Source organism: Physella acuta, unplaced genomic scaffold (assembly GCF_028476545.2).
Source record: "Physella acuta isolate Inbredline_101_S28 unplaced genomic scaffold, ASM2847654v3 ptg000253l, whole genome shotgun sequence".
NCBI classification, from domain to species: domain Eukaryota; kingdom Metazoa; phylum Mollusca; class Gastropoda; family Physidae; genus Physella; species Physella acuta.
Genome location: NW_026731772.1, coordinates 1 through 72,089, shown reverse-complemented (window position 1 = coordinate 72,089; position 72,089 = coordinate 1). Strand labels below are relative to the sequence as shown.

The 72,089-nt window shown below is 38.6% G+C and overlaps 5 protein-coding genes across 7 annotated transcripts in view; 1 reads left to right on the top strand and 4 right to left on the bottom strand.

Annotated features, from left to right (window-relative positions):
- The window catches only part of LOC131938625 (toll-like receptor 4), a 3,549-nt gene extending 3,363 nt beyond the window's left edge, over nucleotides 1–186 (bottom strand). Inside the window, exon 1 of the mRNA XM_059296730.1 lies at nucleotides 1–186. This exon is cut by the window's left edge and continues 450 nt beyond it. Coding sequence (XP_059152713.1) covers nucleotides 1–127 — 127 coding nt within the window. The 5' untranslated portion in view covers nucleotides 128–186.
- Nucleotides 187–15,927: 15,741 nt separating this feature from the next.
- On the bottom strand, nucleotides 15,928–34,201 carry LOC131938621 (protein PALS2-like). Of its 3 annotated transcripts, none has more exons than XM_059296725.1 (15): nucleotides 34,130–34,201; nucleotides 33,040–33,102; nucleotides 31,660–31,778; nucleotides 30,652–30,804; nucleotides 29,900–30,073; nucleotides 29,406–29,484; nucleotides 28,996–29,144; nucleotides 27,724–27,855; nucleotides 26,581–26,692; nucleotides 24,786–24,845; nucleotides 24,411–24,572; nucleotides 24,019–24,221; nucleotides 20,126–20,245; nucleotides 19,619–19,654; nucleotides 15,928–18,951 (listed from the first exon to the last, which is right to left on the bottom strand). In XM_059296725.1, exons 2-15 carry the CDS (start codon nucleotides 33,074–33,076, stop codon nucleotides 18,775–18,777), a joined length of 1,713 nt encoding a protein of 570 aa, XP_059152708.1. In that variant the 5' UTR covers nucleotides 33,077–33,102; nucleotides 34,130–34,201; the 3' UTR covers nucleotides 15,928–18,774. The 3 variants fall into 3 exon arrangements, with proteins under 3 accessions (XP_059152708.1, XP_059152709.1, XP_059152710.1); XM_059296726.1 differs by having other exon boundaries at nucleotides 33,040–33,105; nucleotides 34,130–34,178; XM_059296727.1 differs by lacking the exons at nucleotides 31,660–31,778; nucleotides 33,040–33,102; nucleotides 34,130–34,201 and adding an exon at nucleotides 31,162–31,178.
- An 8,209-nt stretch (nucleotides 34,202–42,410) lies between these two features.
- LOC131938622 (collagen alpha-1(XIV) chain-like) lies at nucleotides 42,411–45,827 on the top strand. The gene is made up of 3 exons (XM_059296728.1): nucleotides 42,411–42,611; nucleotides 43,090–43,698; nucleotides 44,516–45,827. Exons 1-3 carry the CDS (start codon nucleotides 42,576–42,578, stop codon nucleotides 45,320–45,322), a joined length of 1,452 nt encoding a protein of 483 aa, XP_059152711.1. The 5' UTR covers nucleotides 42,411–42,575; the 3' UTR covers nucleotides 45,323–45,827.
- Nucleotides 45,828–47,434: 1,607 nt separating this feature from the next.
- LOC131938623 (uncharacterized) lies at nucleotides 47,435–49,956 on the bottom strand. Its single transcript, XM_059296729.1, has 2 exons — nucleotides 49,624–49,956; nucleotides 47,435–48,277 (listed from the first exon to the last, which is right to left on the bottom strand). The coding sequence occupies exons 1-2, from the start codon at nucleotides 49,954–49,956 to the stop codon at nucleotides 47,435–47,437; spliced, it is 1,176 nt and encodes a 391-aa protein (XP_059152712.1).
- A 7,604-nt stretch (nucleotides 49,957–57,560) lies between these two features.
- LOC131938620 (protein Wnt-9a-like) lies at nucleotides 57,561–66,217 on the bottom strand (the record flags this gene model as incomplete). Its single annotated transcript, XM_059296724.1, has 2 exons — nucleotides 57,561–59,697; nucleotides 65,949–66,217. Coding segments are annotated over 2 exons (791 nt in total), but the record flags the coding sequence as incomplete, so codon positions are not given.
- Between the last annotated feature and the right edge of the window lie 5,872 nt (nucleotides 66,218–72,089).

Sequence of the window (72,089 nt, the reverse complement as noted above, 5' to 3'; positions counted from 1 at the left end):
AGGCCGAAAGCCCTAGGACTCTGCCTGTTCCGGAAATGACGTAGTTGTTGACGATGTACAGGTGTCTCACATTGCCAGCTTGTGTGAAATGAGCGTTTTGGTTTCCGTATCTGGTGACGCCGTTCATGATATCGACCACCCTGAAGGTCCGCAGACTAGGGGGGACACGCAGGGTCCAGTTGACGCCGGGAGTTGGCAGGTTCCCCACCAGGTGGAGCTTGTCTGAAGGATCAGCTGACCGCTCGAGGGCTGGTGAACTTTCTGAGACTGGGCGTCTGGCACTGCGAATACCTTTCCCCATCTTGTCATCCCTGGGCAGGGCGTGTGTGGTGGTGTACATTCTGCCCTGTGTTGGAACGATCTGGGGTAAGTTACGGGGACTTGTTTTAATGACGTCATCACCGGAAGCTATATCATTATACTCATCGTCTGCTGACACACCTTCCAACTTTGGTCTGACGTCATCATCGCTTGACGCCACAGACGACATGACAACCTCTTCGAGTTTCTGTAAGCTGGAAATTTCTAGAACGGCGATTCTCCAGCCGACCCGCCCCAGGTCGTTCTGGGAGAAATCCAAGGTCCTGATGCTTGTCTTCCACTGGGGGCTGATGAGGGCCCCTGGGGCCACGGCTATCAGGTTGCTGTTGATCCACGCCAAGTGCGACAACTCGATCTGCCTGAGGAACTGGGTGGTGATGTTGGTGATGGTACCATCCTGGAAGATGATGGAAGGTGTATTAAAGACTCGCTTGTAGTGCGTTTCTATCAGCGTCAATGACGTCAGCTTCTTGTTGACAAAAGGTTTGAGTGTCCGCGCAATCTGCTGGTTGCCGATCTTACAGTTAGCGATGACCAGGTTCTGCAAGGCGTCCAGTCTCTGGAACGTGTCATTGTGGAACGTGACCTTTCCCGGGTCAACGAACTCGGGGTCAATGGCCAGCTGGTCGAAGTTGTAGACGGTCAGGTTGAGTAGGGGCAGGCCCCACAGGGACTGTAGACTGACGTTGGTGGTGCTGGTCACGTGGGTACACTGCAGCCGCAGGCTCGACAGGTGCGACAGGTTGCGGAACTCTGGTCCCAGGTGGAGCTCACCCGGGGGAGCGTCCAGAGCCAGGGACTCAAGCATGGGCAGGTAGTGGAACAAGTCGCCACCCGCGCCCCGGGGAGCCGCGTTTGACCAGCACCCTTGGTTCCAGTTGTCTGTCAGCTGTAAGGTTTTCAGGCGGGGAACATGGCGGAACACGGCAGGCGGCAGGGAACTGGTGCACGTGACGTTGATAAAGTTGCCCTCAAGGTCAAGGACTTCTAAGTTTTTTAAGCCCCGTAAAGCGTCAGCCTGAGCGAGAATATACGTGTAACGTTCGGTGGGGTGCGGGGTGCTGTGTGATAGGATGTGTTGGGGTTGTGTGAGGTGAAAATGTAGTGGGAAGGGGTATGGTCGGTTGTGTGTGGTAAGTAAATGTTGGAGTGTATGGTGTGTAGGGTGTGCGGAGTTGTAGGATGTGTGTAATGACTAATGTGGTGGTTTGTCTTGTGGTGTGTGTAGTGTATGGTGTGGATAAAGTATGCTGTGTGCTGGTACATCTAAAAACAACAGCCTATCCCTGACAGCCCTGTTATCTATATGCAGCTGTCCTCTACAGCTGTCCTCTACTAACATGTGCTCTACTACCCTGACCCCCTACACCCCTGACCCCCTACACCCCTGTCCCCTACACCCGTGTCCCCTACAGCCCTGTCCCCTACAGCCCTGTCCCCTACAGCCCTGTCCCCTACAGCCCTGTCCCCTACAGCCCTGTCCCCTACAGCCCTGTCCCCTACAGCCCTGTCCCCTACAGCCCTGTCCCCTACAGCCCTGTCCCCTACACCCGTGTCCCCTACAGCCCTGTCCCCTACAGCCCTGTCCCCTACAGCCCTGTCCCCTACAGCCCTGTCCCCTACACCCGTGTCCCCTACAGCCCTGTCCCCTACAGCCCTGTCCCCTACAGCCCTGTCCCCTACAGCCCTGTCCCCTACAGCCCTGTCCCCTACAGCCCTGTCCCCTACAGCCCTGTCCCCTACAGCCCTGTCCCCTACAGCCCTGTCCCCTACACCCGTGTCCCCTACAGCCCTGTCCCCTACACCCGTGTCCCCTACAGCCCTGTCCCCTACAGCCCTGTCCCCTACAGCCCTGTCCCCTACACCCGTGTCCCCTACACCCGTGTCCCCTACACCCGTGTCCCCTACACCCTTGTCCCCTACACCCGTGTCCCCTACACCCGTGTCCCCTACACCCGTGTCCCCTACACCCCTGTCCCCTACACCCTTGTCCCCTACACCCGTGTCCCCTACACCCGTGTCCCCTACACCCCTGTCCCCTACACCCCAGTCCCCTACCCCCCTGTCCCCTACACCCCAGTCCCTTACCCCCCTGTCCCTACCCCCTGTCCCCTACACCCCTGTCTCCTACACACAAACACCTGTCCCCTACACCCCCTGTCCCCTACACCCCAGTCCCCTACCCCCCTGTCCCCTACACCCCAGTCCCTTACCCCCCTGTCCCTACCCCCTGTCCCCTACACCCCTGTCTCCTACACACAAACACCTGTCCCCTACCCCCCTGTCCCCTACACCCCAGTCCCTTACCCCCCTGTCCCTACCCCCTGTCCCCTACAGCCCTGTCCCCTACACCCCAGTCCCTTACCCCCCTGTCCCTACCCCCTGTCCCCTACACCCCAGTCCCCTACCCCCCTGTCCCCTACACCCCAGTCCCTTACCCCCCTGTCCCCTACACCCCTGTCCCCTACACACACCCCTGTCCCCTACCCCCCTGTCCCCTACACCCCAGTCCCTTACCCCCCTGTCCCTACCCCCTGTCCCCTACACCCCTGTCTCCTACACACAAACACCTGTCCCCTACCCCCCTGTCCCCTACCCCCCTGTCCCTACCCCCTGTCCCCTACACCCCTGTCTCCTACACACAAACACCTGTCCCCTACCCCCCTGTCCCCTACACCCCAGTCCCTTACCCCCCTGTCCCTACCCCCTGTCCCCTACACCCCTGTCCCCTACACCCTTGTCCCCTACACCCGTGTCCCCTACACCCGTGTCCCCTACACCCGTGTCCCCTACACCCGTGTCCCCTACAGCCCTGTCCCCTACACCCCTGTCCCCTACAGCCCTGTCCCCTACAGCCCTGTCCCCTACCCCCCAGACCCCTACCCCCCCCCTGTCTACCCACCTGTACAGTGCGGATGTTAGACTGCTGGATGCTGAGATGGCGCAATGTGTCCAACTGCAGAAAGTTGTCCCTCAGATGCCGGATGTTGTTGTGGTCAAGCACCAGCCGAGTTGTGGCGTCTGGAACCCGGAGCGTGTCTTTCTCTGTGACGCCACATCCGGTCAGATTGACCAGCAGCTGGCCGTCTGCTAGGCTCCTGACCCGACCACACGCCACGCAGCTGTTGTCTGGTGCCGGGCCGTCTGCTGACAGGCTGGTGACGTAGGTGCCGTTACAGTTCCAGGCAATGACCAGATCGTACGAATAGCCTGTGACGTGTAAGTGACGTAACACAAGGACGACACACACGAGCAAAAGAGACGTGGGCATGACGTCACGAGCATGCTTGTCTCTCCTGAAAGCATAAACAAAGGCTCTGAATCGACTTCATCTTGTTTAATTGTTTTATTTTTTTATTTAAAAAAATACTCTTATATTGGAGGCAACATTGGAAGTGCTGAGTTACAGGGGGGGGGGGGGGGGGGGGGGGGTTGGGGGAGGGGGGGGAGTACACAGCAAAACATTAGAAAAGGACTGACCAGAGTTTCTTCCAGGCATCTCTTCGGGGGTGCTCTGCCCCCCCCCCCCCCCCCCCCCCGAAGAAAAAAGTTTGGAAGAAAAACTGGGACTGTCGTGTGTGAGGGGAAAGACAAAGGTACAGACATGATATAATTATTGTCAATAGTTTCAGCTTCCCTCACGACTGCAGAGGTGATGAGGGCCAACAGCAGGAAAAAGCTGACATTAATTTGCAACACTGGCGTCAACGATTTTGTACACATTTCACGAACGGTGGAGTCGGCGGTGATGTGCTTGCTTGCGGCACTTCTGTTTACTTTTTTAGTTTCAAAACATTTAATAAAACTATAACATTGTCGAAGTAATAATATAAAGAGAGGAATAAAACAAAGATACGTACCACGTTCTGTAGGCTAGCCTCAAAGTATGACTTCTGATGCAGGCCTGAACTATTTCTTGGCATTCACAAATATCCGGCAAGTGCTCTGGCCGATTCAACCCGGCATGTTGACTAAAGGTTGGTGTAGCGCTGCCTACATGACATCACCGTAAGCCTACCGTATTACCTATTGGACAGGCCCAAGTCTCGCGAGTTCTCGGGGACACCTGACGACATCTTTGTCACGCCCTGCACAAGGGGGTGAGGGGGGGGGGGGGGAGACCAGCTTAACACAGGTAGAGGGGGGAGAAAGAGGTCAAGGTTTAATAACTGTAACATTCGCGGAAATTAAATGCCAAACTATTTTTTACAAAAGGTTAATTAAAAATCAATATAGCCACTTTGTTCTCTATAGTCTACACGGCGACTCGGCGAAAACAATGGACTGGGGGGGGGGGGTATTAGGTGAGAGGTCATATGTCATATCTTAATGTAATTTAAGCCACATATTATCAGACAGTGTGCAATCAAGAACTCCAACCTTACAGCACATCTTCCACATAGTCCCAAACATAAAACAGACCTTAAGCCTACCCAAGCTGACTTAAAAACCTACCCATAATGACCATAAACCCACACAGACCTTAAACCTACAAATACAGACCTTAAACCTACAAATAAAGACCTTAAACCTACAAATAAAGACCTTAAACCTATAAATAAAAACCTTAAACCTACCCACCTCAGGTCCTCAACTTAACCCACTGAGACCACAACTTTTCCTACTTCAACTCTAACTTTAAACCCAAGCAGGCCTACCCCCCCCCCCCCTCACCAAGTACCCTAAAGTTAAAGTTACCCAACGACACTAAATTTAACTGCTAAAACAGACCTCATACCTACCCTAACTTTAAACCACTTAAACCCTAACTGACAAAAGTTCTAATCCCAGCGTTGACTGGCGTTTAATGACCCCGACACTAGCGCCAGTCTATAAAACTGCCCCCAATAACCTCCAGCTAGATAGACACACCCAGAACAAACGAAGGTCTTATACAAACCAAGTTCTTGTGGCATTTTCGTAGGGTTTTCCAAAGGAAGTCACGAAGTCCTAGTGTTAGGTTACCCCCCCCCCCCCCACCCACACACACACCCACACCCCTCCCTACACACACATTAAATTTGTCAACATTGTGAAAACATTTAAAATTAAGCGTGACGAAACTTTGTTTACATTTTAATATTTACTACCTGTATAGGGCTTGCACTGAACTGTGAGAAAAACTTACCTGTAATCGTAAAGGGACGTAACTTGTGTACATATTAAGCATGATTGTAGCTTCATGTATAGCTAACTTCATCAACATTAACGGGTAAGGTTTGACCACACATGAGTTCATTTAGGTCAACACTGAGCTGTATATTTTCACCACACTTTTGTATTGTGTATATTATTAACACATCTCTCAGTGTCTTTTTTTCCAGAAATATTAAATATTAAATATTTCACAGTGTCGTTTTTCTAAAAAAATATTAAATATTTCACAGTGTCGTTTATCTAAAAATAAAATATTTATGCAAGGCCTAGCCGGGACCGTTGTATTTAAATAGACTGGACGTGACATCAACAACCTTCCTTCTATGTTACTGTCACACACAAGTAACAAACATAGCAGCAAGGTCTTCTGTTTTAAAGGTTTTAACACTAAATTAATGTTATACCAACGAACATCATCTAGCATTAAACGGTGTCGTAAAGACAGACAGGGCAGCCCCAGTCAAAATATTACCATGGGTTTTTATCCTAACCATCGCCCACTATCGACATAACTACAGGACATCCACCCATTCAACTCTTCATATAGACACAACTGCAAAGATATTTGAACAACACTTCGCCTTGACGGTATGGAGAACGGGAGCAGGGTGTTAATCCAAGTTTAATATTGAGGCTAGGATTATGATTATCTATCCGGTATTAAATTGAGGTTTTTCAATATCATTGTGTTGACAGAAAAAACTTTTTGTATGGCTTTCATCCCTTTCTTCACCTTTGCATTCTCGACGCTTATGTTTACACATCAACATCAAGAAAAAAAAATAACACATGTAGCCTACACATGTTAATGTTAGTTGAGATATGCACACGTCAATCTAGACGAATGCACATTAGTGGTGGAAAACAAGGGCGGATTGGCCTTGAAGATGCTACTGACGGAAATGTTTGGATGTCAATACAACCACTCAACCAAGGCTGTATAAACGTGTTACACATTCGCGTTGGAATCTATCCGGAAATAAAGGACAAAAACAGCACATTTTTGCTTCTTAGCTGTCACAAATAGTTAACTCTATTTCACCTATGTATACCACATGGGTCACCCCGCCTTTCCACCGACGTCATCAACCACAGCCCACCCAACCCTTCCCCATTTTTAACCTACTCCAATTTGACAATTTAAAAAAAAAGAAATTAAACGGAAAAAAAAGCTTTTAAAAATAAATAAAAACATGTTTAAATAGCAAAACTCGCATTCTAATTATGCACCAAAAAAAATGAAAACAAAAATAACGAGCTTTTAATTACAATGGAGGAATATCAAGCGCCCCAGCTTTGGACTGTTACGTCATCCAGGGGACGCAATCTGCACAGCGAGCTAGAGAAATTAGTGTCACAGCATACAAGGGAAGCAATTATCTGATGGCTGTACTTCAATTCCTGTCACCGGTAGCTCACATAAAAAACCTTGATATCCGGTGTGTACGTCCACGCTAGGGGAGGTAATGAGAGTAGAGTTATTCCCCTTCATGCTCGGGTCACGGGGTCAGGGGTGAGAGGTAAGATGTGAGAGGGTTGTGTATAGGGGCGGGGGTGGCAGGGAAGTTAGTGACTCAGAGCAAGTGTTGTTAGCAGATTCACCAGTGATTAGTTTGAACATTAACAAAAGTGATGTTGTACAGTATTGTACATATGTTCGAGTTGTCGAGTACAAGACTTGACAATTCACAAAAAGAGGTACCATCATAGCTGAGTAGACTCAGGGACGTGCTAGGTACTATCAGATCTGAGTAGACTCAGGGACGTGCTAGGTACTATCATAGCTGAGTAGACTCAAGGAAGTGCTAGGTACTATCATAGCTGACTAGACTCAAGGACCTGCTAGGTACTATCATAGCTTAGTAGACTCAGGGACGTGCTAGGTACTATCATAGCTGAGTAGACTCAGGGACGTGCTATGTACCATCAGAGCTGACTAGACTCATGGACGTGCTAGGTACCATCAGATCTGAGTAGACTCAGGGATGTGCTAGGTACTATCAGAACTGAGTAGACTCAGGGACGTGCTAGGTACTATCATAGCTGAGTAGACTCAGGGACGTGCTAGGTACTATCATAGCTGAGTAGACTCAAGGACGTGCTAGGTACCATCATAGCTGAATAGACTCAGGGGCGTGCGAGGTACCATCATAGCTGAGTAGACTCAGGGACATGCTAAGTACCATCATAGCTGAGTAGACTCAGGGACGTGCTAGGTACCATTATAGCTGACTAGACTCAGGGATGTACTAGGTACCATCAGAGCTAAGAAGACTCAGGGATGTACTAGGTACCATCAGAGCTAAGAAGGCTCAGGGACGTGCTAGGTACTATCATAGCTGAGTAGACTCAGGGACGTGCTATGTACTATCAGAGCTGAGTCGACTCAAGGACGTGCTAGGTACTATCATAGCTGAGTAGACTCAGTGACGTGCTAGGTACTATCATAGCTGAGTAGACTCAGGGACGTGCCAGGTACCATCAGAGCTAAGTAGACTCAGGGACGTGCTAGGTACCATCAGAGCTGAGTAGACTCAGAGAAGTGCTAGGTACTATCAGAGCTGAGTAGACTCAGAGAAGTGCTAGGTACTATCATAGCAGAGTCGACTCAAGGACGTGCTAGGTACTATCATAGCTGAGTAGACTCAGGGACGTGCCAGGTACCATCAGAGCTAAGTAGACTCAAGGACGTGCTAGGTACTATCATGGCTGAGTAGACTCAAGGACGTGCTAGGTACTATCATGGCTGAGTAGACTCAGGGACGTGCTAGGTACTATCATGGCTGAGTAGACTCAGGGACGTGCTAGGTACTATCATAGCTGAGTCGACTCAGGGACGTGGTACCATCATAGCTGGCTAGACTCAGGGACGTGCTAGGTACCATCAGAGCTAAGAAGGTTCAGGGATGTACTAGGTACCATCAGAGCTAAGTAGGCTCAGGGACGTGCTAGGTACCATCAGAGCTAAGAAGGCTCAGGGATGTACTAGGTACCATCAGAGCTAAGTAGGCTCAGGGACGTGCTAGGTACCATCAGAGCTAAGAAGGTTCAGGGATGTACTAGGTACCATCAGAGCTAAGAAGGCTCAGGGATGTACTAGGTACCATCAGAGCTAAGAAGGTTCAGGGATGTACTAGGTACCATCAGAGCTAAGAAGGCTCAGGGATGTACTAGGTACCATCAGAGCTAAGAAGGCTCAGGGATGTACTAGGTACCATCAGAGCTAAGAAGGTTCAGGGATGTACTAGGTACCATCAGAGCTAAGAAGGCTCAGGGATGTACTAGGTACCATCAGAGCTAAGAAGACTCAGGGACGTGCTAGGTACCATCATAGCTGAATAGACTCAGGGACGTTCCACATGGTGCCGGGACTACCTGGCGACATGGGCAGGACGAGACACACGCTTTCAGGTGTTTCAGATAGACGGTGCCATAACTCAGATCCACATCATTCTAAACACACCTAAGAATAGACAAATTCTAGACACCCGACTCTTAATGCACCTCATGACACACCTGCTTATAGAACCACTTGATTTCAGACACCTTTTGGACGACAGACACACCTTACTCTTAACGCACCTCACTATAAACACACCCGACTATAGAAAGGTGAAAGAGTGAAACTTGTTCGTACTTTATTCTGTTCCATTTGAAAAGACTCATGAACAAAAGACTCAAATCTAGGCGTTTTCAAGAAATGCAACTCGTGTTAACTTACAAGCAGGTCAAAGCGTGTATTTGATTTCATGGATTACCTTCCTTGTATTCCCTCGTCCGATCGGCGCTTGGCACGATCGTCAAGGTCGCAGGGGACACACACAGGGTCATAGGCTAATGATCACGTGACTGGCCATGCAGGCACAGGCGGGAGTCATCAATACAGCCTGGAGTCATCAATACAGTCTTGAGTCATCAATACAGGCTGGAGTCATCAATACAGCCTGGAGTCATCAATACAGCCTGGAGTCATCAATACAGCCTGGAGTCATCAATACAGCCTGGAGTCATCAATACAGGCTGGAGTCATCAATACAGGCTGGAGTCATCAATACAGACTGGTCATCAATACATGCTGGAGTCATCAATACATGCTGGAGTCATCAATACATGCTGGAGTCATCAACACAGGCTGGAGTCATCAATACATGCTGGAGTCATCAATACATGCTGGAGTCATCAATACAGCCTGGAGTCATCAATACAGACTGGAGTCATCAATACAGCCTGGAGTCATCAATACAGCCTGGAGTCATCAATACAGACTGGAGTCATCAATACAGGCTGGAGTCATCAATACAGACGGGAGTCATCAATACATGCTGGAGTCATCAATACATGCTGGAGTCATCAATACATGCTGGAGTCATCAATACAGCCTGGAGTCATCAATACAGCTTGGAGTCATCAACACAGGCTGGAGTCATCAATACATGCTGGAGTCATCAATACATGCTGGAGTCATCTATACCGCCTGGAGTCATCAATACAGCCTGGAGTCATCAATACAGCCTGGAGTCATCAATACAGCCTGGAGTCATCAACACAGGCTGGAGTCATCAACACAGGCTGGAGTCATCAATACAGCCTGGAGTCATCAATACAGGCTGGAGTCATCAATACAGCCTGGAGTCATCACGTTCATTTAGTGCAAACCTGGGCTGGAAATGACTGAGGCGGTGACAAAGTTCGTTCTAATGCTATCGTACCGAACCTTATATACGTAGTTTATTTCTTCCTACAATCTTGAATCAGACTATCATCTTACAAACCACTTTGTTTAAAAAAAATAACTATCGTTTTAAATTACAAACATATAAAACAAAGCAACATCAAACTACTAAGAAAATAGAAGAAAAAAAAAAACTAGAGGTTATGTTAATGATACCATTTGTTTTATTTTTAGAACTGGGAGTTTCCGTTCCACCTATTTGTAAAGCGGCAATAGGGCTGGTAAGTAGGTCACCAATCAGTTCTATGGCTCATGCAGGTTTTATTGAGCCGTAGAACTGGTTGGTGACCTACTTACCAGCCCTATTGTTTTCTACTAAGGGTTCATGTTATTTTTTATTGTGTACGTGTTTTCTACTAAGGGTTCATGTTATTTTTTTATTGTGTACGTGTTTTCTACTAAGGGTTCATGTTATTTTTTTATTGTGTACGTGTTTTCTACTAAGGGTTCATGTTATTTTTTTAATGTGTACGTGTTTTCTACTAAGGGTTCATGTTATTTTTTTTATTGTGTACGTGTTTTCTACTAAGGGTTCATGTTATTTTTTTAATGTGTACGTGTTTTCTACTAAGGGTTCATGTTATTTTTTTATTGTGTACGTGTTTTCTACTAAGGGTTCATGTTATTTTTTTTTATTGTGTACGTGTTTTCTACTAAGGGTTCATGTTATTTTTTATTGTGTACGTGTTTTCTACTAAGGGTTCATGTTATTTTTTTATTGTGTACGTGTTTTCTACTAAGGGTTCATGTTATTTTTTTATTGTGTACGTGTTTTCTACTAAGGGTTCATGTTATTTTTTTAATGTGTACGTGTTTTCTACTAAGGGTTCATGTTATTTTTTTATTGTGTACGTGTTTTCTACTAAGGGTTCATGTTATATTTTTAATGTGTACGTGTTTTCTACTAAGGGTTCATGTTATTTTTTTATTGTGTACGTGTTTTCTACTAAGGGTTCATGTTATTTTTTTTATTGTGTACGTGTTTTCTACTAAGGGTTCATGTTATTTTTTTATTGTGTACGTGTTTTCTACTAAGGGTTCATGTTATTTTTTTATTGTGTACGTGTTTTCTCTTGAAACACAACCCGCCCATCCTTTAATTAGCGACCTATCGTGATGTTAATCCACTGTATCTGTGGTGCTGTATGGTCAGGATGATGCTTTGTATACAGATGCCAGAGTGCGTTGGTCAGTGCCTTGGACGTTCTGGCTTATGTCGGGGGGGGGGGGGAGGAGGCTGAACCACGTGACCAGCATATATCAAACAGTTAGTCATACATTTAGGGTTAATAATTTTGTCAGTGATTATTGCAGTTTTGTCCTCTAAACACCATTTCTGAGACACTTCTGTCACTGTGTTATGTACACCATTAACTCGTTCTGTCCGTATCTTTTTATTATGTCCACTGGTGATGTCTAATGTATCAGAAACCTGTAGAGCAGCTTTGTATTCAGCCCAGTTTAGTACAGCCTGTAGAACAAAATACTCACTTCTGATATAGAGTTCACGACTGTTAATTAAGGAAAACAGCTCATCAAACGATAACTTTAAATACAGTTTACTCAAGTAAATAGCAGCAAAGTTCTTTACCATGTAGTTTTTAACTGTGTTCGAGACATATTTAGAATCTAATAACATTGCACTGGATACTATATCTTTAATATTATACATATTTATTTGTTTTTCTGCGAATGTTTCACACAGCTCAATGAGAAATCCAATCTGCAACATATGAGCAGCGTGCCAGATTTCGATGAAGTTGTTTGGACTCAACACGTCTTCACCGGTGTACAAAGTTTTCAGGATTAACTGAAAGGCGGAGACTGATATATCTTGTAGAACTACTCGTCCCTCGTTGGCTTCTTTCATTCCAGACTTCAACACGTCTTCACCGGTGTACAAAGTTTTCAGGATTAACTGAAAGGTGTAGACTGATATATCTTGTAGAACTACTCGTCCCTCGTTGGCTTCTTTCATTCCAGACTTCAACACGTCTTCACCGGTGTACAAAGTTTTCAGGATTAACTGAAAGGCGGAGACTGATATATCTCGTAGAACTACACGTTCCTCGTTGGCTTCTTTCATTTCAGACTTGAGAAGTCCAAGAAAAAATGGCGAACACGCTCCGAAAATGACGCGATGACACTTGATTGAAACGTCGTCAACTTGAACTGTAAAGTCACAAAGCTCTTCATCCGTCCATAATTTATCAAGGCATTTGAAATATCCACTGCATACTTTGCCAGGAACTAACATTTTAGTTGCGACTGATAAAACTGCAAATTAAAAAAAAAGAGAGATACAGATACACTCCTATCCACCTATATGAAACCAATTTTTCAGTTAGCCATCCATGTAACATATGTATGGTTAATTGTACCATCGTCACCTCATCATCTGTCCCATACATTCTAAACCCCTGATCACAGTAATGAATTTTGTATTCAAGAGTAATCATTCATTCAAGACCAGACATTTTATAACTCCCCAAGCAGATCTCAAAACACATGCAGTTTCTTACTTCTCGACTCGCGGTTGTTATGTTTAGGGTCAAGGTTACGTATATGGCCAGATATAAGTTGGGTTCAAGACCAAACGAGAATTTTCACTAGAATCGGGATTTCTAGGTCTTAGCTTTCATTCGTCTTTTGTCGACAAATAAATTTGCATTAAAACAATAGATCTAATAATAAAAAAATACAATAATAGTACGTAATTCAGAATTTAAAGTTAGCTCTCGTACTTTTCAGAAACTATTACTAGATTTCATCAAATTTAAGTCCAGGTCTACGATACTCATTTTATCTTAACCTTAGATCTATCTGTCATAAAAACATGTTTGATAGATATACCTTCTGTTACCAAACTACCAAGTTTAAAAGTATCTTTGATCTTGTATAGTCGGAAGTAATCAATCTCTTCGCCGAATCATAGAAAACGCGTCTGCTTGGTGCAAAGATTTACTTCCAAAAAAATAACCATGCGCACAAGTGTGGGACGGAGTGGTCTAGCGGTAGAGAGCTGGACTGCTAACCCGTAAGTCTCGAGTTCGAATCCGGGTTCAAGTCAGTAGACCGTCCCTGAGTCCACCCAACTCAGATGGGTACCTAACTCACGTTAGGGAAAGTAAAGGCGGCTGGGCATAGTGCTGACCACACTATCTCTTCATATGCCGAGGTCACAGAAACAAGTGAACTCTACTTCACTTGCCCCATAGACCGTCAGGTTTGAAAGGGAAACTTTACTTACATGTGTGAAACCATTGCAGATCTATAATTATAGGCAGATAGGCAGAGTTTCTTCCAGGCATCTCTCATCTTTCACCCCTTCCTCCCCCCCTCCCGTAAAAACGTAAAAATTCTACCCCCCCCCCGGAACGAAATGAAATTTATATAATTTATATAGAAAATATTTACTTTTAACAGTGCCCGCCCCCCCCCCCCCCCCCCGGATAAAAAAGTCTGGAAGAAACACTGATTATGGGGCTGGTAAGTAGGTCACCAACCAGTTTAAATTAAACCTGCATGAGCCATAGAACTGTTTATTGACCTACTTACCATCCCTATATAGATCTAATGGTTTGTACTTTCTTGTATACAGGGTATGGAGAAAGTATTGTTATCGTGCACATACAGGGTATGGAGGAAGTATTGTTATCGTGCACATACAGGGTATGGAGGAAGTATTGTTATCGTGCACATACAGGGTATGGGGGAAGTATTGTTATCGTGCACATACAGGGTATGGAGGAAGTATTGTTATCGTGCACATACAGGGTATGGAGGAAGTATTGTTATCGTGCACATACAGGGTATGGGGGAAGTATTGTTATCGTGCACATACAGGGTATGGAGGAAGTATTGTTATCGTGCACATACAGGGTATGGAGGAAGTATTGTTATCGTGCACATACAGGGTATGGGGGAAGTATTGTTATCGTGCACATACAGGGTATGGAGGAAGTATTGTTATCGTGCACATACAGGGTATGGAGGAAGTATTGTTATCGTGCACATACAGAGTATGGGGGAAGTATTGTTATCGTGCACATACAGGGTATGGAGGAAGTATTGTTATCGTGCACATACAGGGTATGGGGGAAGTATTGTTATCGTGCACAAAAATCACATTTTGACAGTTTTCATCGTTTTACTTCTCAGTACTTCATCATATACGGAGTATAAAGGGACTTATTTTAATCGGGTAAAAATTCTAAATCCAGATTTATCAAAATGTCGTCGTTTTACGCGTAATCGTGTAGGAAAAAATGTGAACACGATAACTTGAGTACCGTTACAGCTAGGTTGTTGAAATTTCATATATAGGTATTAAATCAAATTTGTAGCTCTGTTTTAACATTTCAGCGATTTCCGATAAATGGAAGTGGAATTTATTCTACTTTCATTTTTTCAAAAGCCTATAACTTGAGTACTATTTCAGATAGATAAATGAAATTTCACACGTAAGTAAAAGATCTAATTCTCTGCCGTCTTTCAAACTTTGAGTAATTTCCGTTGACCGGAAGTAATTATTTACGCTATTTCCGATTTCTCAAAAAACGCATATGAATTTAAAAAGTACTTATATTCCGCACTGTTATACACATATTGTTTGCCGTTCACTTGGTGTGCATTTTTTTTCTAATAGATTCTGTTATATTTTTAAAAGTTTAAGTATTTAGAAATTGATTAAAAATCACATCTATATCCCACGTTGCCATCCCCCATATTGTTATATAAGAATATTCGAGAAAGTTTAGGGGAGATCACTCCCGCTTTATTTTATTCAATATTATTTTGATGTAATTTAATTTTAGAAGATGAGGTGTGTAAACAAAAAAAAAACTGAATACAAATTAATTTGACTTTTTATTATATTCCTATTCGACAATGTTCGACAAAAATGGATTGATCGACACTAAGTCCTCAGATATTTCTTGGTTCTTTAATTGACCGTATCAAGTAACATACATCTGCCTAGCAAGGAATGGACCCCCAAACTTTCCCAATCCTAACGTGTTATGCCCTACCTAATCTCAAAGACCTCACTTCAATACATGTCGTCCAATGATTACTATACTATAGGAGTTGTCAGTGGCGTAGACAAGGGGGGGGGGTTAGTAGGTTATAACCCCTCCCATAGACTCACACCCCTATATATATATATATATATATATATATATATATATATATATATATATATATATATATATATATATATATATATATATATATATATGTGTGTGTGTGTGTGTGATTTTATACATATGGAAAAATATTTGAACCCCTCCCATGACCAATTCCTGGCTACGCCACTGGAAGTTGTGTTGAATTATTTTCGTTTCATCAAGTTTCATTTGGGAGCAGCTTCCTACGAACAGAACGGTATGGAATAAGGGAAATAATCGAAACAAAAATAAACAACAAACACGGGTTGCCTCCCATTAATTGTATATTTTACAACATGGATAACACTAATTGTTTAAGGACAGGAATACCTGACCACTGAGCACTTACGTCACCAATTCAACTGACCAAAGAAGTCATCATTTAACCTGACTTTTGCCATACACTGGCCACAACCAGCAGCTTACTATGGGCAAATAAAAAAAAACACACACAAAAGAAAAAAAACAAAAAGCAAAAATAACTACAACCCATGCTTTAAAACCCCTAAAATGAGGTAGCTTTAAAAATAAGAATCTTACAAATGTATAAATATTTATGTATTTGTTTTATTATCAAAATGGACTGCATAGACAACAAAAATAAATGCATTAATTATTTAATTAAATGATATAATAATATTTAATGTGAGAGTTTTGTTTGGGCAACAAAGATTAAAAAAACAAAAAACTATGAGTGAACATAGATTTAAAGTGCTAACAATAGCTAACAGAAAGCTATAGATATTTGGCTATTCATACATAAGTAAGTTACAGATGTTATTACAGATGTTAGACCATTCAGAAAAAATGTGTTAAATCAACGAGAATAAAACAATAAAGAGGCTTAACGAAGATTTAAAAAAAAAAAATTTAATCCGATGTTTGATGCATGATAGTATAAAAATCCATATCAATACAAAAAAAAACAGTCATGATAACAAATTCATAATTATCTATTGTGTTGCTAATTAAACCAATTAATCTATGTTGTTAGGTCAATAATATGTGATGAATAAAAGATGAGTACAAATTGAAAATTGTTAAAATATATACAAAATAAAATTTAAAGATAAAAATCTCATTTTCAAATCAATGTTATATGTGTAACAATATACAAAGGTATGACAATGCAGTTTCATACAAACATATGAAACAACTTCATACAAATGTATGGAACAAAGCTTTATACAAATGTAGGAAACAAAAGCTCATACAAATGTATGAAACAAAAGCTCATACAATTGTATGGAACAAAAGCTTATATAATTGTATGGAACAAAAGTTCAAGTGTATGGAACAAAAGTTTATACAATTGTTTGGAACAATTGTATGAGAATGTAACATCAAACAAATGTTACAAGCAACATGTCTTTTGTATCTGGCACTAAAATTGTTGGGACCAGGTGTTAGCTTGTACAGATAGTTGGTGCTCTAATGATCAGAAATTACAGAAAAAAACATTTCAAATAAAGCTGCCTCTAAAATTGTTTTTCTTCATCTTTACTTGAATTTTTCATCTAGAAAATTCTGTGTAAACGTTCTCCTTCTTTTTTTTTTCAAACATCAGCTTTTTTTCCCCAAATATTTTAATATCTATTTGTTTTAATCACATAGTCATCACTAAAACTATACTAAATACATGTTTAAACCCTATACAAAAATATCAACATTTAGACAATCAAATGACACATATAGGATGTAAGAGGATTAGGAAATCCAATACGATGGAATAAAGAGTTGTATAAGAGATTGCTTATCTGGACTAACATCAGTCAATGATAAAAGATATAGGGCTGGTAAGTAGGTCACCAACCAGTTCTATGGCTAATGTAGGTTTTATTGAACCGTAGAGATGGTTGGTGACCTACTTACCAGCCCTATAACACACATACAAGTACAGGACTCCTGCTTCAAGTGTTATTTTTAATATGGGCCACAACTGCAAAAGTAAGAGTTTAATTACTATCTAGTTTAACGAGAGAGAATTTTTTATTCAATATGCAGATATCATTCAAAGAATGAAACAATTGTATGCATCATAAAAAAAAATTCTGTCTAAAAAAAAAATATAATATCCAGGGTTCCCAATGGCATCAGTCAACATTAACGGTACATGGTGGAATGTTTACATTTGAGTTCAAGATCAGCTGACAGCCAGATTCTTTTAAGAATGAAGATGTGTGTGTCTAATAATAACTTTGAGAAGTCAAAGGTGGGATTGATTTGGAGGGGGGGGTGTTCACAATGATGATAAACTCAACTCTAGAAGATGATGTATCAATTCATCCACCAACTTACATATCCATGGCTCAGGGGGGGGGGGGGGGGTTCCATCCTCTTCATCTAGAATAGGTCTAGGTAAAAACAAAATGAAACATTTGTTTTATGGACCCATCATCACCAAAACAATCCATAATACTTGCTAATTAACCCTCGAATGTGATCATGCTAGCTTAACCAAACATGTGTAGTAGATATATTAATTCTAAAAGACACAACTACCTTATTTAATCTATGCCTAGACCATATAATTATGAATATGATAAACAATATAAATCCATTGCATTACAATAACACATAAATTTGAACCTTGTAGATGAAGGTTATGGCCCTTTGTAGTACAAAACACAATTGTCTCCCTTATATACAAATACAAAGATACAGTGTTTTACTGAATGGAATGTCTACACAAGTTTGTTAAGGCATCTTGGATATAAAGAAATTTATAAAACAACAATCATAAGAAGAAATCTACCAAGGCTACGTGTCACTTCACTACACCTCCAACTAAAACTTATAGAACAGAAAGATATATAAGCAGAACAAAATCTGCATTAGATAATAATTTGAAATACTTTGTAGTAAAAGGTAAATATGATCTATTCTAGAACAGCTCAAAATAATTCAGTGTTTATTATCATGGATTACAGACATGTACAAGTTAACTAGGCTAAAATGACGACAATAATAATTGACAATAATAATTGTTATAACAATCAATGTCTCAGTATACTCTAGGCAGAAAAGGAATGTGTAATGGCAGTTTGATGCATTCACACATAGCTAGTATTTTCTATTTGCTTGTCACTCTTGTTTTTGAAAAACAAGTTAAATATAGGCCTACATGTGTAAACCATTCTATGTAATGTTTTTATACATAATTTTTACGTCCAATAAGATAATCTCTGTTAATTATTAAACTTAACCTCAAGTTCATATCTATTTTATGGTAAATATTGTAAACCCTATATTATTTGAAGAATATATTACTTCATATAAATATTCACTTTTGAGATACTAAAAACACCTGGGTTGCTTCCCTTACAAAAATCAATTTTTATAAATATCTTTACATAACATAACAAAATGTTTCACAAGGAACTAAAACCTCAAGTCTTAATGCACCCAGTTGACCGGCACCCACTGCTGTTTGGACGTCATCTCGTTTAATGATTTACGCAGCAGACGGTAGGTCTCATCGAAGTTGTCGTTGACTATAACCTCGTCGAAGTAGCTGTTGAACTTCAACTCAATGTCAGCACTCTCGTTGACTGTCTTTATGAAGTCATCCTCCTGTAATAGAAATTTTGAAAACATGAAAACATTAATCACACACACAAGTTGGTGTGGGGTAAAGCATTTGACCATATTAATGAAATCATCCTCCTGTAAAAAAAATGTTGAAAACATTAATCACACACACAAGCTTGTGTGGCCAAATGGTAAAATATATGACATCCAACCCAGAAGTCTTGAGTTCGCATCCTATGTTTGAGTTGGTACGCCATCACTGAGTCCACCCAGTTCTGATAGGTACCTGACTCACAAAAGGGAAAGCAAAGGAGGCTGGGCATAGTGCTGCACATACTATCTCTTTATATGCTGAGATCAACTAAGCAGCAGATCTCTACTGGACCTGCCCCAGTGACCATAGGGTTCTATAGGATACTTTTTATATACGTAAGCTTAATTAAAAATATCTTTACATAAATTGTATAAACTAGTTAAATTTGACAGATCTTACATAAAAAAATATTTGATTTTTATTTGATTGATGCTATTAATTGAAGTACAGGTAGAAAATATTGTTTTACTATAAAATATATAAATTAAATCTAGCATGTAATTCACAAATTTATTGGGTACGGCAATCTCTATTTTTTTAAATAAGAAAAAACGGAGCAATATGCTACATTATACTTTATATTTAATGAAGTAAATGAAACAGGTAACTACTTACACTTTTTAATTCAACCACATTCATCCCACCTTGGCCCTGCGGGAAAAATATTTTTAGGTGTCAATGGAGGTAAGAATAAAATTGAGAAATATATCTGATCAATATCAAGCATGACAAAAAAAAATCTGTTCAACAAAATATGAAAGGTGTATGAGAAATAAGTGTTAAGAAAAATATCTGCTAAATAAAAAAAGGTTTGTGATGGGGTTATGAATACAAGCCAATTCTAAACCTTTAATGCTTTAATAATTCCTTTGGCTAAAACCTGACATTGCAGACAAAAAAACAAATGTCTGCCTAAACATTTGTCTGTCTTATGAGGACAAACACTGACATATGTCACACATAAAATAAACAAAACCTGTGCTTTAAGCAGACACACAACGTATGTTTGTGCTTTACACCAAAACACACATAAAATAAACAAAACCTGTGCTTTAAGCAGACACACAACGTATGTTTGTGCTTTACACCAAAACATACGTCACATATAAAAACAACTCTCACCTTTCCTCCCCTGGACATATGCCTACCCTCCTCGTACATCACCTTCAGTGCGGCCACACTTGGTGCCGCAATAAAAACTATGTAGGGCATGAACTCCTGGGTCTTTAGTAGCTTGAGAGCCTGAAAAATATTGGGTAAAAAGTTGAAGTTTAAAAAAAAATGTATGCCAATAGAAAATCATAACGTTAGAACTGAATTCTAAGGTTAATTTTAAGGCAAAAAACAAAAAAAAAATAAAAGGAATTGAACAGTTTCTAGTCAAAAGACTTTGATTAGTGCAAACAGTAAATTGTGAGGACAAACTAACACTAGTAGGCAAACATAGAACATAAGTACATACCAATATACTAAGGTATCAATAATGCCAGAACAAGATGTACACATATTTACATGTACACTGACTACACACATACCCAGACACACACACACATATATATATATATATATATATATATATATATATATATATATATATATATATATATATATTAAAGAGAGAGAGATACATTAAATATTAATATGTATATACAGTGTCGGCGCCAGGTTATTTAGCGCCCTAGGCAAAAATTAATAAAACACCCCCTTTTGCACAATTTAATTACTAAAACATATGTATAAGAAAACAATTTATTAAAAGTGACATATTAATTTATTATCAATTGCATACACGTTATAAGTAGACATCAAAATACTATTTTACTTGCCCCTTTCGTCTCAATTCCAGTTTGCAAGCATAATCATATTTTATTGAAATTGTTGCTAAGTGCACGAGTCTACTTTGTACATTATGACATAGCCCCCCCCCCCCCCCCCCCGAAAATGTTAAGTACTCCCTCCCCCCTCCCGGAAGAAAAAAAGTCTGGAAAAAACCACTGAATCAAATAAAAATGTTCTTGTAGTGTTGGGCTCCCTGCAGTCCTCCCAAGGTGAGTTCCACAACGGAACTTACCTGTTTTAAAGCTTGACTGTCTTTAGTTATAATTGTAAAAATGTCTATATTGTGTGATTATGTATCAAGTTTTTGGTTAATGAAAAATAAAAGGTTATAAATAATATAGATTCCAGCCTAAAATTATATATGAATCCTTTAGGAGAGGGTGAAAAATATGAAAAGACAATTAATTAGATGTTTAATTTACGACTAAGACTGTATGGCTACTAACATTACGAATTACAATCTATAACGGCTACTGATATATTTGTTTTTTCAACTTGATAATGCTGAAAAAACATACTAAACTATTTTGTTTAGAACTTAAGCTCTATATAATTTTTACAATGGCAAATAATAACTTAAAGTTGTATTTATATGTAAGCGGTCAACCTAAGGGGCAGGAACTTGAAATGAATGTTAAGTTAAGCAACAAATTATCTCCCATTTGAAAATCCAAATATCAAAATTTTATTCAAGGGAAATAACTTTCACAAAAATAGCTAAATTAACCAAGTGAAACTTAGAAATGCTTAAAATTCACAATAAAACACTCTAAATTTCATTACGTAAAAATTATATTAAAATATTTTATATTTGCTATGTTACCTTTTGAAAATAATATATTCTACCGATTGAATACTTAACTGTAGGTTTTGTTTGAAAGTCTAAAAGCGATAGTGTTATTACAACATCCTTCCATTCAATTTTGATGACAATCTTTAAATTTGTATTTTAAATTGATAAAGTTAGCAAAATTTTGGATCCCTTAAATAAAGGGGAGTTTTCAAAAGATCAAACACGGGTAACTGTTCTAGAGCATAGGTCGGCAACCTGCGGCTCGCGAGCCGCATGCGGCTCTTTTGCTGTCCAGTTGCGGCTCTTCAGCTCCATGCATAAATATTAATAATTATTTTATTTTCAAAACTCATAAAAATATTAGTCTGCAACAATCGGTGATAAACGATATAACATAAGATATAAACAATAAACATTCACTATTATATTATAATGTTTATTTACTCCCTATCTCAATGTACTTCCTATTACATTGTCCATTCCGAATTGAAACATTCAACTTCATAGTGGATATCACAAAAAAACTAAACCAGCTATGTGTAAAACTGAAAGGAAAACCCAGCCTGTGTCTTGCTTAAAGAAGTGGTTTGTTGTGAAAAAAAAATTCGTTTGAATACATGGTGAGCGGTAATTTACTTAATGACGAAAAAAAATATCGTTATAAAACCAATGCTACTATTCAATCACTTCAGCATTAATATAAACAAAATGAAGGATGTTTTCACTGAGAGATGTGAGCTATTCAAAACAAATACAAGTACTCTGTCTTACATAGTAGATCCTCCAAACACAAATTCAAATGAGATTATTTCTTAAATTCAAAGCTATTTATTTTAAATTATATATATAGTATGATATTTGTTTAGGATTTTATATATATATATATATATATATATATATATATATATATATATATATATATATATATATATATATAAAATCCTAAACAAATACACTATTGACATAAAAATGTTAGTGGCTCTTTAAAAACCGGGTAATGTTGTAAATTGTAACTTTTGGCTCTTTCGGCCCAAAAGGTTGCCGACCCCTGTTCTAGAGTATTCTAGACTAGGGGTCGGCAACCTGCGGCTCTTTCAATGTCAAGATCAAGCTCTTCAGCTCCATGCACAAATATTATTAATAATTATTTTTAAACTAATAAAAATATTACTCTGCAACACTCGAATGATAAAACAACAAATATAAACAATAAACACTCGTTATTCTATTAGAATATTTAGTTACTCTATTTCAATGTAGGCCTACTTCCTTGTTTTCTAAAACAGTTATTTAAATGTAAACAATGCTGGTGTTTGAATCATATTTATCGGGGCACGGGTTTACCTACACTACCGCCCAACACGGCATGCGGCGTAATGTATGAAAGCCTAGAGTGTAAATCACTCACCGTAGTATCACACGTAATCACTTACCACCTAAATGTCGGGGACGGAAAGTGGCCCTCTCGTGAGCCCCTGTTTACACTACCGCAGGGACCCCACGTACAGCCCTAGCTCTGTTTAATTATCGAATGTCGGGTACCGCATTATCAATATTGTATGGTGCTCCTTAAAACTAACGTAGGCACGTAGTGCCCACAGGATAGCCCTGGGCGCCAAATCGCACCAGAGGATGCGCCTGATTCAATTTAGTGAAGGACTATAGCAACCCACTGTATCCTTAGCCTATCGCGCTGTTTAAAATGAACGTTTCAAAATAAACGATTCATCAAAACTTGCCAAACAAGTAAAATACTTTGAGCACCCCGTCATTACAAAACTCTCTACACCAGGACACATTTCTAATTCAAACTCAGAGAAAACAAGACTTACAAGCCCTATTAAAATTAAATAACCATTTGAAATGTTCGAAATTTAAATAACAAACTTATTTAAGCGTTTTCTACATCAATTTATGGCACCAAATTAAAAAGGCAAAGTGACTGGTAAAAAACGCCCCGACCTTACCAAAATAGGGATTTGGGGTTGCATTTTCATCATCGTGAATAAATATAGGCCTATATGGACCTAATTTTGGGGTGGGGGTGCAAAATTGATATTTCGTCCGAGTTCTATCAATAGATCGCTACTCCTTTATAAAAGTTATAAACCATTAGGTACTTTTTGCTAATAGCGATTAAACATTTTGCGCCCCCTTAGGGATGGCGCCCTAGGCGACCGCTTAGTTTGCCTTATAGGTAGCGCCAGCCGTGTATATATATACAATATGCCAAAACAAAATATAAAATAAATAAAATATATACCCACTAATATAAAAAAGTTAAAAAAACAAACCAACATTTGCACAACAAATGGACATTTGCACAACTAAGAAACGCATCAAACATCCATCTAGAATAGTCTAACGATGAGTTCCAACTTACATTGGGGCTGACGTCCAGCACGCACATTTTACCAGACTTGACCACATCCCAGCACGAGTCCACCCGAGTGCCGTAAAGGTTAAAGTTGAACTCGCCGTGCTCCACGTACTTGTTGTCCAGGATGTCACGCTCCATTGATTCCCTGTCAGTGAAGTAGTAGCCCTGACCGTCCACCTCTCTTTCCCTGGGCGCTCTGGAGGTGTCTAGAGGTGTTTGAATGAGAGGTGTTTAAAAAAAGAGGTGTCAGTCAGTGCTACAATAGAGGTGTCTGTCATTGTTAAAATAGAGGTGTCTCTCAGTGTTAAAACAATTTTTCCATAAGTTTTGATCCATTATACGAGCCAACTAGTAAAAAATTGTACCAATAGTCGAGACATATTGTCAGCACTTACGAGCAATTGGTGTCCCAAATCTACGAGGGTCGTCTTTGATAAGTCTCTCTTTCAGTGACCTCCGACCTACACCTTTGGCACCAACCAGCACCAAGAATGGACGTTCAAACGGTGCCATCCTCCTCACTTCCTCATAAATCATCACATCAGCTTTGTCGTATTCTGTCAGACATACAATGTTTAATTGTAAGATGCAGCACTTTGATAAAATATTTGTTAATAATTGTAAGACACAGTAGTTTCATAAAATATTTGTTAATAATCGTAAGACGAAGCAGTGCAATAAATTATTTGTTAATTGTTGTAAGATGCAGCAGTTTGATAAAATATTTGTTCCAAGTTGAACAGTCAGCTAGGTACAACCAAATTACATACCTTTGTTATCTTTAGAGCTGTATTTTATTGTTTTCTTCTTTTTCTTTGTCAGACCACAAACTGGAATAGGAAGTACATTGAAATAAAAAAAAAAATTTAAATACTTTAATTTTGCAATAAAACACTTTTCCAACATATTTTAGAGTAATAAAATTGAAATACAAGTCTTAGGTTAATAAAAATTTACATAATGGTAAACATGTGACTGAGTTAAGTTTGATATGTACAAGAACCAAAAGAAAAACCCAAAGGGGGAATAATTATAAGGGGTTAAATACACCCAGTAACCAAAATTTACAAAGAATCTGAAGTTAGATTGAATCCATAGATGTGTATCATTTAGCAGTAACAAAATATGAATTACTATACAACAACAGAACTGTATCTATTATTTATTTTAATATATATATATATTTTTATATATGCTGTGTAATTTAAGTACATATACATTATTTACTTTTTATATGTTGCATTATTTGTGTTCCATATAAAGTTCAATTTTTTCATTGAAAATTTTTTTTTTTATAATATTGAACTGATCAGCCTTTCTGTACTAATGTTTAAATTTTGCATGCTTGTTAGAATTTGTAATGAAAGTTAAGTCTCAAAAGTTAACTGTCTATTATCTTAATTAATGATATAAAAATTAATATTGAAAGTATTATAAAACAGATTTCATTTTTAAAACTGATAGTGTTAATTGACTGCATGTCCATTAAGCAAAATTAAAGAAAATGTATCGCCCTTCACAAAAAATTCTAATTGTGTCTGAAAATTATTTTCTTTAGTCCTCTAGCACTCATTATGTCCCTGGATAAATTAGGAATACACAATTACTTCCCTTTAATAAAAAAAATGAGATTTTACTTTTTGTTACTTTGTTTTGGTGTTTGGAAAAAAATAATTACATCATTAGCGTGGATTGATCAAGTGCAATGTGGTAAGTAAAACACTGATATTTTAAATATAAATTTTTAATCAATAACAGTTTAGAAGCCAGCTCCTAAATGTTCTCTGTTTACTTCTATATTTCCGTTTGCGGATAATCTTTGGGTATTAAAGTTGTTCACTAAATTGAATCAGGCACATCCAGCGGTGCCCCTGCAGGATTAGATTTGGCGCCCTGGGTTATCCTTTGAGTGTAATGGTGCTTAATTTTGTTTCAAACAGTGCGATAGACTATGGATAAGAAAGGTTACTAAAGTCTTTAACTGAATCAAATCCGGGCATCCACCAGCACCCCGACAGGGTGATATTTGGCACCCCAGGTCTTTCCGCGAACGCTTTGGTGCCTACGTTCGTTTACGTGAGTGCAAAAGACTATCAATAAGTTGGGGTATTATAGTCGTTTACTAAGTTAAATCAGGCGGTTCCGTCAGTGCCCCAGCAGGATGCGATGTAAGCGCCACGGACTAGACTGTGAGCACTTTACGTTTATGTTTGTATTTGCATTTGTGTTTTCTTTGCGTTTGGATTTGAGGTTTGTTTTCATTTTCTTTGTGTTTTTGTTTGTATTTGTGTTTGTGTTCTTTGGTTTTTTGTTTTAGTTGGTTGTGGTTAAGGTAATTCGAAAAGTATTTTATGTCGTAAACCGGGCAATGCCAGGTATATGCTGATTACTAAACACACAAGTCATGGTCCTTTACAGAAATGTTTTTCACAGAAACAACGTTAGATATACAATACAAATGTTAAAATTGTTCACTTATTACAATTACATCTTCACTAGGCAGATTTTATAAGCTAGTTTATAGAATGAATAATAAATGCACTACATGTTAAACATGTGACTTACACAAACTGCTTTTGGAATAGTCCAGGTCAGGGTTGACAAAAGATTTTCTCTTCTCCTCCAAGGCCTGGGATGGGATGAGACCAACTGGGCCATTGATTTCAGCAAGACGGGCCTGGAGAAATGGCAGGTGTACAACAATTGAAATGGCAGGTATACAACAATTGAAATATCAGGTATACAACAATTGAAATATCAGGTATACAACAATTGAAATATTAGGTATACAACAATTGAAATATCAGGTATACAACAATTGGAATACCAGGTATACAACAATTGAAATATCAGGTATACAACAATTGAAATATCAGGTATACAAAAGTTGAAATATCAGGTATACAACAATTGAAATATCAGGTGTACAACAATTTAAATGGCAGGTATACAGCAATTTGTCTTAATAAATAACTTTCTAATTCATTACTTTCATATTCATGAACCATCTCTCAACACCCATTAGTGTATAAGGCATCAACCAGTGAGCGTCATGTCATCCTGTCTCTAGCTACAACCTCTGCCTGTTGGAATGTTAGGGCTCTTTCCTTCAACTCTTTCTCTGTTGATATTTTTCATGTTTCTTTTTGCTGCCCTTGTTTTCTCTTACCCTGTGCTATCCATCTGGTTGGCACCCTAACAAATGTGTCTGCTCTCACTTTTAGCACATGACCAAACTATCATATTCTTCTGTGTCTAATAACTCATGCTAATGGATGAATTACTTCCCATATTAGACTTTATATAATTTATTATTATATTTTACTCCTTGATATTAATCTATGATAAATTAATTTGTTTCTTCTCCTTCTGTGCTTAAATTAATGTTTTATTTTTCTAAAAAAAAAACCCAGTGATGCAGATTTCAAAGACTCCCATAGAGATTAAATACTTTTTAAAGTGCTAGGTACATTCCAGGAAGACAGTCCACATAATACGTTGCTATAAGAAAAATTTTGAACTAAACATGTACACAAAGCTTTGTGATCCAAAGACTGAGGGTTCATTGAATGTCGAAACATGCCAGCCACAGAGTGAAATTAAGACATAATTAAATTAATTTTTTATTTCACTTTATGTTTAAGTATGAAGAGTATGAACATACAATATTCATTTATACAGGTATCGAACTAAAGGAAGTTGACATACCTGCCACCAGTTAGTGTCATCACTGACGACAATTTCCAGGATGTCACCGTCATTGAAGGGCAGGCCAGCTTCCTTGCATGGCAGAAGACGGTCTTTCATTGGGTCCCAGCTAAAGTGGGCTTTCATGTAAACCTGAGTGGACAAACATTTACATTTACATGGGCTTTCATTGGGTCCCAGCTAAAGTGGGCTTTCATGTAAACCTGAGTGGACAAACATTTACATTTACATGGGCTTTCATTGGGTCCCAGCTAAAGTGGGCTTTCATGTAAACCTGAGTGGACAAACATTTACATTTACATGGGCTTTCATTGGGTCCCAGCTAAAGTGGGCTTTCATGTAAACCTGAGTGGACAAACATTTACATTTACATGGGCTTTCATTGGGTCCCAGCTAAAGTGGGCTTTCATGTAAACCTGAGTGGACAAACATTTACATTTACATGGGCTTTCATTGGGTCCCAGCTAAAGTGGGCTTTCATGTAAACCTGAGTGGACAAACATTTACATTTACATGGGCTTTCATTGGGTCCCAGCTAAAGTGGGCTTTCATGTAAACCTGAGTGGACAAACATTTACATTTACATGGGCTTTCATTGGGTCCCAGCTAAAGTGGGCTTTCATGTAAACCTGAGTGGACAAACATTTACATTTACATGGGCTTTCATTGGGTCCCAGCTAAAGTGGGCTTTCATGTAAACCTGAGTGGACAAACATTTACATTTACATGGGCTTTCATTGGGTCCCAGCTAAAGTGGGCTTTCATGTAAACCTGAGTGGACAAACATTTACATTTACATGGGCTTTCATTGGGTCCCAGCTAAAGTGGGCTTTCATGTAAACCTGAGTGGACAAACATTTACATTTACATGGGCTTTCATTGGGTCCCAGCTAAAGTGGGCTTTCATGTAAAACTGAGGGGACAAACATTGAGTGTTTACATGGGGATTTAAATAAAAGATGTAGGTAGAACGTCTTTCATGTAAACCTGAGGGGGACAAATCTTGTGCACATTTACATGGGCATATACACAGAAGTGGACAAAACTTGTATAAATTTAAAATACATGTAGGTTTACACAATCTAGTAAACTAACAACATAGTAGTTAATTATAGTATAGTGTTATAATCATAACGTTAGACCACTATCACAAGAGCTCAACTGATCATGATGACAAACACACAAGTAGCTAGACCAGACGTAAGTGTGTCAATGGACATGATGACAAACACATACATATGTAGATCATATGTACACAAATGTCTGACCTACCGGTTCAGTTTTGTTTTGATGGATGAAGGATGGGATGATCTTGAGGGTGATGTCAGGGTCGGAGTCTATGATCATATCCATCATCTGCTCCGGTGTGCCCACTGGGAATCCGTTGACCTCTCGGATAATGTCTCCAACATGGAGGATCCCTGTCACAAAAACAGACTAAATGTCATGGGATGTGTCATCAAATGTCATGGGCTGTGTCATCAAATGTCATGGCTGTGTCATCAAATGTCATAGATGTGGGGACACTTACAATACAAAAATAATACAATACCAAAAATTATAGGAAGATTACATGTTATGAAGAGTGTCATCATATGTCACATTTGTTGGAAAAATGTCACACAACTGTTCCCTGTTTCTAAACATAAGGTAGCAGTTAAGCTGACAAGAGCTGGACTCACCCTGTTTATCCACAAGACTGCCCTGCAAGATTCTGGCAACTGTAAGGTCATTGGCCTCATCCAGTTTGACTGTAATGCCCTACAAAATAAAGTGGAGCATTAGGTAGAGCCTTTAATAAAATGTAGAACTAATTTACAATTAAGTGATCCATTCCTATCTTTAAAAACATTTTGGCCAGGTATCATGACATCTATTTTTCTCAACATAATTAAGTATACAGAACTTCATCTAGTTATTTCAACTGTTTAGAAATTTTGAAACAAATATTAACAGATTAATTTAGCTTTGTCAATAGTAAATTATAGTTAGTAATATTTGTTACAAATATTTAAAAAGAAATTTAGATTTATATATAATTCATTAAATATTTCTATATTTAAAAATTGGCTGGTGTTTTATTTCATTATACTAAAGTCAATTAATGAATGACCCTGCCATGAAACAGTCTAATGAAGACATTGGTAAGACGAGATGAAGTAGTGAACAGACGTACCAGTGGCTCCGTCTGTGACTTGCGGATGTTGACATAACGGACCTGCTCCTGGGTGGAGTTGAAGACAGGGGGCAGGGGAGATAACAACTGAGGACCTTTCATGACTTCCTGGCTCTTGTCTATGTCCCCTTCAAAGTTTTTGTTGGTGACGTCATCATGGGCTACCAGCAAGGCCTGAAACACACACACACATACAGATGAAAATTTGGTTAAAACTCTTTACACTGAAACACACACGCCCACATGAAAACATGGTTAAAACTCTTTACACTGAAACACACACACATGAAAACATGGTTAAAACTCTTTACACTGAAACACACTCAGCACAAAATTAATTTATAACATTTAAATAGTGTTAATTTCTTTTTATATACAATTTAAAAAAAATAAGATGTAGCATGCAACATTCATAACCAATCTGAAAAACATTTGGTTAATTTAAAAAAATGTATTACAATGTGTAGTTATATTTTACAACATATCAAGCCTTAGTTGAATTTTTAAAAATATACTAGAGTGAAACTGTTTATAACATAGTGAATTTGAGCCAACTTTTTATCACATGAATTTAAAAGAAAATTAAAATAATGCACTAATTGCAATTATGATATTTGTGGACTGGATTAAAAACATGCTATGTTTAACCAACATAATCTAAAATATGGACTGGATTAAAAATATGATATGATTAACCAACATACTCTAAAATGTGGACTGGATTAAAAATATGATATATTTAACCAACATACTCTAAAATGTGGATTGGATAATATCTCTTTTAGTTCCTCCACATCATCTTCAGGTTCCTCTGCCTCAGCTAAAGCCTCCAGCAGCTCTCTGGCAGCAGACACAGCATCCTTGTCTTTACAAGGTGGCATCATCACCTCAAGGTTCTCATGGATCTACAATAACATCCACAACAATCAGACAGATCATCAACAACCATCAGACATAGGTTATCAACAACATTCGTAACAATCAGACATACGTTAACTTGTATTTTCTTACACAAATTATAATTTAAAAATACTGTTTAAGACTAATCTAATGGTAGCTTTATTCTGTCAGAAATGTTTAGTAAAAATATAAATGAAAAGGCACTTTATGACGAGTATTAGTGAAATGTAATAAATCATTAGATGACAATGCAACAGTGACAAAAATAGCTGTATAGAATTGAATTATGGCATAGAACTTACAACTAAGTTATGGAATAATGACAGAACCTACATCTATAAATTGGAACAATGACTGAACACATCAATAACATGGAACAATGACAGAACTTACATGTTTTACAAGGAACAAAGGCAAAGAACTTACATCAATAACATGGAACAATAACAGAACTTACATGTTTTACAAGGAACAAAGGCAAAGAACTTACATCAATAACATGGAACAATGACAGAACTTACATGTTTTACAAGGAACAAAGGCAAAGAACTTATATCAATAACATGGAACAATGACAGAACTTACATCAATAACATGGAACAATGAGATAACTTACATCAGTAACATGTAACAATGACAGAGCCTACTTCTATAACATGGAATAATGACAGAACTTACATCTATAACATGGAACAATGACAGAACTTACATCAATAACATGGAAAATGACAAAACTTACATCAATAACATGGAAAATGACAGAACTTACATCAATAACATGGAAAATGACAAAACTTACATCAATAACATGGAAAATGACAGAACTTACATCAATAACATGGAACAATGACAAAACTTACATCAATAACATGGAACAATGACATATCTGTAAAGATGTTCTTGAGCAGGTCAATATCAGCTGGCCGAGCTCCGACATCGTAGAGTTCATCCAGCTGATCAGCCAGGAAGTCAATGGCCTCTACACACAGATAAAGAAAACAGCAATGATTATAACAACACAAAGAAAACAGCAATGATTATAACAACACAAAGAAAACAGCAATGATTATAACAACCACATCACAGTGTTATCCAGGAATTGTATGGCCTCTACACACAGATAAAGAAAACAGTTATGATTATAACAACACTACCACATCACAGTGTTATCCAAGAAGTCAATGACCTCTACAAACAGAAAACAGCATTCATTGTAACAACACTAGCACATCAAAATAGACTTAGTACACTAGCATTAAGGGAAAAAGTCATGCATAAAAACCATCACACTCCTAGGTGGGTTTTAAATTCATTTTACATCTTAAACCAATTGAACCCATGGTACTGCTTTTTTTTTGGTTGAGTCATAAATCTCCTTGCACTGGCAGACCAATTCATCGATCGACAGTCCGTACTTTAAAATGCAAAATTTAAAAAGTGCGTAACAAGTACTGTTCAACTTGAGTTAAGTCCCCATTATGTCTGTGCCTACAAACAAATTTCTTTGTTCTGTTTATCGTTAGTAATTTAGGGTGATGTAAACATTTCATTAATTCCTTTTCTACTTATGTCCATACCTAGCTATGAATGAAAGAAGAGGACTGGCATACTTAGTAGAATTATAGGCGATAATTCATGCGCAATGGTTCATTAAAATAATAAAATTAACTTTGTTGTTATATTCATGGTCTTTTTTTTTTTCGTCGTGAGTCTGTTGTGTGTACAATTAGCTCAGGAATTTTAGGGTGAGGAGCTAAGGGTTCAAAGAATTTAAAAGCATGTTACAAACTGAATTTCATTGTTAATTTTAGTTTTTAAGGACTGTTTAGTAAATTATAATTCAAATTGATTAAAATACTCATTGAGTTCAGTAAATAGTTTAGAAAGAAATAGATGATTCAAAAAAAGAAAAACTGCAATTTTGAGCAAAGGAGGGTTGTAGTTTGAGGTGTGATGTCATTTTGTGACGATGTGTTAGATGGGAAAGGGTAAAAAAATTATTTTTAAAAAGTGATATCATTTATAGTTGACCCCTAACAACTTGGGAAATATTCAATAATATGTCAATTAGTCATTAAACACTATGTATTAATGATTATTTCATGTATGTGGATGAATTATATTTATAAGCCATACAAGCTGTAGTGAATAATAGGATTGATCTGACTGATGAAAAGCCTTAAATATTGCAATGTCTAGCTGTCCTATGGACAAATGACTGAGACAAACACAGTCCTTACCCCTGGCACTCAGTGCCTCAGATGTTGCTGTAGGCATGGCTGGTCCCTGTTAGAAAACTTTCTCTGTCAAATACAAACATAATGTCAAATATAAATATAAGGTTAAAATTATAACAGAAGTTGCTTGATATAGGCATGGCTGGTCCCTGTTACTCAGTGTTAGAAAACTGTCTCTGTCAAACACAAATATAAGGTTAAAATGTTTTCAGCTCATGCTATAAACATGGCTGGTCTCTGTAAGGCCTGTTAGAAAACTTTCTTTGCCAAATACAAATATAAGCTTAAAACTTTAACAGATGTTGTAGGCAAAAATGTCTCTGTCAAATAATATAAACATAAGGTTTATATTTTATCAGATCCTGCTATAAACATAACTGGCCTCATTTAGAAAACTAAGGTTAAAATTTTCATTTGTTAGGTAGGGCCTATTTTTTAAAAAAGTTAGTTTGGTTAGAAACAGTAGGCCTAGCCTAAAGAACAGTTGTTGCATATGAATGTAGTTAAATAAATTTTCCACACACCAGGTCACACACTATCTCCAAACAGGCTAAAAGATCACATAGACAAATATGCCTAAAGGCCTATTATTATTAGGCCTAATATTAATAAATAGTCCTATTAAATAGTAGGCCTGAGCGTCACACAATCAATGAGTTCAATGACCCAACAAGTTGAACAAGGAACTGAACTGTTTGATCATGAAGAAAAACAAATGTCCTTCAATTTAAGACCTAGATCTAATTAATTAGGCCTATTACTTAATTACTTTGATTAGTACACTACACTGTCTGATCGTTGCAAACACTTTATGTCACCTAGCCGATACAGCGGCAATTTTTTTAGCGTATTTCTCAAAACGCTAAAGTAGGTTCCACAATGCGGAAGTGTTCCATTCAGACTCTTCCTAGCGGCGCCTTCACTACACACCAGACACGCTGTAGGTAAACACGACATCAAAGCCTCGGTTCGCTAGCAGACGTCGTAAAACGCTAGATCTAGTCTTAAATTGCACAAGAAAGCGAGTACAAGGGGAGGAATGTGTGGAGAATGTAATGTTGGAGGAGAAAAAAAGATGTTTCCTGAGACTCACCTGTGTGTTTGTTTACGTTTAAGTTTGTTCTTGTTTTACCTGAGTCACGTGACAGGAAGACAATTAAAAATTGGCCGATTCTAGTCGGAATAAGATACGCATGCGCAATGGAGAGAAACTACGACTTAACGGCGATGTTTTCGATGGTACTGCGCATGCGTGTGTTTACAACCGCAGAACCCTAATACCAACCCTAATCCTATCCTTAACCCTATCCCTAATCCTATCCCTAATCCTAACCCTAACTCTAGCCCTAATCCTATCCCTAACCCTAGCCCTAATCCTATCCCTAACCCTATCCCTAATCCTACCCCTAACCCTCATTCTAGCCCTAACCCTAGCCATAGGTCACTGCGCATGCGCAGAACTATCTTTTGCCGAAAAATCTTATTCCGAGTAGACACTTCGTTAAAAATTTGGAATTGTGGACCCCTTTTTTTTATCCCGGAAAAAATCTATATTTCGAAAACTGTTGCTTCTTATTTAAATGTATTGTAAGTTCTTATAAAAACCTTTTCAATCTATGTAAAAAAAAAATGTTATTTTTTTTTGCATTGAAACAACGTCGAGTCGAAATCTGCAAAACACGACAGATAACCTCAGTCTGTTTCTGGTGAATTATGTTTTGTTTTTTATCGGTTATTTCCCTTTGATCGTTATGTTTCATAGAATGGTGAATAGATTCAAATTAATCATTTTTGTGCTATTTGGTTTTAAAATTTGAATGTCAAACAAGTCGTAAATATTAACAATTTATTTTTCTACATACTAAAAAAAAAATAACAGTAGAAAATAAAACATTAAAAAACCTTTATAATAAAAAGCTTTTAAATGCAGTTAGCATAAATGAGAAAATAAACTCAATTTATTTTTTATTTTTAGCTGTTGGCCCAATGGTAAACATTTTCCTGAGGCATTTGGGGGTTTGTTCTTGGATGGACAAAGGCTATGGAGACAAATCAGAAAGTAAAGCAGGTTGAAATCGTAATTAATGGGCCAAATGGTGCATAGCTTGATGACAAGTTTTTTTAAAAAATTGTGTTGGATACAAACAGTGTTTCTTCCAGACTTTTTTCTCCGGGGGGCACTTGAAATCTTCGGGGGGGGGGGGCGGTAAACTTTCTTTGGGGGGGGGGCGGACACTGTTAAAAGTATATATTTTCTATATAAATTATATAAATTTCATTTCGTTCGGGGGGGGGGGGGCGGTAAAAAATTTTCGGGGGGGGGGGCCTGGAAGAAACTCTGGATACAAAAGTCCCGTCTTAAATTACAATCAAAACCAAAAAGAAGGTACCCTTAAATTGTATTAACACTTTTTTTTGTTAATTATCTATAAACTACATTTAAATGACCAATTCAATATCCAAGAAGACAAAAGAAAATGAAATATTTTTGCTTTTCATGGAAAATAATAATTTATTTGGGAATTTTAAAGGAACGTTTTCATTCAAAGTGTGCTATGTTTAAATGACACGATTTGCCCATAGACTACTAGCCTAGTAAACCGTCAAAACGACCCCCAACAAAACGACCTAGTCAAAATAAATCCGTCAAAAGGGCCCCGGCATATTAGCTCCAGACAAATGGGCTCCCGACAGTTTCCCCCCCCCCCCCCCCCCCCCCCCACACCCAAGAAATTAAGTCTCCCCCCCCCCCCACCCTTACTGAAAGTTTCAAGCGTCCCTCCCTCTCCCCGGAGAAAACTGTTCGAAAGAAACATTGGGTAGGGGGGAGTGTTAGACCCCAAATTCTCACCTGGCGCCCCCCCCCCCCCCTCCATTGTTTCACCTATAAGCTGCAGCCATTTTAACGTTTTTACAAGAATTCGAAAAACACATAAAACATCTTAATCCCTTCCCCCCTCATTGCACGTGTGTATAGACATTCGTGAGAAACGCGCGACAACTTCATACCTGTATTTATATTTACTTCAACAAGATTAAGTCATTAAAAACTTGAATGCCATCTTACAATGTGATAGATTTATATCTAAAAATTGTTATGGATATGTCGCGAAACTGCTTTAAGTAGTGTATTCGTGATAGAATTAAACAATGTCATAGGGATAGGACTTTAAGGATGAGTTGGGATAATGATGTAAGATTTGTTTCATCCTTTTTTTGATAAGTTGGCTTTACAGATGCACTCGGTCGTGTCAGTTTAAATCACTGACTTACCGTGTCATAGTTTTATGTGACGCGGTGTACGCATGAAATATTTCAGCTATTGTGGGGTGTAGCAACAGTTTGATTGTAAGTGTGGTTCTAAATTGTTAACACTACACTCAATACACCTGGTCTAAAAGGTAAGCTTTGTTCTGATGAAATGTTGTTTAAAGAAGGGGAACTAACTACAATAACATTCAGAAGGAGTAGCAACAGTTTGATTGTAAGTGTGGTTCTAAATTGTTAACACTACACTCAATACACCTGGTTTAAAAGGTAAGCTTTGTTCTGATGAAATATTGTTTAAAGAAGGGGAACTAACTACAATAACATTCAGAAGGTGACCCGTGACCCCTTCTGCAGCTGGGTTGATACAAATAAAAACAATATAAAAAATCTTAACAATAACAACATTTGCACTGAAAAAAAAATGTGTTTTTTTTTTAATGAGATCGCTTACAAATATTAGCGAACAAAACTTTTATTAAAGGAACATTGTAGAAATGCCCACCAAAAACAATACAACATTCCACCTGTGGCGTCGCTAGGTCGGGTATCACCAGGTTCGGTACCTCATGGTGTCACCCCATCCCCGGGGGGGGGGGGGGGGGAATAGGGCAGACGACTTTGTATATGGAAGTATCAAGATTTTTTGCATTTTTATAAGTAGACGTAAAGATGTGTTTATTTCTAAGGGGGGAGGGTGCAAATATTTTTGAGTCTCAGTAGAAAGGCTCCAAGATTTTTTAGATATCTGTAGAGGACGCAATGTTTTCGGTGGTTTTCTTTGGAGGCTTTAAGATAGAGGCGAATGTTGGAGAACATTATCTGCCGCTGTTTATAGATAATATCAGGATACGTTTGGTTTATCTTAACTCTAGCTGTTTGTTCAGTGTGGGTCCTTAACGCCTTCGTCAGCCCAGGCATTGCAGAGGCCTGTTGACTTTCCGGCGTTTCTGTCTATAGATCTCAGCGTGAGACGTACGGTAGGGGGCGCCCACATCATCACATGTCAACGATTACCCAATTACATGACACCTTGCTGATTAATTTATTTTTAAGTACAACACGATGTTAATTAAAAAATATCTAATAATAAGTTTAAAGCACATAGCTACACAAACATACTTTACATCCGGTCCTCTTATAACAAATCACATGATGGAGAAAAAAAAATCAATTAACGTTTTTTAATACGACAAAATTATTCCCCAAGTTAACTTTGGATCCCGTAATTTAAGTCGATATTTGAAAACATCTGATGACTATAGAGGCTGGTTCGCTGGTCTGGGATGTGGGTACAAACCCACTCATCGCGTCATTTGTTTTGGTAGCGATGTAGGCCAGAGTTTGGCCCAGAATGTCTTCAGTTATTTCGTCAGGATCGCGGTGTATCTGGGGTCTACAAGGTCAATTGGTGACACAACAGAGGGATACAGGTTCAAGTAGTGATACAACGGGGGGATACAGGGCCAAGTGGTGACACAACAGAGGGCTACAAAGTCAATTGGTGATACAACATAGGGATACAAGGTCAATTGGTGATACAACGGGGGGATACAGGTTCAAGTAGTGATACAACGGGGGGCTGCACGGTCAACTGGTGATACAACGGGGGGATACAGGTTCAAGTAGTGATACAACGGGGGGCTGCAAGGTCAACTGGTGACACTATAGTGGGCTACAAGGTCAATTGGTGACACAACAGAGGGCCACAAGTTCAACTGGTGACACAACAGCGGGCTACAAAGTCAACTGGTGACATTATAGAGGGCTACTTTGTTTTGTTCCTGCTATTCAGGCCTATATTGTAAAGCACCACCTGGCCATAGAGGCTCATTCGACGGTCTCGGCTATAGGTGCAAGCCCACTCATACAGTCTATAGGTGCAAGCCCACTCATACAGTCTAAGATGCTTTACTGATTTGGTCCGGAATGTCTTCAGTTATTTCGTTAGGATACCTGGTAGGATACCTTTAGGATACCTGTTAGGATACCTGTTAGGATACCTGTGATTCTAGTGTTTCGAGTTCAACTGGTGACACACCTGAGGGCTACATTAATGAAAGGTGACACACTGAGGGCTACATTAATGAAAGGTGACACACCTGAGGGCTACATTAATGAAAGGTGACACACTGAGGGCTACATTATTGAAAAATGACACATCTGAGGGCTACATTAATGAAAGGTGACACACTGAGGGCTACATTATTGAAAAATGACACATCTGAGGGCTACATTATTGAAAAATGACACATCTGAGGGCTACATTAATGAAAGGTGACACACTGAGGGCTACATTATTGAAAAATGACACATCTGAGGGCTACATTAATGAAAGGTGACACACCTGAGGGCTACATTAATGAAAGGTGACACAGCTCAGGGCTACATTAATGAAAGGTGACACACCTGAGGGCTACTTTAATGAAAGGTGACACAGCTCTACCACCAGGATAGATATACCTATAACAAATGCAGGTGTACATATTTGAGTGGTGATTACTTGGCTCTGCTGTCGTCCCACAATGGTGCGACACATTTTAATTCCCCAAATTGAGAGATTTTCTTGGGGAAAAGATTCAACTATTGAATTATCTTTTAGTAAAGTATGACGCTCCACTTTATACTTCATCATATTCTATAATTTCATAATCCTTTATAGCTATATGCGATTGTCCTTATCATCTGTTTTCCAAACGGTGATTTGCTGTCCTCCGATGAGGTGCTGTCCGTTGAGGTGCTGTCCGGTGAGGTGCTGTCCGGTGAGGTGCTGTCTGATGAGGTGCTGTCCTGTGAGGTGCTGTCCGGTGAGGTGCTGTCCTCCTGTGAGGTGCTGTCCTGCTGTCCTGCGGTAATGTATTTAACTAGTGCTAGTGAGGGCGCCAAAACTTTAAGAGCAACATAAAAACATCCAGATGTAATTACATATTTAATTTATGAAGATTTATACCGTTGTTATATAGTTACATTCAATGATTTCAAATAATTAAAATTGCTGTGTTTTGTAAAACGTTTAGTTAAATAAATTATAATTTTAACAACATAAATTTTTAGTAAAATAAACTTAAAATTGAATTGTTTATTACTTCCCTTATAATCAAATATTATTTGTTCAAGGGATTGAACTCAACACTTTTATAAGCTGTTAAATGGGGTCAGATATTCAATTAAAAGAAATGTGGAGCACTATTCATAATTGTTCAAAACATTAGTATTAAAAGTGTTTCTCAACGTTTTATTACTATGCATATGTTACAAGATTATTAATATTTTATTAAATAGATTTTAATTACAGAACTATTAGTTGTATTAGATTATTAGGTTTTCAAGGTGCGGCTGTTCTAATTACTTTCAGTAAGATTAGCCAGTTTGTTGAAAGAACCCTTTAAAATTTGCATTAAATAAAAAAGAGAAAATTATTTTATAAACTTTAATGCTTAAAGCATTTCAATGTTACAAATGTGTGAAAACTTAGATACAACACATGAAAGGGATAGCTGACTTGAGAAAATTACAAAGAACCAAGTTACAAAGAACAGTACGTAACTCATCTACGTAACTTTTAATATTAGTGTTGGTTGTACTTTCTTCCAGTTTTTACACTTAAATGATGGCGGGGGTCGGTGAGGGGTGGTTTAGTGAAGCACCAAGATTTTCTTTATAAATCTAGGCGAAAAAGCTTCAAAAGTGGGCACAAACAATTTGGACCGGATTCAGAGAGTACGTGCTTCCACCTTGGAAAACTGAATGGGGCCAGCTCGTGTTGTGAAAAAACCTCTGATTTATTCGTGTACAGGTGGATAAAAAACATGTGTCCATCAGAACTACAGTAAAAAACAATTGTTTTCCTTATATATATATATATATATATATATATATGTATATATATATATATGTATATATATATATATATATATATATATATATATATATATATATATATATATATATATATATATATATAAATATATATATATATATATATATATATATATCTGCGGGGGAGGGGGTGATGAGGGGGGGGGGGGGGGTTCTAGTTCCGCCACTATGTCATTGGAAATATTTGCTCCAAAAACGTTAAGAACCACTTGTCTAAATTTAAACAATAATTATTACTTACTATAATAATTAACAAAGATAAAAAATATAATTTGTCCTTGAAAAACTCAATGCACTTGTCTGAAAAATCTAAAAATAGCAACCACCGCATGACATCACCTCGTCAGCTTGTATTGTTTTTTACACGTGTTTAAATTTGGATCCGGTTTTTCCCCTAATTAGAATTCCCGTGGCTCGTGCTAATTAAATCCAAAAACTCCCAAGATCGGGTTTAAGTTCTGTTGATTTTTTTTAACAGAGATTTTGTCGTTAAGAGAAAGTTGAAAAAAAAAATATTAGAGATCATGTAAACGCTACTTGGCGGTACTGGCTGTCCAAAACAGACACGAAATGTTTGGGTATAAATATCAGCCGGGTTAGAAACACACAGTTGTGTGAGCAATATCGGAGTATAACATCGTGCTAAAATATCAGAGTGTGTTAATTGTGTAAGAGAGTTACAGATAGAGGAGTGGGGTGGGGAGAGTGTTCAGGTGTATTGGGAGTACCAGTAAGTCACGTGACATGTTTTCGTGAAGTGTCAGTGTGACATGTCAGATGACATTTGGTGTGAAATTCCATTTGGTGCGAAATGCCATTTCGTGTGAAATGCCATTCGGTGCGTAATGCCAATTTGAGTGAAAAAGTATTTGATGTGAAATGCTAATTGATGTAAAACGCCGTTCAGTGTGAAAAGCCATTGGTGGAAATGCTGGTTGATGTGAAATGCCATTGTGTAAAATGCTATTCATGTGAAATGCCATTTGATGAGAAATGCCGTTTAGTGTGAAAAGCCATTGGTGGAAATGCTTGGTGATGTGAAAAGCAATTTGGTGTGAAACCATTTGGTATGAAATGCCATTTGATGTGAAATGACAAATTTTATATATAATATATCCGTACAAATGTTATATATAATATATCCATTCAAATTTTATATAGAATATATCCATTCAAATGTTATATAGAATTCTACAGATGTTGCTCCGTGTGATGATCGATGGCGTGGGTAATACAGTAACGGTCTGGGTAAGTCAGGTGTCATGGCGAATACAGTGCTCAGTTTAGTAACGTACTGAATGTTTGTGTACACTGGTCATCTATTAATGACGTCACACAGTTTTAGCCGATATCTTAAAAAATACAAATTATTTGCAACGTTAAATTTGTTACCCCACCCCCTCGTTCGAACGTTTCTTACAACACAACCACCCCACCACCTTCACTACATTAAATATCCCATCATCACAACCATCCTTCCCCAAATAGATGTTGTATATATATATATATATATATATATATATATATATATATATATATATATATATATATATATATATATATATCCCCTAACAACAACATGGAGCCCACAAAGTTGTCATAATTAAGACAGATTAAGACAGCCACAAGCTACTATTGACAAAAAATCATTAAATATATATATATATATATATATATATATATATATATATATATATATATATATATATATATATATATATATATATTTATATATATATATATATATTTATATATATATATATATATATACATATATATATAAATTTTACTTTGTATATCTGCCACCAGTGGCCCATTACTTGCACTGTTAAAAAACAATGAGCACCAAGATGTCACGCTTCATTAGCTGCCGCCTCTCCACGCTTCACTAAACAAACTTTTCAAATGTCAAGCCGCTCACCATACAATTATTTCAATCACCTGACGTCACCACCTGGCTCGGCACGACCAAAACTTAGACTTAACACACAGGTGAAACATCAGGAAAAAATTTCACCTGGAAATCTTGAGTTGAAAAAAAATCCTGAAACTACCTACCATTGTCAACGTCATTGCTCTGTGTACATATTAACTTGTCTTAAGTGAACCCGTTGGCGGGGCGCCTAGGTGACACTGTCACTGACAACACTGACAACACTGACAGCATGACATAGGATTATATAGTTAGGCTGCTCGGTGATGTACTTCACATAGAGTGAAGAAACCAAGTCAAGTCTAAGTTGTCTATACATGGATCTCTAGAATATGGACCTGGACGTTTAGTCCACACCTACATAGTGAGAAGATCTACAACTGCAAGCATGTTTTAGGTCAGAGAAATACTTGCAGACGTTTTCTGTGGATGCCAAAACAAATTGAAAAGTTTCGACAAAATGGATTTTAACCAATTTATTGTGGTTGTGTTCATGGTAAGGTTTACGTATTACTTTTTTACACGTGAAAATATTTATTAAAATATTGTATTGGCCAAGCTTATCTAGCAAATAGTTTTTTTTAATTAATAAATAATAGACGTATATTAAATTATATATATATTTATATATATATATATATATATATATATATATATATATATATATATATATATATATATATATATATATATATATATATATATATATATATATATTAAGTAGATATTTTGCCAGACTATTTGGCAACTTGGTTTAATACGGAATAGAAACAAATCTGGCCAAACATGACACTTGTTCCGTAGTCTTGAACTTAAAACATCAGAGAAGATCTACTTTACCTGTTATTGTTGATAATATAATTAGAAATTATAGTTTAATTTAATTAGTTTATTTAAAGAAAAAACAATACAACTCACAGTCTTATAATGGATCAGGCCTAAACTTAAAATGGCCGTTGTTTATTTTTATCTAGGTCACCGTGACCCCCGCACTCACCCAGCAGCTGTGCCGGCAATCCGCTGACGTCATATTCGTCATAGACGTGTCCTACTCCATCACCCACCCCCGCTTCTACGGCTACGTCCTCCCCTTCATCCAGAACGTCATCTCCGACTTCGACATCGGGCCCGCCGACAACCAGATGCAGGTCGGTGCTGTGCTCTTCAGCGACAAAGTCCGTCTGGCATTTCACCTGAACGACTTCCGGAACCGTCCTTCCCTCCTGCAGGCGGTCTCCGAGATCTACTACTACGGCGGGGAGACCTTCACGCATGAAGCGCTGGCCTACGTCAACAGCAATATGTTCACTTGGGAGAATGGCGGGAGACCCAACGCGGGGAAAATCGTCATCCTTGTGACCGACGGACGGTCTTACAGCAGCAGTAAGACACTGGCGGAGGCGGAGACTATCCGGAGTAACGGTGGGATCATCTTTGCCGTGGGGGTCGGGATGGCAGACGAGAAGGAACTGAGGGGGATCGCCAATTTCCCGCCCGAACAATACGTGTATTACGTCAGTGAGTTTCAGTCGCTCAACAGCATCAAGGATGCTTTGTCAGGAAACACATGCATGGCAGCTCCTGTAAGTCAGTCATTACACAAACACTTACATCACAGGTCATGTAAGTCAGTCATTACACAAACGCTTACATCACAGATCATGTAAGTCAGTCATTACACAAACACTTACATCACATATCATGTAAGTCGATCATTACACAGACGCTTACATCACAGGTCATGTAAGCCAATCATTACACAAACACTTGAATTACAGGTTATGTAAGTCAGTCATTACACAAACACTTACATCACACATTATGTAAGTCAATTATTACACAAAAACTTACATCACAGATCATGTAAGTCAGTCATTAAACAAACAATTACATCACAGGCCATGTAAGTCAGTCCTTATACAAACACTTACATCACATGTCATGTAAGCCAATCATTACACAAACGCTTACATCACAGGTCATGTAAGCCAATCATTACACAAACACTTACATCACAGGTCATGTAAGTCAGTCATTACACAAACACTTACATCACAGATAATGTAAGTCAGTCATTACACAAACACTTACATCACATATAATGTAAGTCAGTCATTACACAAACGCTTACAGCATATCTCTTGTAAAACCGCAATCACACAAACTCTTACAGCACAACTTCCCTAGCCCATTAGCTCAAACCTTTCAACATGACACACAGAATACAAGATGTTCATTATATTAGTATATATAGATAATACATCTATTTCATTTTTAGAGGAAAGATTTAAATATTAATGTTTCAAGCTTTATTAAAATAGTATTTTTATAGCCATGAATTGTAGGCCTACACTCAGATAAAAAACAAATTGTTATTTTTTTACCTTGTTTCAACCCCAGATGTACAAAGATTTCGAGAGCACTTCCCTCCTCTGGTACAACCAGCCGCCAGAGACGTTCATGACGCCTGCACCATTTACTGACAACCCCTTCAACCAACCACCCGTGTTTAATGACAACCTTTTCGAGCAACCACCAGTCTACACTGACAACCCCTTTAACCAACCCCCCGTTTTGGACACTACCGGAACCAGAAGTGTCTGTAGACCGCAGGCAGCTGACGTTATTTTCGTCATAGACGAATCCGATTCTATCGGCATCGACACGTTCCATCGCGAGGTACTCCCGTTCATAGAGAACATCGTGTCGGAATTTGACGTCGGGCCTCTAGAAAACCAGGTCCACGTCGGCGTCGTTCTGTTTGGGGGCTGGGCCAGGGTGGGACTCAACCTTAACGCCCACCTCAACAAAACGACGCTGCTAGCTGCCATATCACAGCTGACCTACCAAGGCGGGACAACCAATATCCACAGAGCGCTCAAAGTCGTCAGAGAAAACATGCTGACCGTGTTCAACGGAGCCAGACCCGGGGTGCCCACGTTTATCGTGATCCTGACAGACGGCAGAACTGTTGAAAGCAGACGTGCGGTAGAGGAGGCCGACACCCTGCGTCAGAGAGGTGCTAGAGTCATGTCTGTAGGAGTCGCGGAGGCTGACTCCGATCAGCTGGGGAGGATCTCGGACAAACCCAAGAGCGAGAATGTCTTCTACGTCTCGGGGTTCGACGCCCTGAGCGGTTTAAAATCAGAAATCACGTCAAGAATCGTTGTATGTGTGCAGGTCTTTGAGAGCTTTACCCCATCATAGTGGCAATTTTGTGGACAATGGGAGCTTAAGCTTTTTCTGGAGTTTCGGAGTTTAGCCATGTAGTGCTATCAGACGGGATGCAGCATCTTAGATTTATGTGTGTGTTTACCAGATTACAAGTTTGCGCGTAGGCTCCATCTAGTTTTGGTCTTACTTTTAGATGGCTCGGAACTTCAAACAAAGAAACAAAGAAGTATAACGGGTTTTATTCACTTCATTTAAATATATGTAGCAACCGAATTTATTTGATTTTTGTTAATTATGAAGTCGCGTTTCAATGTAAATTTTCATATGAACTAGTAAGTAAAATTAAACATTGATAATACGATTACAATCTTATTTTAACTTCTTAAAGAGCAAGTAAAATGTTTAAATCCTGATAAATATAATGTTTACAGCTCAACGTAGACTGTCAAAAACTTTAGTCGCAAAATAGTATTTGTATTTCTCAAGGTTTAAAAAAAAATAAACTTCGTTTTTTAAAGTTTCCGATATTTTTACTTATAATTTGTCCCTTCCATAAGTTAAATGATCAAACGTGTGCTAGGTGTGGGTTTGTTGTATAGTTATATTTAAGTTGAACGTGTATCGACAATTGTTGGCTAATATCTGGTAAAATGTCAAAGGTCATACCTAGCTATGCCCTATTGGCACAGTATGTCGCAGAGACCATTATGTGCTTACACTTAATTGTCTGTGCTGATTTTAAAAACATTATTAATATGTCTGTATGTATGGCTTGCTGGGTATGTATTGTTTGATTTTTTTAAATTTATGTTTTTTATATTTTTCTATAATTGGTAGAAGAAGAAATGTTTCTGTGGTCTGATTATTGAAATTATTTTCAAATGATGTTTGCAGATGAAATAATACAAAATAAAAAATACATGTAAACCTTCGTGCTTATAATTTGTACTAATAATTTGTTCTGATTTAATTATTTCATTGTTTTTAAGCCTTAAGCGTTAATCTTCAACTAACGTAGGATATTTATTTTTGTTTACAAACATAAACCAACAAAATAGAATTTTTCGTATGTTTGCTTATTTTTGTCTTTCTTCGAGCGGAACAAATGTAATAAAGTTAACATAATTTTTGTTGTGTGTGTTTGTGATCTTTTTACCATATACTGGTGCTTATGTAGTGGACAACTTCTGACAACATACAGATGACAACTCAAAATTACGGAAGTATGTCTAGACTTGCAATAAGAGTCATTATGTAATGGCAAGGACAGTCCATTATTTACACACAACTCTACTCAAAAGTAGATGGGATGTACAGCTGTAGCTTATTCAATGTGCACCTCTACGCATATTAGTGAAATCTGACTTGGGCACAGATTACTATAGACACACATCTGCAATAGCTAAAGCAGCACTTGGTTGCATGGTGATAACAACAAACACATCCCATCACAACAAACAACAGCGACCAACTTAACTAGAAATATTTTTTTTATTTTAGTAACAAGTCTATTGGGGTGTTTTCCTAGTAAATAGGGCCTAGGCATACCTTCCAAGTATACAAGAATAAAGAAGAGTTTTATTGGGCGTTCGCGCAGTGGAACGACTAAAAACTTTACAAAGACTAAAGTCACATGCATATGATCTGTGTAAATGTTGACTAACAAAATATTCGAGGATAAAGAATCTGTAGAATTGATGCGGATACGTTTACTTCATTTTTCTTGTAGATACTAATGAGGTCACTGATTGTTACTGGCCTAAATACAACAGTTGTCTTGTCACCTTTTGTTGTCCTGCCTTGAACTTTACGGTTTATTGACCTGTAATTGACCGTAACGTTTTATTGACATGTCCTCGACCTTCACATTTAATTGACCTGTATTCAACCTTCACATTTTATTGACCTATCTTTGACCTACACGTTTTACCGACCTGCCCTTGAACTTTACGGTTTATTGACATGTCCTTGACCTTCACGTTTTATTGACATGTTCTCGACCTTCACATTTTATTGACCTATCTTTGACTTTTACATTCTATTGACCTGTCCTTAACCTTCACGGTTTTTATTGACCTGCCCTCAACCTTCACATTCTATTGACCTGCCCTTGACCTTCACGTTTAATTGACCTGTCCTTGACCTTCACATTTTCTTGGCCTGCCTCCCACACGCCCTGAAGAGCGGCAGGGTGTAGAAGACGTCCCGGAAGCTTGAGCTCATGGTGAGGTAGACGAACATGTTGACGCTGGAATTGGCCGCCTGGAAGACGAAGGTGATGCCGGCCACTGAGAGGTGCACGTTGGACTGGCGCCCCACCACCGTGTACTGGGGGTCAAGGATCATCCAGAAATAATGCAGCACGGCCGGTACGGAGCTCACGATGTAGATAGACGACAGAGCCACGACAAGTTTGATCACTTTCATATCCTTAGCGCCAGTCGGGTCTTTTGATTTTTCCGAAACTTCCGGTTTTTGATTCACGGATCCGGTATCTTTTACAGAAATTGGATATTTCATTTCCGTAGATATGTTTGTATCTGGGAGTGGGGTCTTAACCGGGTCAAAATTTCTCGTAACTGTTTTCCGCCATTTTGATTTCCCGTGAAGTTTAATCGCCAGTACTGCAGTGCAGACGATGACTAGACCGAAGCTTGTGAAGGGAGAGAAGACGTTGTTGATGCTAAGAGCAACCCGTTTAATCTCATCCCGGTTGGCCCCGATCAGGCTGAGGGCAACCACGGTTTTGTTTTTGGCCACGTCGAACTTGCTGTCCAGCGCGGCCGTCCAGTAGATGGGCGCCACCCCAGCGATGACGCCCACGTAGATGCAGACGATGATGAAGAGGGAGCGCCCGTGGGTCAGGACGCTCTTGATCTTGAGGGGCATGGCCACACACAGGCAGCGTTCGACGGCGATGAAGGCGGTGATCCAACCGGTGATACGGGCAAAGGCCGTGTTGGGCCATCCTGTGGTCAGGTAAAACACCTGGGAGAGGTTCATTAGCTCATTAGTAGGTTGTATATGCATGCACTATTTATCTTTTAAAATAAGGTTATATATGCATAGACTATTCATGTTTTCAAATCTATATATATAATTCTCTTCTGGGATCAGTTAGAAAACAAGCTGCAAGCGCCTCCTTGCAGTCCCCTCTCTTTCTCTCTATCACTACCACCCACCCCACCCCAACATTGTCTGGTGAGCGGTGTTCACTCTAAATTTTTACAAAGCTAAATGTTTACAAATCGAAGAACCGTACAGCCGGGTTTCTATTAGGGGCAGATAATTTAGTTCGATTTTAAACTTACAGGAGGTAACTAAGAAATAACTAAGAGGAGGCTGCTTTCACGGGGGGGGGGGGGGGGGGGTGTAGGGTCGGGGTTAGGGGAAAGTGGGGGGGGGGGGGGGGGTTAGTGTTTTAAAGCAAATATTTTCAGTGGCATCATTGGTACTGTCGAATTTACAAATTATGAATTACTGAAAAGTAGAAAATAAAACAACTAAATAGCGGCGTATGATACGCTGCGGGTCGGCTCGTATTCATTAATACTTTTCCGTGCGGTTCAATTTTAGTCTTATGCACGCAATGTTCGTTTTATTAGCGTACGATTTACCACTCTCTTTAAGATTTTTATAGCAAATACTTTTTCAACGTGTTCATCAATGTTACGTGCAAACTTTTTAACGTGCTAAATAATGTAGCGCATTTATGAAACAAATTGTCTGAAAGTATCTACGGTTAAAGAACACTTTCATAAAACGGCTATCGCTGTCATAGGCAAGATTTTACAGAAAACTTTACAGCAGAAACATTAAGTGTTTGCTATTACTGTCATCAGAGGCGTAGCGAGGGGGGGGGGGGGGGGTGGGGGGACATATGTCCCCGGGCGCCGACGTTAGGGGGCGCCAAATTGGGTTGGAAAAAAAATTAAAGTTTGAGGGGGCGCAAATCGAAAGTTTGTCCCCGGGAGCCGGGAAGGGTCGCTACGCCTCTGACTCATAGAATTTACATTGTTTTTACAAACTGACCGTTAGTTTATTCATTTAAATTGGCTTTCCCGTCAGACTTCACGCTCGAGTAAATGTAAAACGTTAAGAGCATTAAGTTACTGCACTCACACTCACACACACACACACTTACGCACACTCACACAGACATACATACACAGTCATTCAGTCTCATACACACTAAATCTCTCACACTCAAACACACTCACACACAGCCTAACACAGACATACACAAACAATCACTCAGTCACACACACTAAGTCTCTCACACTCAAACACGCGCACATACTCAGTACAACATACGCACACACACTGGTACTCACGCCAATGGGGTCAAAGGGCACACTGGAGTCGATGAGCCAGGGGTTGTTGCCCACACACAGACATGCCAGAGATACGAGAGACAGCAGGTCTGAGACGGCCATCCCCATCAGGCTGATGTTGATGGTACGCTGGAAACCTTGTCTGCCCAGCACGATGATGGTGATGGTGTTGGTGAAGATCCCAAACAGAGAGATCAACTCGGACAGCACTACCACATTGACCACCGTGAAGACTGTCTCCGTCTGCTTGCTGAGCATCTGCTGAGGCCCCGGGGAGGGGGTGGTGGTGGTGGTGGTGGTGGTGACGATAATGATGGTCTGGTTCTCCATCATTCCCCTAGAGCTGTCACCTTTGCACCCTTGCTGTAGGAATTTTATCACACTTACAAATATCGGCGAATTTTTTTTATTTTTTATTTTGTCCTGTTCTTTGAAACACGGTAGATTTGGAATAAACCTAGAGAAGCACAAAACTGAAATAAACATCAAATGATCTTTTGAGATCAAGTTGCTGACAAAATTAATGCATCATGCAAGTCTAAAAATAGTATTGATAGACAACGAAAACAGTAACACTTGCGCACATGTGACATGTGTGATATAATGTTAACGACTTGTATATTATGTAAACTATGCATAAACATTATCATAATTGTTACACAACTACTACTTGTTAAAATTATAATTCCAATAAAAATCTAAGTCTCTTTTAAGGTTACAAACTTCATTTATCTAATTCTGCTTAAATATAATAGTCTGTTAAACTATAATTGTGTAATATTGGCCTACATGCTGTTATGTTTGTCTTGTATTATTCTCAGTCTAATTCGAATAAGAATGAATTTAATTTGTCGGTGTTGTTTGCAATCCTATCCTATAATTCAATAATTTAATTTTTTAAAAATTATTTTTAGACTTTTACTGTTTGAAAACAGTGTGTAATTACAGGTTTGGTTTTAAATCAGCCTTCTATAGTATAACTTTTCAAAGTGTCGGTCCACGGGGCAAGTGAAGAAGAGTTCCACTGTTTCTGTAACCTCGGCATGTGAAGGGATAGTGTTGCCAGCACTACGCCAAGCCGCCTTTACTTTCCGCAAATTTAGTTAGGTACTCATCAAAGCTGGGTAGACTCCGAGACGTTATACTGACTTAAACCCGGTATAGATTAACTACACATGACATCTGTACCCCAATACAATCTTAATCTAAGGTTTCATATTTTTTTCTCTACAATGTGTTTCCCTACCACCCAAGTCTCACTACCAAAACTTAAGTTCCCACGTATTCATTTGTTTCAATCTTTCAGACAAACTGTCTTTCTTTTTATATAAATGTTACCTAATCCACTATAAATCTAAACCAGAATGATGTTGAGCATAAGCCTAACTCAAGCACCACACAACTAACCTCAACCTTAGCCACAAACTACACCAAGTGTAGCTAGTAACACAAATCTTAACCTCAACCTACGCCAAATATAGTTAGTAGGTTACCACACAACTAACACCAACTTTAGCCAAAAAACCACGTCAAACGTAGTTAGTAGTACACAACACAACTAACTCCAACCTTAGCATCAACTTACGCCAAATGTAGTTAGCAGGTTAACACACAAAGAAAATAATTACAAAAATTTAACTGAAAAAAGTCGATGTCAGAATGACTTCAAGTCAACACTTTTAACGCTTCACTAATTAAGTTAATTATTTGTTGACGTGGCTTAAACCTAGCTTAAATAATTAGTTTTATCTTTGATGATTATTGACAATATCCAGAGAGCAAGACATCCGCGCACGACTGAATTCATAATACGGCTGAGTGATTTCAACTGGATAACATCTATACATCTTCATTATTCTTCATCCTGTACGATTTAATAAATAAATACCCTGCCTTTGCGTGGCGTTTCAGAACGATCAATTCATTAAACAACAGTATTAATTATTGTCTTTTGGCGTCTACGATGCATACATTTTCTCGCTGTAAAATAATTGTACCCAATTAAGCGTGTCGATGTCATTGCTAAGCTGAAGCACAAGCAGCAAGAAGGATGACATTGGTTTACCTTTGTTCTAATGTTGACTGTTTTCTTTCTATAATTTTTCTTCGTGCTAATTTCAGCGTCTCGCCTCAATGTTTTGAATAATTATTATGCAAATATTTCTTTTCTTTCCGTCGTAACGCTTTAAGGATTGTGAGGGGATAGGGGTTAAAATAATAATACCCCTAGACGAAGGCCGACCTATTTTTTTTAATACCATGTTTTCGTCAAACTTTTATTCTTTTTTGTATGGGTAGAAAGAACGTGTCATTTTCTTGTGTTTAGATTTGTTCAAACATTGATTGTTTTGAATCACAAAGCGGCCATTAAACTGCGCCACGGAAGATTGTTTTGCTCACCCTAAGTCTATAAATTACCGAAAACTTCTTACTCTGCAACCTGATTCCACCTTCAACCTGGTTTTTGCGACGTTTGAATTTCTGGTCTCTTCAAAAATAACTATAAGTTATAATGGAATCACTTTGTCAACTTCAAAAGTGTGCATTTGTTTTTCAACGTTGTGTAGGCTAAACAGTTTGACCGTGTTTCCAAGGTTACAAAATGATGTAACCAGAAAATATTTGCCATCTTTTCAATTTATCGACTTCAAAGTAGCTAGAACAATTTTGAAGTGTTTTTTTTTAATTTGTGTAGCCGTGTATATAAAGTGTGTTTTAATCAAGATTTGTGAAGCTGTAACTAATCCGTAGTCATGTATAGGGGACGTAATCCTAGATTTAAAGTTAGACATCGTTAGGGGACGCAATCCTAGAGTTAAAATTAGACTCATCACAGACTGTTAGCAAAGACTTACAATTAATACGATGTTTCAATGCATGCGTCAAAGTCACACTTGTGTTTTACTGTTTTATCACAAAACAGCTATGCCACTAAATCTGACATATTTATCGTGTCAATAAATACATATAAACACTACTTCACCTGCCTTATGTACCTCTTGGTCTGAGAGGTACTTCACATATTTTTTCATTGATGACCAAACCTTTTTTTCCGACAAACACCGAAACAAAATGAATCGGCTTAAAAACTTGATGTTGTGTTTCTGCAATCAACTCGACTTGTTATCTATCATCAAAATTATCATCATCATTATCATTTTTATCTAACAGCTGTAGAGATACGGGTCGTGCTTCAATAAAAACTATCAACATTGATGTTTAATTATAAACATTGGTGTTTAATTATCAACGTTAGTGTTTAGTTGTCAACATGGGTGTTTAATTATCAACATAGGTGTTTAATTATCAATATTGTTGTTTAATTATCAACGTTCGTGTGTAATTATCAATATTGTTGTTTAGTTATCAATATTGTTGTTTAATTATCAAAATATTGGTGTTTAATTGTAAATATTGATGTTTAATTATCAACATTGGTGTTTAATTATCAATATTAATGTTTAATTTGTTTATCAATTATATTTTAGTTCCTTTCACGACATGTGGTGAATAAATAGTATTTAAATTAGTTGCATCTTTCGCTGAGATCTACATAAAAATTTGATACTAGGCACCACATAACAACATTTATCCGCAGAATAGTTATATGTAACTAAAATGTTTTAGTTGTCCTGTATAACATGAGCAGTGTACCTTATTTTATATTTAAACCAAAAGCAATGATTACTGATGTATTAGCAACTTAATTAAAAGTTTAAAAAATTGGACATCGTTTTAGAATTTTAGAGCTATTTGTAGGCCTACACATTTTATTATGCCTGAGTTTTTTTTATCTATGTGTAAACTGTTGAATTAATTGTTGTTTTTTTTTGTTTTGTTGTTTGGAAGAGTTTTTTTCAGGCATCCCCCGAAGAGATGCCTGAAAGAAACTCAGTCTGATACAGCTCCCGTGGAGCCAGGATAAAACAGATACAGCTCCTGCACAGCTTCACCATACTGCTACCATACTTCTACAATACTGTTACCATACTTCTACCATACTTCTACCATACTGCTACCATACTGCTACCATACTGCTACCATACTGCTACCATATAGCTCTCATACTTCTAATTACATACAACTTCCATACGCTTCCAAAGTATCACCGCCGTACTGTATATATACTTCATGTAAAATAATACGTGCAATTAAACACATCTTTTTTATCCTTTACCTTTAGAGGTCATTTACTGTAACATGACCTTCGGAGCAATATTCTTGGCATTTAGAAACGAATTCCCTCTTTTTTTTTACTTTCTCGTATATACGAAGTATAGAGAAAGTCTTGTAATCGTGCAAAAAAAAAAAATCGAGATTTTTGTAAATCTTGACGTTTTAGGGCTCCCTGAGTCGGAAAAACAAAGTTTTGCAATCTTGTCCGTATTTTTGTGGATATGTGTGTCTGTGTGTGTGTGTGCGTAAACACGATAACTTGAGTACCGTTACAGCTAGGTTGATGAAATTTCTAATATAAGTATTATATCAAAATCGTAGATCCGTTTCAACTTTTGATCGACTTCCGATAACCGGACGTCTAACGTTTTCTACTTTGAATTTCTCAAAAGCCTATAACTTGAGTACTATTTCAGATAGATAAATGAAATTTAACATGTAAGTAAAAGTTCTAATTCTCTGCCTTCTATCAAATTTTGAGTAATTTCCGTCTATCGGAAGTAGTAATTTACGCTATTTACGATTTCTCAAAAACGCATGTGAATTTATAAAGTACTAATAATATCCCGCTCTATTAAACACATTTTATTTGGCGTTCACTTGGTGTGCAATTCTTTTTTTTTTATGAGATTCTATTCTATTATAAAAAGTTTAAGTAATTAAAAATGGATTAAAAATATTGTCTATGTCCCGAGTTGCCATCCCTCGTAGTGTTATACTAGAATATTCGAGAAAGTTTAGGGGAGATCACTCCCGGTTTATTTTTAACTGTTTTTAAATAAAACAACTAGATTCTAATCGCAAACCAACACAGGTTTTTATTTTTTTTTAAACTCGATAACATGTTAAAAACTATTTGAAAAAGATTCTAAAAATATGTAGGCCCTAGTGAAAATTTAAAATAAGATTTAAAAGGAACAAAACTTAAAAAATGAAAAAGTGCTTAGTGACATTAGCAGATACCTGACGAAACATTTGAGTTAGCCGTAGGTTTGCTAGGCTTTCTTGGACTGTTTGTGTAGATGTTTTGTACTAGTCTTTGTGCAGTGTGGTAGACAGACAGTGATCAGAGAGAATAAAAACGTTTTAAAATAAATTAGACGTAGCGAGTTCAAAAAATAATAAAAAGTGTACTAGAATCTGGGTAGAGTACTAGCTGTATGGCTGTGTGGGTGAGTACTAGCTGTATGGCTGTGTATGGTAAGTGATATAATGTATTGCTGTGTAGGGTTATACTTGGTGTATGGCTTTGTAAATTAGTTCTAGCTATAGATGTATGGCTGAGGAAGATGGTGTTAGCAGTGTAGCTGTATAGATACGTACTAGCTGTGGCTGTGAAGGTCAGCAATAGCTGTGGCTCTGAAGGTTAGTACTAGCCGTGGATTTGAAGGTTAGTACTTGCTATATGGCTGTAAAGGTAAGTACTAGCTGTAGTTGTAAACTCTATGACTCTTGGCAAATTGTACATGCGGGTTCAAAGTTCAAATAGCTGTTTACCTCCCTTTTTAAATCAACCGATAGCTTCTTTACGGGAGATAATCAAGTTTACTTATGGGGACATAATCAGCGTTGCATATCGTGGTTATCTTATCCTGGCCCCTTCCTCCTCCACTTTCTTAAATAAAACGCAACTTTCGTTTACAGGCCCGGTGTTACGGGGTTTGTAGGAATGTTGGTCAGGAGCACGTAACTCTCTTCGTGTAAACAAATACCGCTACGTGAGTTGTCCCCCTTTTATAGAAATATTTCAGATTTTATTCAGATATGAGCCACGTGTCTATATGGGTGACTGGTCTATAGGTGTCAGGGGTGGTAGGGCAGGGGGTGGGGGCAGTCACGTATTCATTGCTACATGGCTGATGTTTATAACGTTGAGATTTAATATTTGGAAAAAAATTAAGTCAGCGCAATGGAAAACACATTTTATGATTACCTAAGGCTTTATATTATAATTATAACTAAGACATTTAATTAAGTTTAAGTCCCTGGTCAGTTGAAGAAAAGAAGTTTCTAAAAGCATGATTATAAAAATCTCTGGAAACAGTTCGCGTTAAATTAAAAGTTACTAATTAATTTAAAAAAAAATTATTTCTATGTTTTAAATATGCTCATTTAGAATTAGAAGGTTCTAAGTTAAAAATAAAATAGAAAAATAAAAAATAAGAAACAACTAAGTATGGATGCGCTTAATCGTGCATGCGTAATCATTATATGTATTTTTAAAAGGGGCTTTTTTAGGGAGGTAATTCTTTTGAAATAAACTTTGCTCCAAAATTAGACTGACCTCCCCTTAACTGTTTTTTTTTTCTTTACTATCAGTTCTTAGAGTTGTTTGTTTACAAGTTTACGTGTTCTTAGATGTAAGAACTGTGTTTAGTCTCACATAGTTTTGGGGAGGGGGGGGGGTGGAAAGGGTCATCTAAAAATGGCGTCACATGTGGAAGTGGGGGGAGGTAAATAGGTTTTATGACTTTTGTTACGATGAACTAACTCCACGCCGGTAAAAAAAAAAAAATTTTGTCGTAATTTGAAATTTCGCTTTTAAATCACTGTTAACAGGACGATGATTTTGTTGGAGCTACGAAAGTTAGTGGGACTGGCGAAAGTTGTCTCACACTAGATGATTGTTGAGTTGCTTTGCGGTGTGACATATTGTGATGATGTGTGATGGCGTGGCGAGTTGGGGTAGAAAGTAGGTTACAATGTCACGACGTTATAGATGCTTTCCTTATCATTCGCCTCTCACGGCAGATGGTACAGTGACATATCGCACATCATCACAACCACATGACATAATCACAACTAAATGACATCATCACAATAACATGAACATAGATCGTCAGAGACAGATGTTTAGAAGGGTACGAGGTTAGGAAACATGACAAGACAGGAACAAGACAGATACAAGACAGGTACCCGATATGGAACAACACTACAAACAAGACACAGACCACGACAGTAACAAGAAAGTAAAGAGACAGAAACATCACAATACAGAAATAAGACAAGGAGCAAGACAAATAACAAGACAGGAACAAGCGTTAATAAGACAGATGTTACGAGACAGGTACAAGACAACAAAAACAAGACATTGGCTAGGCAGTATGTAAAGTAAACATGCGCATCATTATGTCGGGAATGTGTGTCGACAAAATTTGGTTAATATAAACATTTACAATAAGTGTTTTTGAAACATAGTACCACCTTTACTTTCTAAGCCTTTGGAGGATTATAAATGCTCCTATAGAAGTACTTGATACACTACTTTAGTTTAAATTTACAGTAATTTAAGTACTTGGAAATTGAGACTTTATTGTGTGAATTTGTTTTGTTTTTGATTTGCTACCCTTTTGTTCTGGATATGCAACCAGTTTTAGCTTGATTTTATTACAGATTTTGAGCGTACTTTGTTCCAAACTTTGAGCTTGATTTATTACAAATTTAGCGCTTGATTTGTAACAAGTTTTGAGCTTGATTAGTTACAAATTTATGAGCTTGATTTGTTACAAATTTTGAGCTTCATTTGTTACAAGTTTATCGGTGAATTCTTTTTCAAGAATATGAGTCTGGTTGCGTAATAATATCTTTAAAAATGTAACCACATTAACTCTTACTTCGCTTAAGGATTCGATCCCTCTAGAGCTACCAGTCATTACAATGATAAGCCAAACAATGATACTACATTTTAAAACATGTTTGACTTTAATGTTAATTCAATGTTCTCTATAATTTAAAATCTAAATAAAACAAACAAACCAAGCATAATTATGTTTGTCAAAAAATGCGTGTATTGAAATTTAATCTACATACAGCAATATTCAAGAGAATTTTGTCATAAAACTACCCATATGAATCAGGAATCTACCATAATTTTTCCCTCTATAAAACATACATTGACTTATGATACATAATAAAGATAACAAGCCTAGGAATATAATTTGCGAGATAGTTATTGTTCCTATTTAAATTATTCAGAAACAAAAGATTTCGTTTCTGAGAACTTATGAAGTGGCTACCCTTCTGTTCGTAATTAGTTGATAGTCACTAGATCATAACAGATCCCAAAGTAGCTAGTAAATCCCCAAACTTGGTAGAAAATAGACCCTACCATACCAGTAATGTCGATAGCCACTAAATCAAACGGTTGGTGCCCACTACAGTCCAATATGTCCTATTACATGGGTAGCCACCACATATACCCTTCGGCTACTGTTAAATCGGGTAGCCACCACATATAAACTATGGCTACAGTAAATCATGGTAGCCACTACATACAACATTCAGGCTACTTTGAACTCGGTAGCCCACACATCCCGACTATATCAAATTTTGACTAAAATACCAAATACTTACAATACATCATCAACTTTGCAATTCTAAAATAATTTAAAAAACAAAACACGACAGAAAATCAGTTTAAATAAATATGCATAAAGATATAACCATAGGATCCTTAACAGAAATGATTATTGGATATTTTAAATTTCACATTTTTCCTCTTTATACAGACAAAAAAATGCAGTGCACGAAACATCCGTGGTACGGCTTGTTGCTTTCTGAGGTAGTCACACTTGTAGACATAGTTTTCTGTTAGTTTCTTGTGGAGCATTTGTTGACGTAAATATATCAGCAGTTGTTTAATGCGCATGCGTCAGTTTTACAGATTGAGAAGTTGCAATCTGTGACAACATTTGTCAAAGTTTACGACATCAAGTGTTAAAGTTCATAATCCGATGTCACCGTTGCATAATATGACAGTCTATGCTAGCCGATTTTTTTTAAAAATAGACACTTTAGTATCGAAGTCAAGTATTGAGTTTTGGCAGTTTAACAAGTTCAGTGCAAGGTCACTCGTTGTTACAGTATTTGTGTCCAGCAGTCTCAAGGCCATACCCAAGAACCGCACGTGAGATAGCTTGACTCACAAAGGTGAGCACTTAATCCTGCTTGGTTGAACCAAGTTGAGTGACAGATAGGCGAAACAAAGACCACGGAGCACCTATTTATCCCAATAGTTTGAGAAAGCATGACGTGTGTGTGTGATGGATCCATATTTATCCACGTGATCCGACAATGATTCTTTGTTTTCTGAAGATAAATTCCATGTAGTCTTTATTTTTTTATTATTTCACAGTTTTTATTTCACAGTCTGGATAAATATCAAATAAAAACTATAAACCTTTACACACGAGTTCCAGTTTAAATCCATCGAGGTGTGTTGATAAGCATAGCAAGTGACATATCCCAATGTGTTGTCTTAAGGCGAGTTTCCACATACGTTGCTCAATGTTTTTGTGATATGACTTTCAAATATCAACCAGAGCTAGTGTGTAGGGTCAGAGGTCACGCGGGGTAGAGTCACGTGATCAGGTCACATCACTTACAGAGGTACACATCCTCCTCCTCCACACACTCCTTACACTTGAGGCTACAGCACCATATCACCTCACACTTACACGGCCGCTTGTACATACGTTTCTGTACATTATGTCCCCGCCCACAGCAGATTGACCCGCAGTTCTGTCCCTTGTTGCACAGACGCCCGTACGTCCCCGGGGAGTACCGGCTAGCCTTGCAGAAATCCGGGGAGTCGTCGATGTGGATTAGCTCCGTCAGCCCCACGGGGACGCTGAGGTTCTGCTGGGAGGTTTCCGGAGGGTGGGGGCGCTGCTTCATGAGCTGCGTCTCGGGGGCGTGAGGGCGCTGTTTCATGAGCTGCGTCTGGTCAGTGGTGGCGTCGTTGGTGGTGCCGATGACGCGGACAGACTTCTCGTACTTGTTTTTGAGCACCCGCCCCACCTCCTTGAAGGGCGCCAGTTGCTGCCAGCAAGTCTCCACCGTGCAGGATCCGGACAGGCCGTGGCACTTGCAGGTCTTGTTCACCAGTTCACGGACGATCTGGGGGAAATGGAAAGGTAAATTATAAGCAAGGTGGTTCTATGCCGTGGTTCAGGGATAGGGTTTGAGGGTGGGGTTTAAAACTGGGGTTATGGTAGGGTTGCAGGGTGGAATTTGAGCGTGGGTTACGGGTTGAGGCTTTAGGATGAGGTTTTAGAGTGGAGGTTCGGGGTGAGGTTTGAGGATGTTCAGTTTTTCGGGGTGGGATTCCAGAGTTTTAGTGCAGCATTAGGGGATTGTCATAATTTTTTTAAAAGGGGCTTTTAATTTTCTTCCTTCTATAATTATCGTTTATCTAGTGGAAATTTATATTCGAAATCAAGAAACCAGCATCTTTTTTTTAATTTCTTTAAGTATCAAATAAAAGTGTAAAAAATAAGGGCAATCAAGTTAGCTTCAACACGTTATTATTCATACACAGTAACGACCCATTCATAACAAACTCAGTGACAGTGTAACAGCAACAACACGACTACACAGTAGCGACTCGACATTCAAGGGACATCACTAAGAGATACAGAATAAAAGGGAAGTAACAATAAGTAACAAGATCACACTATCCCTTTACACGCCGAGTTTAATGAAACAAGTGAACTCTACTTCACCTGCCATATCAGGCGTCTGGCTTTGTTTGCAGTGGGGTTGTGATGAAGAGGCGCGCCTGATTGTATGTCCTAGACCTATTTCACACTATGAAGAGATAGAGTCGTCAGCACTATGCCCAGCCGCCTTTACTTTCCCAAACGTAAGTTAGGTATCCATCAGAGCTGGGTGGATTCAGGGACGTTTTACTGACTTGAACCCGTATTCAAGCTCAAACTTTCTAATTAGGACGCTCGATCGCTAGGCCACACCGCCTCCTCATCCCTCTCAACTCTTCACATCTACCTCGGTAATCTGACTGAATTACATATTATGGTAATTGACGATAACGAATGTCAGATTCCTGATTTGGACTTGTCTTACTCGGTTTAAGAGCAAACAACTCATAACACACGAATAGCAGCTAGCTAAACCGGATAGAAATATTTCAAGACCTACAGCCTCGGAAGAAAAAATAATAATCATTAAAAAAGTTTTAAAAAACCCACGTTTTCTGATTGAACTAAAAAGTAGAAAATAAATACTATACATACAATAATGCAAGCGATCACTCTACTATAAGCTATCAAAAACGTGGGTCGCCGAAGTAAAAGTTATATTACTATTGATTAGATAATACTATTGACTTTTATTAGGGAGCTTGTAGAGAGTCAACAGTATTAGAAACTGTAAGAAAATCACGGCGCCCCACGTTTTTGATAGCTTATAGTAGAGTGATCGCTTGCATTATTGTATGTATAGTATTTATTTTCTACTTTTTAGTTCAATCAGAAAACGTGGGTTTTTTAAAACTTTTTTAATGATTATTATTTTCTACTTTTTAGTCTTTGTCTGTTTGTTTGCATTAAAATCTTGCTATCGATTTTATCTTTTCACTTTTTTTTTGGGTAAACGAAGACAACTCGTAAAAAGACAACTCGTAAAAAGACAACTCGTAAAAAACATGTTGTTTGAATACGTTACTGACTAGAACACATAGATTTGAACCCGTGTCGAGTGGGATAGCAATCGTGTGCCCAACCACTCGACCATATCGTCTCCCCCAAACTGGCCTACCTCCTGTAAGTTTAAACTCGGTTCAAGCTAAATTCTCTGCCCCTAAGCCTGTGGCGACATGTGATCGTTCGCTTCACTGCGCGCGAGGTACGCGTCGCTGGTTTTTTTTCTAATGGCTAGCAGAGGAGAATTATATATATAGATTATATAGCGGTCTAAAATGCTCAATAAAATGTTTCCATTGATCAATTTAGTAATAATAACAATTGAATATTCAATGGTCATCCAAAAGAAAGCTTCCCTGAAAATTTCAGCGCGCTAGCTAACTGGGAAGTGCCAGAAATTTCGATCGCAAGATTTGATTGGAAAGACAAACAAACACACAAACAGAGAAAGCAAGTTAAAGAAAACGTGGGAAAAAACATCAATCCCCACCTATTCATATTCATTTATCAACAAATAACCGACTTTAAAAGATCGGACAAAACGTCCGTTTAAAAAAAATATCCTGGTCGTATATGATAGCAAAACACGGGCCTACACAACCCCACCCACCTCGCTATTGTGCCGCCCGCGTGCTTTGTCCTCCTATTAAATTCCGTTTAATCGGAATTCCACCTTCTCTAAAGAGATTATCCAAATTTAATCCGCTAGGCAGGGAACTTCTCAGGAATAAGTTGCACGGGCAAAAAGGCTTTATTTGAGCGCAGTGCGACCCGGGCGAAAGGGCTCCTATTCTCGTTGGCGCCGCGGTTGAAATAAACTGGCTCCATTGATGGGCCGGCGGGCCAACGGTGGGCCGGCGGGCCAAAGAAAACTTATTCGTGCTGGGGTAATAAGGGATTTATTTGATAAACCTACTGGTGTATTTGCTTAGCTGCAAGAGCTGAAGATTGCAGTTTGTGCGGTGACGTTCAGGTTGTTTGCGGTGATTTAATAAATCGCAAAGGTCTACCGCAAAGTTTGGATTTTTTTTTATTTCTTGCTTTAGCAAAGTGAACAAGTGCACATTGAGGAGAGACAACATTAAATGAAAACAGATAAAGATGGATGGTTAATTCATGTACTTTAATATAGATGGCCATTTATGGCGCGTAAAGATGGATAACACTTTGTTGGACCTAATAATGGATGGCCTTTTCCAACATTTAACGATGAACGGCCAATTTTTAAAAAATGGCCTCTAACTGTCCATAACAACGAATGGCCAATTGTTGAACATAATGGCGTTAGGCCATCTTTCATACGTAAAGATCTATAGCCGTCAACTTTAAATAATTTTAGAATAGAACATTGGATGATTGCGCATTGGAAATCCAAGCACATAGCCTGGGCAGTAAGTTGAGAAGAGCCAGATTTTGCCCATGTATCTGACCCCCCCCCCTCTCCACACAGCTGATGGACCCACGGGACAGGACGTTACCTGTACAGTTTGACATCAGCAGTGTCGCAGGAGCTACCAAAAGGAAACCAGAGTTGGTAATCCTATCGCCTAAGGGGCTCCACTCCTGATTTTATTTTGGCGGAGTTTACTCCCCTAGATGGGTTGCTGTCCCTAGCTGACTAGCCTCATCTGCCCGAACTCGAGACTTTCGGGTAAGCAACTTTACGCTTACCCACCCGACCACTCCGACAACTACATACACAATAATATTCGTGAATAAAAAGCTAATAAAATAGCGTACATCAAATGGGCTAGGCTTTCTTTGCGGCTTTACGCACACGTTTTTTTTTTGTTTTTATATTATGCGCAAACGGTAAACTGCGCAAACAGAACAATGCGCAAATGCAAAAATTATACTAATACACTTTAATCTTGTCGTATTCCGTGAAAAAATGATTTACTATGATACAATATACATGTGGTTATTCTTTGTTAACGTCTATAAATACTCGATTTAAGATGTATGCCATTACGCACTTTTTTGTGCGCAGTTTTCCATTGCGCATGTTTCCGGTCACCCTTATTGTCCCGCCTCCCTTCAGTAAATGTTGTTTCTTTACTTTGTTCGACATTTATTTTTCAAAAATAATTAGAATTTTATCGTGTGTGACCTGCACGTATTCGATTGCTTTAAAAATGATGATGACGTCATCATTTAATGTCACTTCAGAACATGTGCTTGGATACATTAATTACGTAAACGTCAATAGGAGTCTCAATACAGCAGGAATATTCTAAGAAAGAGACGTGGCTAGGGTAGAGCGAGGGGGCGGCCGCCCCGGGCGCCGACCATAGGTCTTTGTGATAAACAACATTCTTAGGATAAAAGACAGTCTTAGACCTAAAGACACCGTTAAAAGCATAGTATACCAGATATTATATCTTTCACCTTAGGCACATTCCTCAATATATATATATATATATATATATATATATATATATATATATATATATATATATATATATATATATATATATATATATATATCTTTGCAACCCCCCCCCCCCCTTCCTAATCTAGTAAGTAGGCTGTAGCCACTAATAGATAGAAATCAGAACCCTGTACTCCCAGAATAGAAGCCAGCTTTGTTAGCCATTAACGAACTCTCTGGGTTTCTAAGTCGAGTTTATTTATATACAACAAGTTTTTCATCTCCGTGGGTATTTGGTCATATGATCTGTGTGTGAATCAAATATTTACATTGGCGATCAAATACGATGTGTTACTAAATTTAGAAAGCTTTAAATTTGAAATGTAAATAAAGAAAAGATTGGAATGTGCTGGTATGAAACTCCTTACCTACTCTCTACACATAAATTTATATGAGCTGATTATACTAATTATAGCTATTCATTTGTTTAGCGCAGGGGTCTCCAAACTTTTCAGTCCGAGGGCCGCATTAACTATCAAATTTCAGTTCGGGGGCCAGTTTCTTCCAGGCATGTCTTTGATTTTTCTGGGCAAAGTTCCTCAGCCATCACCAACAAACGTTTTTTCAGTGGACAAAAAGATCTCCGCGGGCCGGATGAGAGGACATCGCGGGCCGCATCCGGCCCGCGGGCCGTAGTTTGGAGACCCCTGGTTTAGCGTGTTAGCTGTCTAAATATAACACAGTATATTTCCCATACGAAAGATACGCGATATCAATTGCATTAGTTATTTGTGTAAGACAGTCTTAATATAAATCTTATTTTAAATTTAACTTAATCCGAATCAATAACAATCGGATGTGTTAGAAATTCTAGACCTAGTTCTATGTATCAGGTTATCTTTTACACATCAATCCACCACACCCATACTACACACCAAAGCTACACACCAATGATGCAGACCAAAACTACATAACAATCCTACATATCAATCATGCACACCAATGCTACACAGCGATGATAAACCCCAATCCTAAACACCAGCTTTACACACCAAAGCTAAGAGTAAATGCTACACACGAATGCCACACACGAAATGTACACACCAATTCTACACACCATTTCTGCACAGCAGTGCTACACACCAACCCTGTACAACACCACAACACGATAGTGCTGCAAACAAACACAGCACACCTATCCTCCAATACAACTCTTCGCTCCCCTACACAGTCCCTCTACCCACCAACTAACACAATCACAACACCGATATTAAAAAACAACTTTAAACACTGAAACGTATCATACAACAAGTCTACACACTGAAACTGCGCATACAATATCCACATATATTTCTAACTATACTAGACCCACAACAATCTTCAAGGCTGTAACAAAAAAATTTAATTCATTAAAAACGCGAAACCTGCGCTTTCAAGGATGTTATTTTTAGTACTTGAAGGCTCTATTATCGCATAATTATAGAATGTAATCAACTTTATCGACATCATTAGCAACGCTAAAAAAAAGTAGATAAAATTGTTTAGTTCAGTTTCTTGCATGTAATTTTGTTTCAAGTCTTGTTTGGTACACTACGCTACTAAAGTACAATACTCTATTGGGTTCACATGCGTTAATTACGTAAAAGTACATTGTATTTATTTGAAATTTTGAATTATAAAAACTTAATAAACAACATTCGCGTTCGGTCGGATTACGTTGTATATAATGTAGGTATAACTGTCAGGTTCATTACATTCATTTTTAAAATGTGATATGTGGAGGGGGTGTAGTGCAGTAGTAGAGCAATGGATTGCTAATACTAGTCTCGAGTTTGACTTCTACTCGATAATCAGCAGAAAGTCCACGCAGCTCTGGAGGGTTCAGAACGAATGAATTCAGCGTCCTTGTCTTCATTAGGTTTGGAGGGTACCTGACTCTAGACTGGGGACCATACAATCCGTGCATGTGCACAGGAAAAATAACTCTTTTCAAATTGAATGCTCTAACCGTTAACAATCTTGAAATGCCATTAAATTTATATTTAAGTTCAGAAGCGTCCAAAAAAAATCAGACGTAAAATACTCGAAATTCAAAGCAACTCATGTTCAACCCCTATTGTAACGTTTTACGAAAATAATCTAAAAAATTATATAAACGTATGTATCTCAAAGTCGAAAATCTATTGATGTGAATTTATTAATTTTTAAATATTGTTTGGGATGGGGGTTAATAACCGGTATGATATATTTCGGTATTGTCTAACGAATATAAGACACCCCCCGCATTCACTAATGACCTGTAATTAACCAATCAAACTAATCAAGCCGAGCCTCACCTTGATGCCTGCCCGGCTGTTGTGTTCATCCACCCTAGCCCGGATGTCCTTCTCAAAGCCTTTCGCGCGCTTCAGAAACTTGTTGGTGAACTTTGACCCGAACCGGATGTTGTCACCACATCCGCCCCACAGCCATGTCTTCGTGTTCTCCAGTTGCTCCGACTCGTCGCACGAGCACCTGTCTAGACGGCCTTGTGCGCATGCTCGGGAAATCTCGTGCACTAGCCCCGCAGACGAGATGGCGTAAAGAAAGGCTGTCTCCTTCACGCCTGCAAGAAATAGAGTAGATGATTGATTAATTAATTAATTAATTAGAAATAGTAGAAACATTGTATTTAATTTATTTAAAGCTTGTATTTCGTTCTGTTTGCGGTAACTCTTGTTCAGATCTTCACACCGAGAACATAAGACATCCTGGGGGTGGGGGGGGGGGGGTCGTCGTGTACATAGGACATCATGGGGGGGGGGTGAGGGTTCAGATCTTCAGATCGAGAACATAAGACATCCTGGGGGTGGGGGGGGTCGTCGTGTACATAGGACATCCTGGGGGGGGGGGGCGTCGTGTACGTAGGACATCATGGGGGAAGGGCGTCGTGTACATAGGACATCCTGGGGGGGGGCGTCGTGTACATAGGACGTTCTGAGTCCACCCAGCTCCCCTCGCTGCCAGACTTACAGATCACACAACCCGTTGACATACCGAGGTCACAGAAACAGATAAGTTCTGCTTCACCTGGCCTAGTGACAGTTAAGGGTGAAAATGTATTTGTATTTACCTAATTCATCAACACAAACGTGAGTTCTTGTAAAGTTAATGACTAGAGTAATCGAAAGAGACGGGCTATAAAAACCAAGAACGAAAAGTAATGGGATGTTGTGTATTAATTGTTCAACTCATTTTAATCTGTTCTGTATATATAATTCTACAATAGCTCGCAATTAAAACTCCATTGGGTGATTCGCTCTGCATAAATCCAACCGTGTGCGGTCTTATTCTGTTTATGTTTTCTTGAATACAAAACGTGAGTCTGTGTACATTGCGTTGTGTGTCTAAACAAAGAGTCACAGTCATGTCTGACTTTAACTAATAGTCGTCGGAGATTTGTGAGGAATCCCACAGTCAAACTGAAGAATAGCAGACGTTTATTTTCCACAAAGGGCAGGTGTGTTCAGATGATGATACCTGGACAGCAGAAGGACAGCTATTATGACAGCTATCAGGACAGCTTTCAGTAGTTCTCATGACAAAATACGCGGTTTAAACCAGTCTACAATGGCTACACACACACATCGCCACTCAACTACACGCTACTAATACACGCACTTAATGATAACCACACACATCGTCACAAAAATGATGATAGCCACACACGACGCTAACCACCTGCACACAAGATGATAGCCACACACACACACACACACACACACGCACAAAGCTACACACACAGCCACACACATAGCCACACACACATAGCCACACACATAGCCACACAAATTATGGTAGCCACACACAATACACACACAATAAACACCTTTGAGAGACAGTAGACCACACAACACCCTAGAATACGTAGTTGGCCACATATAACCACACATCTATAGGGTAGCCTTATACAACCCCACATTATGCGGTTGTCAAACATCTACACATTTATATTGTAGCCTTATAGATCCCCACACTATACGGTAGCCAAACATCTACAAATATATATGGTAGCCAAGAACATCTCTTTAAAAAACAACATTCACAACATAAACAAGTCATTTAGTTGTAGCAAATGTCTGAAACTACTATGTTCAACAATCTAACTGAAAATATCGATATCCGTTAGAGAAACTAGTCGACATTTACAAAAAATATGAATGAAATCAATAAACAACTTAGTATTTAACGTATACCTGCCATATCTTTGGTTATTTTAGCTGTATGTCATGGCATTCAAAATTACTCGAATGATTGTCTACTTTGGACAAAAACACTTCTAGAATTGCAGGCGAGTTGAGCCTCAAGATGAGTGTACAATTGAATTAAGAAAAGAAAAAAAAAATGAAAGTACACGCATTTTTATAAAACATTTTTCTACAAAGTCAACATGACCATAGCCTAAAAGAATTCCTACAAAAATATATCACATAAACACCCCCATCCCCCCCCCCCCCCACACACACACACATATCGCACACACTATTAATAACTTTCACTCTTCGCCAAAGGGAGAGCAGTATGTATTTTATTTCGTTAACTGCGTGTTTCAACCCGTACGTCAAAACCATGTCAAAACAAGTACCTAAAACAGATACCTTGACTTGTTAGTCGAGTCAAACTTGACTTAAGGTAAACGTCTCATCCAGCCGCTATCTCTGTCGGTATTTTATAAGTAAAATTCTACTTTTGTCTCCATGTACAGTGAGGTACTGTTCTTCATTCGTCAGCCTCCACACATGCGTACAACATAGATAGAGGCTTGTACTGTATGCATACTTTTTAAATATCATATAGGTTGGTTCTTAGAAAATATCCACCTACTCTACTTTAAATATATATACACACACACACATATAGGCCTACACACACACACACACATATATATATATATATATATATATATATATATATATATATATATATATATATATATATATATATATATATATATATATATATATATATATATATATATATATATATATATATATATATATATATATATATAGGCAGAGGCGTCACGAGGCTGGGGCAGAGGCGTAGCGAGGGGGGGGGCGGGGGGGGGACATATGTCCCCGGGCGCCGACCTTAGGGGGGGCGCCAAATTGAAAGTTTGAGGGGGGGTGCAAATGAAAAGTTCGAGGGGGGGGGGTGCAAATCGAAAGTTTGAGGGGGGGTGCAAATGAAAAGTTCGAGGGGGGGGGGTGCAAATCGAAAGTTTGAGGGGGGGGGGGGGGGTGCAAATGAAAAGTTCGAGGGGGGGGTGCAAATCGAAAATTTGCTCCCGAGGGGGGCGCCAAATTGAAAGTATGTCCCCGGGCGCCGGGAAGGGTCGCTACGCCTCTGGGCTGGGGCGAGGGTGTGGACCGCACCGGGTGACATCATTTAGGCATAACACCAAGGCAAAACTGCAAATTGTATAGAAGAAAAATGTTTTTTACAGTTCAAATAATTATTTTTAAGTCCATTTGTCGAAGTATTTTCAATAAATGCTGTCAATCAACGAACGGGGAAAAGGTGACACCAAATGTAAAAAGGTACTATGAAAAAGATGCATTTTTCCATATGAAATAAAAGGTGGAATAGTGTACTGTTCGCACACATAAACACCATTATGCAAAACGTGAGGAGGGTGGGGTGTGACACCAATTGCAACTATATACATCTATATCTATAGCATGATATATTTTTTTTTCTTTTGGGGGGTGGGAGGTTGACACTATGAGGTGACACACAGTGTGACACCCGACCTAGCGACACAACTGTATATAGGGTATATATATATATATATATATATATATATATATATATAGAGAGAGAGAGAGAGAGAGAGTGTGAGAGTGAGAGAGAGAGAGAGAGAGAGAGGCAAGGGGGGGGGGGGGTGGAGAGAGCGAGAGATATCGTACATATCCAGTTAAGAAAAAATATATTTTTAATCAATTTGTTTTTGACTCTTAAGTCTTTAACACGTCGCGCTGATGGACATACAAACTCATGTTGTGTTTGACAAACTTCCAACCCTGTCCAGTATCCTCCTCCCAAAGGCACGCACCGGTCATTGAACTTTTAATTTGTAACCATCTCCGGCCACTTTGTGATCTCATTCTCATAAGACAAACGAGTTACGAGGAGCAGAGTTACTTCCCATTAGCCGCCTGACAGCCGTACAAACACTCTCCCTTGTACTACAAGCTGATGTGTCGGCTCATACAAGGGACATAACCTACTGCGGCGGAAATTGATGTGTGAAAAGGGGCGCAATCTTCAACAAATATATGGGTTGTGTGGATTTAAATAACGTTAATTGTTGTAGAAAGTAGTTTTAAGAGAAAGGTATTTCTAAATTCTAAGGTGATAATTAAGGTGAAGATTTAAGAAGTGTTAGCTTGACAGAAGATTAACTAAGCGCGAATAAATAAAAAGGGACGGAATGTTTTATTTATTTAATAGGCCCAGAAAATACAAATGACATTTGCTGTATATGTTTATGGTGGCATATAACATCCAAGTGGATGGACTGGCAGTCACGTAGAAAATTAATTAATTAAGTCCGTAATTAATTTCAAGTTACAGCTTCGAATTAATGGAATTTTATTATACTATGCAGTTTTTCAACACTTTTGTACACACTGAAGCTAGAAATATAGTCCGTCTATTATAGAAGATAACTTGGGATTACTTTAGACTTCTTGGGACTACTTATGTGCAATAATAATTTAACTGACGCTACGATTCACCTGGGTAATCAATTAAAAAAGAAGATCTCATTAAGTGAGTTGCATAGTAGTTGCACGATAGTTGCAGGATAGCTGCTTTGATAGTTGCATGATAGATGCATGATAGTTGCACGATGGCTTTGTATTATAGATGAACAGAAAGTCAGGTAGCACTTGATAAAAAGCTGACAACACTAAATTAGAGAGTCACACACCATTTAATGAGAGAGTCACACATCAGTTAACGAGAGAGTCACAAAATTGATCAGATAGACATAAAACATTTCATCACACTATGAGAGTCAGAAAAAGGTTGAAAAAAATTCACATAAACGTTCAGAGCCACACTAAAATCAATCACAGAGTCACAAAACATTAAATCACTTTACGAGAGTCAGACAACAGTTGATCAGGAAGTCACACAATTGATCAGAGTCACACTGAGCCCACGCGTCACCATAAAAAAGACTGGTGTTTATAGGCAGCTCAGCTTTGGACAACTATTCAACAAATGCATTGTCTGCACGACGGTGCTGCTAATCACGACTAATCACGATTAATCCGGCGCAGGATTAAGTTCCCAGTCTAGTGCATCCAGCGACAACTCTATAGAAACAAACGTGCTGCCTTGTTCGTAGATCTGCACGTCTTGGCTGTCGAGAGCAACGATCACGGCTAATCTCCAAAAAATGAAGTTTTAAGCCTGAAACTGCGCACCAAGACGAAGGACACTTGATCGGGGATTTCCGGTATGCTTCGGCGCAGCACCGTTCTTTTGCGCCCGAGCCAGTTGCCTCACAGCTAGTGTATGCCAGTCTAGCTACATCATCATGCTAGTGGGTGAGGGGTGGGGGGGGACTTAATGTTTATAGATACCCGGATCCTAACTCCAGCAATAACCCCAGCCACAGCCATAACTAAAAATCATATCCTTACAGAATATCCTTCGGCGCTAGCACTTTTAATTCTAATAGCAATAATTTGCTGTATTGATGATTTTTTATTGCTCCTTACCCAACCCCCCCCCCCCCCCCAAATCACATGCCAAAACAAGATATGATGAGTTCTGTTGAGGCAATTAAACTTTTAAAAAAAAAGTGGAGTTTCCTTGTTTTAGTGACCTCGGAATATGAACAATAGTATGGTCAGCATTAAGCACAGCCGCCTCTACCTTCCCTGCGTGAGACAGGTACCCAACACGACTGGGTGGACTCAGGGGGGGTTCTACAAACTCGAACCCAGGTTCAAACTGGAGGTTTTCGGGTTAGCATAAGCATGCCCTACCATCCGACCACGCCGTCCTATGAGGTATTAAGTTATGCTAGTTATAATGCTGACCACGCAATCTAGTTATATGTCGAGGTTACAGAAATAGTTGGGTTCTACTTCACGTGCCCAACGTATCGTCAGATCTGAGAAGGGGGATTTACTACCCACTTCATCACGATAGTCTACGCGACAAGCAAATAATTTTTTGAATACACCATTTCTAAAATCTGCAGTTTAACAATATTTTTATAAGTAAACAATACTACGTAGGTTATTCTCGTAGAGGAAGTTGATTAAAAATGTACATATAGAAAAAGATTTGCATCTTTTAAAATATAGTTTTAAATAACCATCACACCAAAGTGGAAAGAAATTTATTGCTAGCCTGAATCTTTAGTAATCGCTAATAATAGTAGCAGTGTCTTGGGCTCTCGAAAATGGCTTAGAATT

Coding starts and splice junctions, on each gene's coding strand:
- LOC131938621 (XM_059296725.1), bottom strand. CDS start 33,076: ATGCCTACAGCAACATCTGAGGCACTGAGTGCCAGGG. Junction 30,805..31,659: donor CATTGTTCCATGTTATTGAT/GTAAGTTTTGTC, acceptor ATGTTATTGTAG/ATCCATGAGAACCTTGAGGT. Junction 29,145..29,405: donor CAGTCTTGTGGATAAACAGG/GTGAGTCCAGCT, acceptor TTTTTGTGACAG/GGATCCTCCATGTTGGAGAC.
- LOC131938622 (XM_059296728.1), top strand. CDS start 42,576: ATGGATTTTAACCAATTTATTGTGGTTGTGTTCATG. Junction 42,612..43,089: donor TTATTGTGGTTGTGTTCATG/GTAAGGTTTACG, acceptor ATTTTTATCTAG/GTCACCGTGACCCCCGCACT. Junction 43,699..44,515: donor ACACATGCATGGCAGCTCCT/GTAAGTCAGTCA, acceptor TTTCAACCCCAG/ATGTACAAAGATTTCGAGAG.
- LOC131938623 (XM_059296729.1), bottom strand. CDS start 49,956: ATGATGGAGAACCAGACCATCATTATCGTCACCACCACCACCACCACC. Junction 48,278..49,623: donor TGCCCTTTGACCCCATTGGC/GTGAGTACCAGT, acceptor AACCTCTCCCAG/GTGTTTTACCTGACCACAGG.